Below are 72,089 nucleotides of genomic sequence, written 5' to 3'. Positions count from 1 at the left end.
TTTCCATAAGAACATTCTAAACGGGGTGCTAACAGTAAAAGGCAGCCCGGGTGGCTGACTAGTGGGATAAGGATATCATGCAGAACAAAGTGGGAATTATATCAAAATGTTAGAAGTAGTCACAATTAAGCTACAGTAATCCATTACAAGCAGTACTGTAAGGTGCTTAAAAATGTTATTAGGAAGGCAAAGAGTATGTGGTATGCAAATAGAATAACCAATTCACAGGTTAAAAATAAAACCATATGGTCAGTTGTGAAGGAAGTGTCTGATCAGCAGCACAAGTTCAATGATATAACGTGAGTTTGCAGTAAAAATATTTATGTTACAGATAAATCAGATATATGTACAGTAATTAACAATCATTTTCTGAGCATTGCTGGTGAATTAAATAAAAATTTAGTTTCTACAGGGAGTCATATAACTCTCTTGGCAAATGCTTTTCTGAGATTGATGCCTGAAATACCCCTCTGTGATACTGGCAAGGGGGAGATTGAGTCAATAATTAAATCACTGAAGACTAAGGACTCTCATGGATATGATGGAGTGCCTAGGAGAATATTGAAGTACTGTATTATGCCCTGTATTTAGCCGTGATTGTAATTTTTCCTTTAGGAATGGTCAGTTTCCTGAAAGATTAAAGTAACCAGTAGTAAAGCCACTTTATAAAAAGGGAGAAAGGGATAATGTAGATAATTTTAGGCCTATTTCTATGCTATCAGTGTTTGCTAAAGTTATTGAAAAGGCTGTGTATTAAGGATATTTGATCATTTTATATCACACAATTTGCTATCAAATGTACTGTTCAGCTTTAGAAGTTGTTTGACAACTCAAAATGCTATATTCTCTTTCCTCTGTGAGGTACTGGATGTGTTAAACAAGAGGTTTCAAATGCTAGGCACATTCGTTTGAATTAAGTAAGGTGTTTGATTTTGTTGATCACGGAATATTGCTACCCAAGTTGGACCATTACAGAATACAGGGAGTAGCTCACAATTTGTTCACCTCTTACTTTAGCAACAGACAGAAAAAGGTCATTATGTACGGTGGTGAGAATGGCTGTGATGTGGGGTCTGAGTGGGGTACGGTTAAGTGGGGGGTGCCCCAGGGATCAGCGTGGGGCCACTCCTGTTCCTTATTTATATAAATAATATACCCTCTAGTATTACAGGTAACTCTAAAATATTTATTTTGCTGATGACACTAGCTTGGTAGTAAAGAATGTTGTGTGCAACATTGGTTTGATATCAAATAGTGGAGCTTATGACATAAGTTCATGGCTTGTAGAAAATAAACTAATGCTAAATCACAGTAAGACTCATTTTTACAGTTTCTAACATGCAGTTCAACAAATCCTGACTTTTAATTTCACAGAATGGGCTTATGATTAGTGAAACTGACAGTTCAAATTTCTAGGTGTTCAGATAGATAGTAAACTGTCATTGAAAGCCCATGTTCATGATCTTGTTCAAAGACTTAATGCTGCCATTTTTACTCCCCGAATGGTATCTGAAGTAAGTGATCGTTTAACATGAAAAGTAGTCTACTTTGCTTATTTTCATTTGCTTATGTCATATGGTATTATATTTTGGGGTACGTCTTCCCATTCTAAAAGGATATTTTTGGCTCAGAAACTGACAGTTCGGGCAATAGGTGGTGTAAGTTCACGAACCTCTTGTCAACCCCTGTTCATGAGTCTGGATATTTTGACATCAACCTCTGAATATATATATTCCTTACTGTCATTTCTTGTTAACAGTGTTAGCTTATTCTCAAGAATATGCAGGTTTCACTCAGTTAATACTCAGCAGAAATCAAGCATGCATTTGGATCGCACTTCCTTAACTGTTGTGCAGATAGATGTGCAGTATACTGCTGCATCCATTTTCAGTAAGCTACCACTAGAATTAAAAAATCTTAGCAGTAATCCATGTGCAAGCAAATTGAAACTGAAGAGTTTCCTCATTGGTCACTCCTTCTATTCTGTTGAGGAGTTCCTTGAAAATTAAGATGATTTTTGTTGTATTGTTGATTGTGTTTACTTGAATTTATTGCTTGACTTTTTTCAGGTTTATGAACATTTTATTTTTATCTGTTATTACTTTTATGTTGTAATTTCATGTATTGACACGTTCCATGACCTTGGAAAATTTCTGCTCAATTTGATCCTATGTAACTCTATGTATATTTAAAAAATAAATAAATAAATAAATAAAAATTGCTCTACTCAGACAACATGACAGAGGTCAATCTTTATTGATTATTGATTTATTGGTCCATTTCATTTACAGCTGCACAATGTTCAAGAGATATTTGGATTTTTATGTTAATATTAACGATTTTATATATAATTATACCTTTTTAGGTAAAACAGCACACATTAATACATCAATTAATACTTGAATAAATGTTGTTACACTATACAGGGTGTTACAAAAAGGTATGGCCAAACTTTCAGGAAACATTCCTCACACACAAATAAAGAAAAGATGTTATGTGGACATGTGTCCAGAAATGCTTAATTTCCATGTTACAGCTCATTTTAGTTTCATCAGTATGTACTGTACTTCCTCGATTCACCACCAGTTGGCCCAATTGAAGAAAGGTAATGTTGACTTCGGTGATTGTGTTGACATGCGACTAATTGCTCTATAGTACTAGCATCAAGCACATCAGTATGTAACATCAACAGGTTAGTGTTCATCACGAACGTGGTTTTGCAGTCAGTGCAATGTTTACAAATGCGGAGTTGACAGATGTCCATTTGATGTATGGATTAGCATGGGGCAATAGCCGTGGCGTGGTACGTTTGTATTGAGACAGATTTCCAGAACGAAAGTGTCCCGACAGGAAGACGTTTGAAGCAATTGATCGGCGTCTTAGGGAGCACGGAACATTCCAGCCTATGACTTGCGACTGGGGAAGACCTAGAACGACGAGGACACCTGCAATGGATGAGGCAATTCTTCGTGCAGTTGATGATAACCGTAATTTTGGTGTCAGAGAAATTGCTGCTGTACAAGGTAATGTTGACCACGTCACTGTATGGAGAGTACTACAGGAGAACCGGTTGTTTCCGTACCATGTACAGCATGTGCAGGCACTATCAGCAGCTGATTGGCCTCCACAGGTATACTTCTGCGAATGGTTCATCCAACAATGTGTCAATCCTCATTTCAGTGCAAATGTTCTCTTTACCGATGAGGCTTCATTGCAACGTGGTCAAATTGTAAATTTTCACAATCAACATGTGTGGGCTGATGAGAATTCGCACTGAATTGTGCAATCACGTCATCAACACAGATTTTCTGTGTACGTTTGGGCAAGCATTGTTGGTGATGTCTTGATTGGGCCCCATGTTATTCCACCTATGCTCAATGGAGCATGTTATCATGATTTCATACAGGATACTCTACCTGTGCTGCTACAACATGTGCCTTTACAAGTACGGCACAACATGTGGTTCATGCATGATGGAGCTCCTGCACATTTCAGTCGAAGTGTTCGTACGCTTCTCAACAACAGATTCGGTGACCGATGGATTGGCGGACCAATCCCATGGCCTCCACGCTCTCCTGACCTCAACCCTCTTGACTTTCATTTATGGGGGCATTTGAAAGCTCTTGTCTACGCAATCCCGGTACCAAATGTAGAGACTCTTCGTGCTCATATTGTGGACGGCTGTGATACAATAAGCCATTCTCCAGGGCTGCATCAGCGCATCAGGGATTACATGTGACGGGAGGTGGATGCATATATCCTTGCTAATGGAGGACATTTTGAACATTTCCTGTAACAAAGTGTTTGAAGTCACACTGGTACATTCTGTTGCTGCGTGTTTCCATTCCATGATTAATGTGATTTGAAGAGGAGCAATAAAATGAGCTCTAACATGGAAAGTAAGCATTTCCGGACACATGTCCACATAACATATTTTCTTTCTTTGTGTGTGAGGAATGTTTCCTGAAAGTTTGGCTGTACCTTTTTGTAACACCCTGTATACAGAGAGATAATATACAAATGATCTTCTGTATGAGACTCCATTGGGTTAACATAGAAAAATTTATTTCTGTAGATATTCATTTACTGTGTAAAAGCATTGATCGATGAAGTACAACTTCAATTTAGATTTGAAATGAGCAATGTTCTGTACATGTGTTATTATATATGGTAATGCAGAGTAGAGTTTGATACTAGGATGGATAAGACTGTTTTGAAATAAATTTGTGTTGACACATTCTTATAATTTTTTTTATGGCATCTCCAGAATTTTCCCAGAACATAATCCCATACTGGAGGTGTGATTGTATGACTGCATAATATACACACTGAAGTGCATTGTAGGTGGTACATTTTTTTAATGTCTGCAACACAAAACAAGAAGTGCTTGATTTTTTGTTTGTTTGCTCAATACATGCTTGTTATTACAAGTTGTCTTCTAGATGAAGTCCAAAAAATTTGGTACAGGCTGTTTTGGCAGTTGTCTGTCCATATAGCTCTAAACTGGATGATATCAGATTTTTTGTTTGTGCTGTGTTACCATAGCTACAGTTTTTCCAGTGTTTATTATTAAGTCATTGTTATCAAAGTAACATGTTAGCCTGTTAGTGACTTCTCTTATGTTTTTTACAAGGGTTTTTATGAGTTTCCTGTAATTAATGTGCTTGTATCATCACCAAGTTGGAATATTTTACTGCTGTCATTGCTTATGTTTAGGTCATTTACATATCTACACCAGATCTACATCCATACTCTGCAAGCCACCTGATGGTGTGTGGCGGAGGGTACCTTGAGTACCTCTATCAGTTCTCCCTTCTATTCCAGTCTCCTACTATTGTTTGTGGAAAGAAGGATTGTCGGTATGCCTCTGTGTTGGCTCTAATCTCTCTAATTTTATCCTCATGGTCTCTTCGTGAGATATACATAGGAGGGAGCAATATACTGCTTGACTCCTGGGTGAAGGTATGTTCTCGAAACTTCAACAAAAGCCTGTACCGAGCTACTGAGCGTCTCTCTTGCAGAGTCTTCCACTGGAGTTTATCTATCATCTCCGTAATGCTTTCGTGATTACTAAATGATCCTGTAATAAAGCGCGCTGCTCTCCGTTGGATCTTCTGTATCTCTTCTATCAACCCTATCTGGTACGGATACTGCTGAGCAGTATTCAAGCAGTGGGTGAACAAGCATACTGTATCCTACTTCCTTTGTTTATGGATTGCATTTCCTTAGGATTCTTCCAATGAATCTCAGTCTGTTATCTGCTTTACCGATGATCAACTTCATGTGATCATTCCATTTTAAATCACTCCTAACGTGTACTCCCAGATAATTTATGGAATTAACTGCTTCCAGTAGCTGACCTACTATATTGTAGCTAAATGATAAGGGATCTTTCTTTCTATGTATTTGCAGCACATTACACTTGTCTACATTGAGATTCAATCGCTATTCTCTGCACCATGTGTCAATTCGCTGCAGATCCTCCTGCATTTCAGTACAATTTTCCATTGTTACAATCTCTTGATACACCACAGCATCATCCGCAAAAAGCCTCAGTGAACTTCCAATGTCATCCACTAGGTCATTTATGTATATTGTCCTATGACACTCCCCTTAGGCACACCTGAAATCACTCTTACTTCAGAAGACTTCTCTCCATTGAGAATGACATGCTGCATTCTGTTATGTAGGAACTCTCCAATCCAATCCCACTATTGGTCTGATAGTCCATATGCTCTTACTTTGTTCATTAAACGACTGTGGGGAACTGTATCGAACACCTTGCGGAATTTCAGGAACATGGCATCTACCTGGGAACCCGTGTCTATGGCCCTCTGAGTCTCGTGGACGAATAGCGCAAGGTGGGTTTCACACGATCATCTTTTTCGAAACCCATGCTGATGCCTACAGAGTAGATTTCTAGTCTCCAGAAAAGTCATTATACTCTAACATAATACGTGTTCCAAAATTCTACAACTGATCAATGTTAGAGATATAGGTCTATAGTTCTGCACATCTGTTCGATGTCCCTTCTTGAAAACGGGGATGACCTGTGCCCTTTTCCAATCCTTTGGAACACTACACTCTTCTAGAGACCTACGGTACACCACTGCAAGAAGGGGGGCAAGTTCCTTCGCGTACTCTGTGTAAAATACATAGAGGAAGAACAGAATAGGACCCATTCCTTATCCTTGTGGCACACTATATTTAACAGTCAGTTGCTTGGAATTATATTTCCTATTTACATTATCCCTTTCCTGATCTATTTCCATATATTGTTCCCTGTTCTTAAGATAAGATCTGAGCCAGTTGTTAGCTGTTCCTCTGATGCCAAGATTTTCTAGCAATTTATCATGATTTATGGAATCAAATGCCTTTGACAAACCTAAAAATATGTCCATGGTAAACCTTTTTTTGTCTAATGCTAACAGCACCTCAAATAGAAAGGAGTGAACAGCTGATTTGGTTGAACAGCTTGCTCTAAATCCATGGTGAGATTCTGACAGAAAGACGTCTATTAGTCTCTTATTGAAGAGCCTTTCTAATATTTTTGAGAAAGCAGTTTGTTTCCTGTCTTGCACAATGGCTTTACATTTGCTATTTTCAAACATGAAGGAAAAGTGCCTGTAGCAAAGGATAGGTTACATAGGTAAGTTAAGGGCTCAATAATCAGGTCCCTATATTTCTTTATAAATAAAATCAGGTATATCATCTACTCCTGTGGATTGTTTTGTTTTGAGACTTCTTATTGTAACCTGTACTACTTCTGCATTTGTTGGGTACAGGAACACTGATTTGCTTGAGACTTTTTTTCCTGTTTCTGTATGCTGTTTTCTATTGGAGGTCTGTTGTAGTAGTTTCTCTGTTACATTTATAAAATAGTTATTAAACATATTAGCTACTTCCTCTGGGTTATTAATGTTTTCCAAGCCAGTCTTTAATACCATATTATTAACTCTATTTTTGTCAGTATGGGTTTCGTTCTTTACAACTTGCCAGAATGCTTTGGTTCTGTTTGAATCATTTTCTATGTATTTGTCATTGTCTCATTTCTTTACCTCTTTTATTATTTTATTTAAGATAGATTTATATTTTTTGAAGTAACTATCAAACTCTGAATTTGTGTTGCAACTTTTTGCAGGTGCATTTTCTAGCACAAGATTTCATTATACCACTACCAATCCACTTGTTGCATTTAGCAGTTTGGGTTGTTTTGGCTTTCAGTGGAAAAGCAAGATCAAAATAATATCTAAATATATTCATGGGTGTCCTGAAACTTATCAGAAATATTTTCTGTACTATACACTAACTCCCATGATTCTTGTTGGAGATACTTCTGGAATGTTTGCACTATAGCATTACTGAAAGTTCTGCCCATGTGTGTAGTCTTCCTCATAGACTTATAAGATAAATTAGTGTTTACACAACAGCTTATAGCCTGCACATGACAGTCTGCCAGTCGAGCTTTAATTTCTACTGATTTATATTTTCTTTGGAGCTGATTATTATTTGGTACTATAATGATTCGTTTCACATGTAGGGGAGTGGATTGTAATCTCCAAGTATTTGGCTGTTAATATGTTCATCAACTCAGATTTTGAATTGCTTGGTTCATTAAAGTCTACATTTAGGTCTCCACATATAAGAACTGTTTTGTGGTTTGTCCCTACTTTGTTTAGCAAAGTATCAAGATGAGTGTTGAATTTTTTAAGTGGCTGTCTAAAGGTCTGTATAAACAGATTATAATTAACTTAATGCTGGAATTTCTATGACTGATATTTCAAAATCTTTCTGTGTTTAAGGATTCGGCATTGTCTAAGTTACTGAATTTGATATCTTTCTGTATGTATATGCAATTCCCTCTATGTGTAAACTCATATCTACATGTTTGTGCTGCTAATGCACAATACGTTATTTTCACTGTCTTTAACTCATTTTCTTTCAGTCAGGGTTCAGATAAGCAAAGTATATTAACATATCTGAGTTCACTTGATAGCGAGATTTCCAGCTCTCTTACTTTAATCCTAAGTGACTGTGTAATCTGATGAAGAAGAGTGACCTGGTGAGATTTTAGTTTGTTCCAATTGTACTTTGCTGACAACTTATCTTTATTCCTAAATTTCAATTATGTGGGAAATGTTCCTTCTCATCTGTAAGCGTGAGTTGGTTTTCTGTGTTGGTCATAAGAAAACATCCTGATGGTGAAAAGGGGCAGGATGTGGTTTCTGTTTTTGCTGCAAGGACTGCTACTGGAGATGTTGTTGATAAGTGCACTTTTTATCCTGATTTGGTGTTGAGGCCTTTTGGAAATAAAAAAAATCTTACAGATGACATGGATGCCTCACATTTCTTCTCACTGGAATTACTTAACTTCCTCCTGTTGCTGGGGTGGTTGTAGTTGATGTTGACGTTGTTACTGCTGTTGTAGGTGTGACTTTTACTGTTGTAGATGATGATGATGTGGGGTCCTTGTTGCTGGTAAACTTTCAGCTAGTGGTGAATTTTCAATTGCTACTGCTGTTGGCATTGTGGGTTTTGTTGAGGTTTAATTTGGCACAGAGGTTGGAGTGGAAATTGCTGTGTCTGCAGAGGTGTTTGTTGCTGTCAGTGCTTCAGTGTCTATTTCTTCTTCACGATCTGATGCTGCTATTATTTCAGAAATCTTTTGGGATATAATTCTCTTGTATTTGCCATTCATGTGCTTACCAAGCTTAGTGTAACAGTCTCTCTCTAAATAATCCACGTTTATATAAAACACACCGTATTGTTTACATATTTAAGTGAACAGTTGATTTGCTTTGTGTTTTTCTGTGTTTAAGCATGATGTAGGAATTAAATTATGGCTTTATGGAATTCCTACAACCATAAGATGTTTCTCTCCCCTGAGTTTTAGCAATGATTCTTGACTATGTGTTGTGCTACTCACGTCATTTTTATAGATGTCATTCCCTCCTGGTATGGTTTTCTTCCCATGTGTTTATGTTTTTTGGTATTTCTCACACTGGTGCTCTTGATTTCATGTATCCACAGGCTTCCAGTTCATTTTCGCCATGCCTCGACCATGCTCATCAGAATGAATGAATATTTTATTTTTATCGGTACTTGTAGTCAAGCTTTTACCCTGTAGCATAGCCTTGTAGAATGTATATTGATTTTCACTCACATGTGAACTTGATTTAGTCTGTATCTTGTTGTTTCTCACTGGACTTTGATTGCTATCTCTCTTATTTACAGTTAAGTTGCATGAATACAGCTTTTCAGTGTCTGGTGATGTGTGTGTGTGTGTGTGTGTGTGTGTGTGTGTGTGTGTGTGTGTGTATTTATACTATTTTTCTCTACCTTGTGCTTACAGTCTTCTTTCAACATCATCAGATTCTAAGTTAAAAAGTGATTCATCATGATTCACACAATTTGTATTTTTTGGGGTGATGTAATCATCACTTTGAATTCTTTTTCCACAAAAAATTGTCACTGAGATGTGTCATTTGCAATTCAATGTGCAAATGTGGTTTCTAGTCATTTGAAGCTCTTGATGTAATGCAGCCATGATGTTTTCTTCTGCATATGCACAATTATTTCCTGTAGTAATATCTCATCTGATGCACTGTACAAAGCCACAATGACAACACGGTTTGCTTTGTTAATGCTTGAAAAGTTACAAAACTCATGCTGTAAGAAACACTAGAAAATATGCTATCTACCTACTGGTACCAATACCTTAAAGTTATTTCAGTTAAAAGAGTATTGAAATGTTTACTTCAGTTTAAGCATCAACAAAATATTACATTAAAATTCAATAAAAATTAATTTTTACTGTCACAATAAGACTATTATTAAAAATAAACTCATTGCCTATGCATCCTATTTCTGGCATAGTCCAATATACTGCTGCACTTTCTCCCACTGACTTAAATGCTACTCAATGGAAGAAGCTACTCAGACACTGAACTTATGCATAAATGATGTCAGAATGATCTTTATGCATCTAGCAGCATATTTTGAATAAGCTGAAGGTGACACTGATACCAGCTCCCCTAATGGGTGAGGAATTCAAGTTGTCCTCTCAGGTTCCTGCCTAACCACACCACTGGAAATTGCAAGATATTTTGAAAAAATGGCCAAATATTTTTTATGAGGAAGAATATAAATGTCTTGCTGGTCATTTCACTAACAGAAATTTCATCCTTCATTTTCTGATTAGACAGAATGTGAAAGAAACCCATTCCTAAGAGAGTGCACTCTTATTTGTAAATAATATTGAACATTGCAGAATACACTCATATTACATTCATAAGAAAGTTGCATAGTGTGTTAAAAAGTCCAAGATCAAAAAGAAATATTAACATATAACAGGACACAAACTTCCTTCCTTCATCTTTGCAATCCATGTCCTTAACTACTATGCTATGCCGAAGACACACAACTTTCAACTTCACTGTTGTTTGTCTTAATATCTCCTGAAGGCTTTTACTGTTGGTGCATCATTAACTGACATTTAATTACAAGAAACTGCATCAAAGGTAATGTGCTAGTGATAAATCTTAAATGTATCATTTCCTTGAAACAGGGTACTGCAAATTACAATAAAAAACAGTAAAATATGACAAAATCGATATGGCCTCTATTGCATCGAGTGACATGTCATTTTGATATCACTTTCCAGTAACCCAAGTGTATCACCACCATCTCCTCTACTACCATTTGAGAAAACAATTGTGTTGGCATTGCCTGGTATGTCAGTATTCCTCAAGTCTCTCCTACATGAAAACCACAGGAATGCATTGAAAAATGACAGGCATACTGTGAAGACATATTCTGTCTGAACGGAAATTAGTGAAAGGAACATAGAAGAGGTTTGCAATAACAGCAGTATGTGAGTTAAATTATCACTAACCTTAATTCAAATGAATAGTGGTCTGATACGAACAGCCTATGTCATTTAGTGTGACTATATATCAACAAAGGCTATCTGGCAACATTTATGTGGAAGCTGGTTTGTCATAATGCATGGAATACTATTATGGAATAGAGAATATAAATTAAACTGGTGTATCAGTTTATAACATGCAAAATATAAACTGACAGAAAAGAATCAGAACTCCAAAAAGTAATTAATGTAAAGTACTGAAATTTCATGAAAACCTTTGTCTACGTAACACATTTAAGTGATTAACATTACAAGGCTAATGTTAGCATGAGATAAACCACTGCTAATGTGAAATGCTGGTACATTAATAACCGGCGTAACAGCCAGAATGGTGAATGCAAGTGTTGTACAAGTGCCGGATGTGAGTTTGTGGGATGGAGTTCCTTGCCTGTTGCACTTTGTTGGTCAACACGGGGATGGTTAATGCTGTTAATGGATGACACTGGAGTTGTCATCCGATGACATCTCATATTTGCTTGATTGGAGATGGATCTGGTGATCAAGTAGCCCAAGGCAACATGCCGACACTCTGTAGATTATGATAGGTTATTACAGTGGTATATGGGCAAGTGTTTATCCTGTTGAAAAACATCTCCTGGAATGCTGTTCATGAATGGCAGCACAGCAGGTCAAATCACTGAGCTGACATACAAATTTGCAGTCAGCATGCATGGGATAAATATGACATCACTCCTGCTGTCATACAAAATCATACCCCAAACCATAACTCCAGGTGTAGGTCCAATGTGTCTACCATGCAGACAGGTTGGTTGCAAGCCCTCAGCTGGCCTCCTTGTAACCAGTACATGGCTATTACTGGCACCAAGGCAGAACCAGATTTCATCAGAAAACACAACAGGCCTCCAACCTAACATCCAATGAGCTCTTGCTTGACATAATTGAAGTCGCAAATGATGGTGGTTTGGGGTCAGGGCCTCTGGCTCAGAGCTGTCCTTGAAGTAACTGATTTGTAACAATTCATTGTGTCTATGGTGCCAACTGCTGCTCAAATTGCTATTGCACATGTAGTACAATGCACCAGAACCACACGCTGAACATGACGGTCTTCCCTCTGTGTAGTGCCGTATGGCCATCTGGAGGCCGGTCTTCTCGTGACTGTACATTGTCGTGACCACTGCTGCCTGCAATCGTGTACAGTGATGATGTTCCTGCCAAGTTTTTCTGCAATATTGCAGAAGGAACATCCAGCTTCTCATATCCATATTAGACAACCTCATTCAAACTCAGTGAGATGTTTATAATGGCATATTTGTCGACTTAAAGGCATCCTTGACTAACATCTACTCACCACATCTGGTCTTGAAGATAACTAGTGCTCGTGACCATTATATCATGTATTTAAAGCAAACCTTATTTGCATCCTCATAGTGGCACTACTAGCACCACTATTATGCAGCTGGCACAAAATTTGAAGAGACATCATCTTTCACATGTAGAATCGTGCCTACCAACATCCATTTATGCCGCACAACTCCTTCTTGGTGTTTCAATTCTTTTTCTGTCATTGTAGTTTGGTAAAATATAATTACATTAAATGTGTTCCTAAAAATTCAAAAATACACACAGTTATTTCCAGGTAATCTATTATTTCAGTTCCTTAAATATACTTTATAATTGTGTGCATATAATTATAAACAGTGCTATAATTTTCATTTCAACACAGCAGTTTATTTTCCCGCAGAAGAACAGGTAGTGAGATGTGGAGATCCTGACACTGTGGTACCCATAAAATGTGGAGAAACTGTTGCTGCACTTCAATCAACTGTTTATGGAGAAAAATAACACAAATTACATATGGGTTTACTTATGGTATTACAAATTACAGATCACCTGCTTATGGAGAAAAATAACCCAAATTACATATGGGCTTACTTATTACAAACTACAAATAGTGAAGTTCATGTAATCACTCAATGAATAGAAGCAATGGTACTGTAGAGACTCTCTAATAGATATTTGAAACACATTTATATTTAGTATACATATAAAGTGTTCTGGTAACTCGCCGGACAATTTTATTTCTATTTAGCGTGTAGGCCAATCATTCTGAACCACCTTGTATTAGCTGGGATTACATGCATATTTCCTTTTGCTCTAGTATTGTGATTGTGTAAGTCAGTTTTTTTTCTTTTACTACTATCACTGTCAACCACATTTATTAAAAATATACATTAATGTACATATCCATAATATGCATGCATAATAATCGTAGCACTTTCAGTGTTTTAAACAATGGTTTGATTTGATCTGATTTTTATTTGCTCCCATTTGATTACATTTTGTACAAAGTGTGTACTTGTCATATAGGACAAGTCAACATAAACCTATTTTCTTGCAATATTAACCTATTTATTGCAATTTAATACCTAAAAGTGGCAATACTTATAATAATGATGCACACATTTTTCACCCATTTTTTAGGTCCTGAAAATTATTTACATACTACATCATACTCATATTTACATTTTTCTCTCAGTATTCATTTTCTAAAGTTATTTACATATCATAAGGTGTTCAATTAGTTACAGTACCTCTATAAGAGCAATAGTAGCATTTTTCATTCATTGATACATGTACTCTTTGACACTATAAAATTCTTTTCCCATTAAATAATCCTTTAAAATTTTTTGGAATGTCTTTTTGCTCACATTGTCCTGCAAACTCTTTGGAAGGTACTTTATGAGTCTGACACTCGTGTATCGAGGACCTTTATCAGATACTTTCAGTTGGTGTTGTATACTACTCAACTGTTTGTTTCATATGTATGAGGTTCTGCATTTCTTTCTAGTACTGCATTTCCTTTTATTAATGATATTATTGTTTTGTAAATGTATAGAGATGGAAATGTCAGTATTTTTAGACTATGGAAATCAGTCCTTTTTTTTTTTTTTTTTTTTTTTTCAATGTAAATATTCTTTTTGTATTTTTGCTGCTGGAATTTTCCCAAACAGTAATTCCATATTGCAGGTAGGGCTCAAATAGAGCATGGTACAATGTATGTACAAGCTCCTTTTTGGCATAATGTGCTAGCTGTTCCATAACAAATATTGCAGTGCTTAATTTTACAGCAACGTTATCTATATGTTGACTCCAACGGAGCTTATTGTCAACTGTAATCCCCAAAAATTTAGTAGTGGTAACTTCTTCCAGTCTTGTTTCATCTATGAATATATCTATGTATTTCTTCTTTTCTCTGTTTGTGAACACCATGAACATTGTCTTTTTTAGATTTAAGATTAAGTCATATTTTATAAGCCACTGTACTGTGTTATTTATTGACATAAATGCACTTCTTCAAAGTGTTTCCAATTTTTTTTCTACATCATTAGTGTCATGTCATCTGCCTATAGTATTTTTTTATCTTTCTCACTGACATCAATATTGTTTACAAATAGATTGAACAGAAGTGGGCTAAATACAGATCCTTGAGACATTCCGTATTTAATTTTTATGATTTCAGATCTGCATCCAGTTTCTGTTCTCACATACTGCTATCTGTTTCTGATGTGTGATTTTATCCACTTGGCTACATGTCCATGAATACCATAGCTTTCAAGTTTTTCAATAAGTGTATTTGGGAAACAAAAAACTGATGATGGTCAAAGTAGAGAGCATATAAAATGAAGACTGGCAATGAAAGGTAAAGTGTTTCTAAAGAAGAGAAATTTGTTAACATTGAGTATAGATTTAAGTGTCAGGAAGTCTTTCTTGAAAGTATTTGTATGGAGTGCAGCCATGTACGGAAGTGAAACATGGATGATAAACAGTTTAGACAGGAAGTGAATAGAAGCTTTTGAAATGTGGTGCTGCAGAAGAATACTGGAGATTGGATGGGTAGATCATGTAGCTAATGAGGAGCTACTGAACAGAATTGGGTAGAAGAGAAATTTGTGGCACAATTTGACTAGAAGAAGGGATCAGTTGGTAGGATACATTCTGAGGCATCAAGGGATCACCAATTTAGTATTGGAGGGAAGCATGGAGGGTAAAAATCATTGAAGGGGACCAAGAGCTGAATGCACTAAGTAGATTTGGGAGGATGTAGGTTGCAGTGGTTACTTGGAGATGAAGAGGCTTGCACAGGATATAGGAGCACGGAGAGCTGCATCAAACCAGTCTTCAGACTGAAGATCACTACAGGAAGAACAACAAGAAATGATATTAGCCACGATTGCAGGATCAGCCATTTTATTGCACCCATTTCTTAAGCTAATCATTTCTTTTGCTGCTGAACTATTTCATGACTTATTGTTCACATGTTTACACATGGGTTTCATATTGTTATTAGATTTATCACTTTCCTGTTTTAAATAGGTGCTTTTGGATTTTTGTATCAGATTCCTTAATATCTGAGAGTTCACTTTATATTGCCACTTCATTTCAGAATTGTTAGACAGTCTGGCTCATTGATACAATTCCTTTTTCATTTTACATTAAATTTGTATCCCTGGACTAATCCATCACTTAAATGTAGTGTTACACTGGTTTTCTCTAACTCTTTCCTTAGGAAACATAGCATCAAAAAGACTTGTAAATTAAGATCTGCTATATTCAGTGTGTGATTTGCTGGTTTGGCCCCTCCAGCCAAAACCCCTCCCCTTCTGTATCAAACCATCCCATCGTTTGATTTTAAATTACCTATCCCAACCAGAGATGTTTATTTATTTTATTTTTACTAAATTACCTATCCCAGCCAGAGATGTTTATTTATTTTATTTTTACACATAAAGTATTAGTACACTATTACTATTTTAACATTAACGAATTTGCTCATTCATTTTGAAGAAAACAATTTGTATTCAAACATTCCAAAGTGGATTGTCATTCTCATGCTGTCATTCTTGATTTAATCTAACCTCCAATATCCATTACTTGCAAGCTTGCAAGGCAAGTAGCATTATTAGTTACTTGAGTACCTGTGGATTTTTTGAGAACTTTGGAATTTCAGAATGTCTTTCTTCAAACAAAGCAAAATTTCATCATTGTTTAACAGCAGTGCAATATTTGAGACATGTGGAAAATGTGCAAACATTGACAGTCTGAATACTAACAGTGGTTATAAAACTAAAATTCCATATGGAGAGGTCTCAAAAGACCCTTCGGTACTGTTCGATGGCTGAATCATCCTCAGCTGGTAGGCATCACTGGGTGCAGATATGGAAGCACATGTGGTCAGCACACTTCTCTCCTGGCCGTTGCCAGTTTTTGTGACTGCAGCCACTACTTCCCCATTTCTCCATCAAGTAGCTCCTCAATGCCTCACAAGGGCTGAGTGTATCCTGCTTGCCAACAGTGCTTGGTAGACCTGAACAGTTACCCATCCAAGTGCTAGCAAAGCCTGACAGCGGTTAACTTCAGTGATCTGACGGGAACCAGTGTTACCACTGTGGCAAGGGCATTGGCAAAAGTTAAAATAGATGTTGAGTCTAAAAAATAAAATAGTACTGATGGGGTTAACAAACAGAAATATAGTGAATCCTCAGGGACTGAAAACTGTGAGGAGTCTCAAGGTAGGAATGAGAGTAGCAGTATGCTTGAAATTACTTTATAAAGTTTTCAAAATTGGCAAAAGACCAAGCCATGGCTATCTGACAACAAGAAAAACTTGGTAATATGTAAAGTGTGTTCAAAAGTTCTTGGACTTAAGGTGGAAAGCACGAAACATGTTTATATAGGCAACACATTTTTTCTGGTGTTTTTGCTAATAATGGCAAAAAACAAGGCTATAATTGGGGATCCTGCAAAATTCAAATTACATATGACATGTGTAGGAATCATAGATAGCATAGTATGGAAAAATGCATGACTGAAAATATCAAGTTGTGGAGAAAGCAACATCGAGAAAAAGGAATCACTACAGCTTTGTTGTTCAGATTCACATATATAATAGCTAAACGCAAATTATCATTCAAGTTATATACCACAGTAGTCAACGTAAAACAGATTAATGGTTTATCAGTCAGTAATGTGATTCATTCTGACCATTCATGCCAAGAATATCATTATGTTTGTAGGAGAAGAATCTGGTACAAACTTTAGTGTCATGATGGATAAACTACTTTTAAGAAGGTAATCAAAAATTATATATCAGTAATTAATAGGCATCATAGACAAGAAAAATACACCTCTGGAAAAAAAAGTAGTGCACCTGGAAAGGCAATATCAATTTTGATCCAATGACGGCATATGCAACCTGGAGGGAGTAGATGTACTGATAATGATTTCAGTGTCATGTGCCAACAGACAGCACAGAGACATAGCTACTAGTGTCTGTGTCTACCCTTTAATAGGGAATGCCCATCCACAGCTGGGAGGTTCAGTGTGGTGCAGATGAGTGACATGAGCAGGCAACCGTGCCACAGAGATGCGCTCATGCTTCCTACAGCCAACTGAGCGAGTTCAAAAGGGGTCAAATTGTGGTCTTCTGAGCGATCAGATGGTCCTTTCAGAGAATAGCCACACAAGTTGGATGTGCTGGATCAGTTGTACAATGATGCTAGAATCAGTGTTCACGTGAACACCCTCACACCTGAAGATGAGGTTCTGGATACCCATGTAGCACAGACACCTGCCTGGATCATCATATTGTAAGGGCAGCAGTGGCAGATCATACAGCTACCACAGTACAGATAAGAGGACTTGTGAGTCCAGACATGTCAACACAAACTGTTGCAAACTGGTTATTGGCAGTGGGGCAACAGGTGTGCACACCTGTTGCCCCTCTTCCACTCACACCACAGCACTGACATGCACGGCTCGACTGTTGCCATCAGAGGATCATGTGGAAGATGGAATGGTGTAGCATGGTCTTCATCAGTGAAAGCAAATTTTGCCTGCATGCATGTGATGGTTGTTTGCACGTATGATGTAGGCACAGTGAGTACTGTCTCGTAGAGTGCATTCATCCAACACACACTGGCCTCATTCCATGTCTTTTGGTCTGTGGTGCAATAAGCTGCAACTTTTGTTCATGTTTGGTGTTTCTGGAGGGGATGATAACCAGCACTCAGTATGTGCAGAATGTTGTTAGACCCATTCTTTTTCCATTCTTGCAGCAGGAAGGTGATGTGTTGTTCCAACAGGGTAAGGCTTGCCTACACACTGTCCATGACACACAATGTGTTCTGCAAGATGTGCAGCAACTTTCCTGGCCAGTATGATATCCTGACTTGTCTCCAATCAGGCACATGTGGGATAATATGGGATGAGAAGTTGCTCATGTGACTCATCAACCATCAACCAACAAACTACATGAGTGGTTTGAGCAGGCATGGCATAACATGTCCCAGGAGATTATTTGCCATCTATATGATCAACTGGATGCCAGAGTCAGTGCCTGCATTGCCACCCATGGAGGCTACACCACGTTATAATATGGGAGTTTCAGCATGGGTCAATACCTGATACTTCAGAACCATTTGTGCTATTGAACTGTAACTGTAATCTTTTCATGTACTCCATATGCACTGTTGCAACAATAAATCTTGAGTGAAAAGGGAACCTCTAAAAGAATGTACTAACTTTTTTCCAGCAGTGCATAAAAGTATACTACCCCACTAGCATGCCAGAGGTAAAAGGAAAGATTCACACACTGGCTGCATTATATACTTCAAACCAGTCTACTAACTATAGGTTCTACCAGACTGACTCTATTGTTTCTTGATTTATTAATCTCGTGGTTTTCCAGAAAGGTTCAATTTTATCTTAAGACTGAACTGAAACATAGCAGAATTACAGCATCATGATCTAACAGCTAAAGACTTGACTGACTGTCAAGCTACCTTGCCTAGACTTATCAACAAAAACATACAGTAAAGTTGCTGCCTTTACAGGTAATACTTTCTCAGTTTTTTTCATCACAGATGGATAATTATACAGTTTACATAAGTATGTAATAATCAACATAGCTTCTGCAATCATCAGTTGTGCTTTGTTTGTTCATGCGATCCATTTGGCAGTTGATAATGGAGCTCAGGCTGCTACAGAAAGCTTTTGATACAGTTTTGTAACATTGCCTAGTGACTAAAATACACCTTCAACACAGTTCTGTTCCATTACCTAACAAGTAAAATACATGTATATGGAATATCTGAACACATACATGTTTGAAACACTCCGTGGGATTAAAGATATTGAAGATATTCTGGCAAACAGTACTCAGTATTAAGTTATTCTCAGTGGGGAAGGGTCCCCCCCACAGACACACACACACAAAGAAGCAGCATATGGTTTGCATGTATTTTTATCAGTCCTTTTAAATCATATTTGGACAGCATGTACATTGTGAAATTGGACAGGTCACCTTTTTATATCATAATACACAAATCCTGATCATCCAAAAGAAATCATATGTATTTAAACATTATGATTATTGTCAAAAACTTCTAATCACTTTTATATGTATAGATATATTGTATTCATCATAGCAGACAATGGTAGTCACAGGTGTTCAGTTAGCTCTATTTCTACAGCATACAACACATTCAACCATTTCACATTTAACAAAATCTATACAAAGTTTCTGCATCATTGTATTATTACAATAATAATGTACACATTTAGGTCTTTAGCCTATTAGAGCCCTGTTCCTGTGAGTCCGTTTCCTTCATCCCTCTCCCTTCCCCTTCAACCCTTCTGCCAGAAAAAGGAGCCACTGGCTCCGAAAACTTGCAGATTTAAATACTAGTGATCTACAGGGTTATTACAAATGATTGAAGCGATTTCACAGCTCTACAATAACTTTATTATTTGAGATATTTTCACAATGCTTTGCACACACATACAAAAACTCAGAAAGTTTTTTTAGGCATTCACAAATGTTCGATATGTACCCCTTTAGTGATTTGGCAGACATCAAGCCGATAATCAAGTTCCTCCCACACTCGGCGCAGCATGTCCCCATCAATGAGTTCAAAAGCATCGTTGATACGAGCTCGCAGTTCTGGCACGTTTCTTGGTAGAGGAGGTTTAAACACTGAATCTTTCACATAACCCCACAGAAATAAATTGCATGGGGTTAAGTCGGGAGAGCGTGGAGGCCATGACATGAATTGCTGATCATGATGTCCACCACGACCGATCCATCAGTTTTCCAATCTCCTGTTTAAGAAATGCCGAACATCATGATGGAAGTGCGGTGGAGCATCATCCTGTTGAAAGCTGAAGTCGGCGCTGTCGGTCTCCAGTTGTGGCATGAGCCAATTTTCTGTGGGCTACGCGTGAAAGTTGCGTTCAACCGTTTCTTCGCTCACTGCAGGCCGACCCATCGATTTCCCCTTACAGAGGCATCCAGAAGCTTCAAACTGTGCATACCATCGCCAAATGGAGTTAGCAGTTGGTGGATCTTTGTTGAACTTCGTCCTGAAGTGTCGTTGCACTGTTATGACTGACTGATGTGAGTGCATTTCAAGCACGACATACGCTATCTCGGCTCCTGTTGCCATTTTGTCTCACTGCACTCTCGAACGCTCTGACGGCAGAAACCTGAAGTGCGGCTTCAGCCGAACAAAACTTTATGAGTTTTTCTACGTATCTGTAGTGTGTTGTGACCATATGTCAATGAATGGAGCTACAGTGAATTTATGAAATCGCTTCAATCATTTGTAATAGCCCTGTATATATGGTCTCCTTCATAGATGAACAACACTTTCATAAAATTTTCCCAATACACCGAAGTCAATCATTTGCCTTCCCTACTCCCAATCTTAGATGCTCATTCCTTTTCACATCACTTTGCAACATTACATCTTGATATTTAATCAATGCGGCTGCACCAAGCAGTACGCTACTAATGCTGTATTTTAACTTTAGGGGATTGTTTTTCCTGTTCATTTACACTAACTTACAGTATTCTAAATTAGAGCAAGCTGTCATTCATAACACTAAATAGAATTTTTTTCTAATTGCCTTGTATCCTCCTACAGTCACTCAACAATGACACCATCCCGTACATCTCAGCAAAGAGCCACAGGCTACTGCACACCTTGCCAGTCAGGTGGACAACACTCTGAGTTCCATTACTTAAGAAGTCGTCAAGCCACTCCCCTACATGGAAATCTATTCCATACGCAATACCTTCATTAACAGCCTGCAATGACGCTCCGTGTTAAATGCTTTCTGAAAATCTAGGAATGTGGAACCTGCTTGCTGACATTCATCCATAGTCCACAGGATATCATGTGAGAAAAGGGCAAGCTGAGTTTCCCATAAACTGTGCTTTCTAAATCTGGGCTGGTTTGTGGACAGAAGCTCCTCCATCTCAAGGAAATGTAATATATTTGAACTGTTTATATGTTGAAGAATTCTGTCAGATATTAGTCTTTAATTTTGTGGATCCATTCTTTTAGCTATCTTAAATGCAAAAGGCACCCGTCCTTTCTCCAGTCACTAGGGATTTTGTGCTGGGTGAGAGATTCATGATAAATGGAAGCTAAGTAAGAGGCCAATGCCATAGAGTACTCATTTTAAAAGTTCTAATCAGATTTACATGTGTAGATATATAATCTTCATCATAGTGGACAGCTTGTTTCATGCTTGGAGTAGTTCGTTTTGATTTAGTATTGTATTTGGATGTTTGTCATATGTATTCTGGTTTCTTCTTGTCTTGTGTGTGTGAATATCCTGGTTTTTAACTACAAGCTGGTTAAATCATCTTATATTTACCTAATGAAGAGTTGTTGTTGTCCTGGTCTTGAGTCCCAAGACTGATTTGATGCAGCTCTTCATGCTACTCTATCCTGTGCAAGCTTCTTCATCTCCCAGTACCTACTGCAACCTACATCCTTCTGAATCTGCTTCGTGTATTCATCTCTTGGTCTCCCTATACGATTTTTACCCTCCACGCTGCCCTCCAATACTAAATTGGTGATCCCTTGATGCCTCAGAACTTGTCCTACTAACTGATCCCTTCTTCTAGTCAAGTTGTGCCACAAACTCCTCTTCTCTCCAATCCTGTTCAATACCTCCTCATTAGTAATGTGATTTACCCATCTAATCTTCAGCATTCTTCTGTAGCACCACATTTCGAAAGCTTCTATTCTCTTCTTGTCCAAACTATTTATCGTCCACGTTTCACTTCCATACATGGCTACACTCCATACAAATACATTCAGAAACGACTTCCTGACACTTCAATCTATACTTGATGTTAACAAATTTCTCTTCTTCAGAAACGCTTTCCTTGCCATTGCCAGTCTACATTTGATATCCTCTCTACTTCGACCATCATCAGTTATTTTGCTCCCCAAATAGCAAAACTCCATTACTACAGGGCTATTACAAATGATTGAAGTGATTTCATAAATTCACTGTTGCTCCATTCATTGACATATGGTCATGACACACTACAGATACATAGAAAAACTCATAAAGTTTTGTTTGGCTGAAGTCGCACTTCAGGTTTCTGCCGTCAGAGCGCTCGAGAGCGCAGTAAGACAAAATGGCGACAGGAGCCGAGAAAGCGTATGTCGTGCTTGAAATGCACTCACATCAGTCAGTCATAACAGTGCAACGACACTTCAGGACGAAGTTCAACAAAGGTCCACCAACTGCTAACTCCATTCGGCAATGGTATGCGCAGATTAAAGCTTCTGGATGCCTCTGTAAGGGGAAATCAACGGGTCGGCCTGCAGTGAGCGAAGAAATGGTTGAACGCGTGCGGGCAAGTTTCATGCGTAGCCCGCGGAAAATTGGCTCATGCCACAACTGGAGACTGACAGCGCCGACTTCATCTTTCAACAGGATGGTGCTCCACCGCACTTCCATCATGATGTTCGGCATTTCTTAAACAGGAGATTGAAAAACTGATGGATCAGTCGTGGTGGACATCATGATCAGCAATTCATGTCATGGCCTCTACGCTCTCCCAACTTAACTCCATGCGATTTCTTTCTGTGGGATTATGTGAAAGATTCAGTGTTTAAACCTCCTCTACCAAGAAACGTGCCAGAACTGCGAGCTTGCATCAACGATGCTTTCGAACTCATTGATGGGGACATGCTGCGCCGAATGTGGGAGGAACTTGATTATCGGCTTGATGTCTGCCGAATCACTAAAGGGGCACATATCGAACATTTGTGAATGCCTAAAAAAACTTTCTGAGTTTTTGTATGTGTGTGCAAAGCATTGTGAAAATATCTCAAATAATAAAGTTATTGTGGAGCTGTGAAATCGCTTCAATCATTTGTAATAACCCTGTACTTTAAGTGTCTCATTTCCTAATCTAATTCCCTCAGCATCACCAGACTTAATTCGACTACATTCCATTATCCTCGTTTTGCTTTTGTTGTGGTCCATCTTATACTCTCCTTTCAAGACACTATCCATTCCGTTCAACTGCTCTTTCAAGTTCTTTGCTGTTTCTGACAGAATTACAATATCATCAGTGAACCTCAAAGTTTTTATTTCTTCTCCATGGATTTTAACACCTACTCCGAATTTTTCTTTTGTTTCCTTTACTGCTTGCTCAATATACAGAATGAATAACATTGGGGAGAGGCTACAACCCTGTCTCACTCACTTCCCAACCACTGCTATCTTTTCATGCTCCTCGACTCTTATAACTGCCATCTGGTTTCTGTACAAATTGTAAATAGCCTTTCGCTCCCTGTATTTTATCCCTGCCACCTAGAATTTGAAAGAGTATTCCAGTCAACATTGTCAAAAGCTTTCTCTAAGTCTACAAATGCTAGGAATGTAGGTTTGCCTTTCCTTAATCTTTCTTCTACGGTGAGTCGTAAGGTCAGTATTGCCTCACGTGTTCCAATATTTCTACGGAATCCAAACTGATCTTCCCCGAGGTCCACTTCTACCAGTTTTTCCATTTGTCTGTAAAGAATTCACGTTAGTATTTTGTAGCTGTGACTTACTAAACTGATAGTTCGGTAATTTTCGCATCTGTCAACACCTGCTTTCTTTGGGATTGGAATTATTATATTCTTCTTGAAGCCTGAGGGTATTTTGCTGGTCTCATACATCTTGCTCACCAGATGGTAGAGTTTTGTCAGGAATGGCCCCTCAAGGCGGTCAGTAGTTCTAATGGAATGTTGTTTACTCCAGGGGCCTTGTTTTGACTCAGGTCTTTCAGTGCTCTGTCAAACTCTTCACACAGTATCATATTTCCGATTTCATCTTCATCTACATCCTCTTCCATTTCCATAATACTGTCCTCAAGTACATCACTCTTGTATAGACCCTCTATATACTCCTTCCACCTTTCTGCTTTCCCTTCTTTGCTTAGAACTGGGTTTCCATCTGAGCTCTCGATATTCATACAAGTGGTTCTCTTTTCTCCAAAGGTCTCTTTAATTTTCCTGTAGGCAGTATCTATCTTACCCCTAGTGAGATAAGGCTCTACATCCTTAAATTTGTCCTCTAGCCATCCCTGCTTAGCCATTTTGCACTTCCTGTCGATCTCATTTTTGAGACGTTTGTATTCCTTTCTGCCTGCTTCATTTATTGCATTTTTATATTTTCTCCTTTCATCAATTAAATTAAATATTTCTTCTGTTACCCAAGGATTTCTACTAGCCCTCATCTTTTTACCTACTTGATCCTCTGCTGCCTTCACTACTTCCTCCCTCAAAGCTAACCATTCTTCTTCTACTGTATTTCTTTCCCCCATTCCTGTCAATTGCTCCCTTACGCTCTCCGTGAAACTCTGTACAACCTCTGGTTCTTTCAGTTTATCCAGGTCCCATCTCCTTAAATTCCCACCTTTTTGCAGTTTCTTCTGTTTTCATCTACAGTTCATAACCAATAGATTGTGATCAGAGTCCACATCTGCCCCTGGAAATGTCTTACAATTTAAAACCTGTTTTGTAAATCTCTGTCTTACCATTATATAGTCTATCTGAAACCTGTCAGTATCTCCAGGCTTCTTCCATGTATACAACCGTCTTTTGTGATTCTTGAACCAGGTGTTAGCTATGATTAAGCTATGCTCTGTGCAAAATTCTACCAGACGGCTTCCTCTTTCATTTCTTCCCCCCCCAATCCATAATCACCTACTATGTTTCCTTCTCTTCCTTTTCCTACTACCAAATTCCAGTCACCTATGACTATTAAATTTTCGTCTCCCTTCACTATTTGAATAATTTCTTTTATCTACTCATACATTTCTTCAATTTCTTCATCATCTGCAGAGCTAGTTGGCATATAAACTTGTACTACTGTAGTAGGAGTGGGCTTTGTGTCTATCTTGGCCACAATAATGCATTCACTATGCAGTTTGTAGTAGCTTACCCGCACACCTATTTTTTTATTCATTATTACACCTACTCCTGCATTACCCCTATTTGTTTTATATTTATGACCCTGTATTCACCTGACCAAAAGTCTTGTTCCTCCTGCCACCGAACTTCACTAATTCCTAGTATATCTAACTTTAACCTATCCATTTCCCTTTTTAAATTTTCTAACCTACCTGCCCGATTAAGGGATCTGACATTCCACGCTCCGATCCATAGAATGCCAGTTTTCTTTCTCCTGATAACGACGTCCTCTTGAGTAGTCCGAATGGGGAACTATTTTACCTCTGGAATATTTTACCCAAGAGGACACCATTATCATTTAATCATACAGTAAAGCTGCATGCCCTCGGGAAAAATTATGGCTATAGTTTCCCCTTACTTTCAGCCGTTTGCAGTACCAGCACAGCAAGGCCGTTTTGGTTAGTGTTACAAGGCCAGATCAATCAATCATCCAGACTGTTGCCCCTGCAACTACTGAAAAGGCTGCTGCCCCTCTTCAGGAACCACACTTTTGTCTGGTCTCTCAACAGATACCCCTCTGTTGTGGTTGCACCTATGGTACAACCATCTGTATCGCTGAGGCATGCAAGCCTCCCCACCAATGGCAAGGTCCATGGTTCATGGGGGGAGGTAATGAAGAGTATTACTTGCAAAATATATAAATAGGCTTGCATGAGCTCCTTGGAGCTGCACCTTCCATGGCTCATACAATTCTGTTTCAGTCTCTGAAATGAGTGTTGTAGCACTCGAGTCACTCCAGATGACTGTGTCATATCACTGTACATTCTGCTTTGGCAAAGTACATATTTTATTCTTTCCTTTGACGTGCAGTGTGAAATAATTTTTATGCAGTAAAAGATGGTGTTTAGTTTATTGGTTATGTATTTTGTATGTTGGATCCATCTTGATCGTCCTGGCCCCATCCTCCAAAAAACTTTATAGCCTTACATTTTCCAGGGTTCTGGTTTATAACTTTATGAGTACCATTAATTGATGTTTATTCTGCATTGTGTGAAGATTCATAGTAATTGTTTTTTGGACTTTTGTTCCTATATAGTTTGAGAGAAACCAATTTGCAATGTCTGAGTTGCATATTTTGATTTCATTTTTGTATGGCATAGCCGCTGCTGTTCACGATATATACCATCCATCCACAAAGTTCAGAGACAAATTTTATACAGTAGTTTTGGTGCAGAGGCAATTTCATTGCAGTAACTGTGTTTGCAACTTGACTAACAAGTGTAAACAACAGATGTGATTTGAGCAGTCAGTTGTTAGCAGGCAGTGTTAAGTGGTGGACATGTGGCTGTCATTTGTCAATGTTTTTGTGGTACAAGTTGTAATGGAGCAACATCTCTTTATCAAGTGCTCAAGATATTCTGCAGAATGTTTTGAAGAATATAAAAGTGTGTGCAAAGTTTGTTTCACATACCTTGACTGCTGAACAAAATGTGTATGTCTGCCATGACTTGATTGAAACACAAGCTGTGGACAGTTCTTTTTTATCAGTACAGACTTACCACAGATCGATAATGTGGAGAAAGTCACATGGAGGCTTAATGTTTTTATGAGTGTGAGTTGAACAGTTTTCCAGAGAATAATTTTTCTGATAGTTTCATATGGTTGTTTGAACATTCTGTGCATTGTACTCAAGATGTACTATGTAGAACATCTGAAATATTAAAACCAACATCTTAACTTTTTTTTTATTAATCCAGTCTCAAATCGTTTTGGACTGAAGGGGTATAGTACTTACCATTAAAATTACAAGACAATGAAGAAGGCATCCAGAACACGTCAAGTTGGCATGAAATGTGCTACACACTTAGATATGCAAATGATTAGCATTTCAGTGCAACCACACAAAGTAGGTTTGAGGAATGCTGCCACATTCTGAATATAAGGAAATATTATGCAGCATGTTTCACATTGAGAAAGTACATTCAAATGTTGATTGTTTGTGAGAAGTTTGTGTTATGTCTCCTTTAAGTAGAAGACATGTCTACTAGCATGCGTTGGAATTCAACAGTGGCAAGATTTTGGGCTATCGAGACTGCAGTTTAGTGCTGCTCACTGCTCATGTTTGTCAGGATCCTGAGACTGCCATGCAAATATGGAATCAATGGATTCAAGAGGGCCATGCTCAGTTCCGTGCAGTATCTTTATGGCCAACACTGGACACAGAAATGGCACCAAGTTGCCATTTCAGTCCTGTGTACAGCATTACAATGGAAGTATTTGTATGTGTTGTGACTAATCTTGATACAGGGGTGTTCACAGTTGCACTAGCCGACATATTCTCCAGATATCTCACAGATGGAAAACATCTGTTCATGGGTTGCCACCACTTCCCAACCACTATGATTGATGAACTCAGGCATAAAGCTGAAGCAGCACAAAATGATGTACTCACATCATCCAAGCTCAGTTTGAGACTTGATAGCCAGCTGGGTTAGAGCCATTGTTGCTGCCATAGGTGGCAACTCTGTGTACTAAATTTCACGACCTGCATACCCCAAATCACTGACAAATGTAATAACTCTTGGTGTTGCAGTTTTAATGCTCAGTAGTGTTTCAGTATATAAATGAGCTGGTGGAAAATGTCCATCACTCTACATGGCCGTTTGCAGATGACAGAGTTGTGAACATGGAGATTTATTACATGATTGGTTATCAGTCATAGTGTTCATGTATCTTGGAACTTTTGTCGACAGGGACTGAAGTTGGAACAATAACACAAACATAGTTCTGGTGAAGGAAAATACCAGATTTAGTTTTATTGTAAGAATCCTAGGGAGGCATGTGCCTAATTCTCACATGAAAGAGGTTGCACACAAAACCCACATCCGACCAGTTCTTGAGTATCGTTCATCAGTCTGGGGTCCTTACCAAATTGGTTGACAGAGAAGGTAGAATATACCCTTCTCATTTGCTTCACATGATCAGGCACAGTGGACTGCATACAGCTACAAGGCTCCTCTTCCACTGGCTTTTATTTCCTACTTTCTGTTATCAGTTATCCTTCATTCTTTCTACCTATCTGCAGCAAATCCTAACAAATTCCATCTCTCCACCTTTTCTCTGGTATGCCTAGTGGTCTTCTCCCATGGGGGGTAAAATCTATGTATTCAAAGACCAACAGTGTTTATCCACCCGTGTGATGTGCCCTGTCCATACAAGCCACTTGGTTCTTATCTGACCTATAATATTTGGCCTGTCGTAGATATTATCGAGCTCACAATAGTGTCGGATCCTCCACTCCCTAGTTACCGGTACCTCAAGCAGACCATGCATCTCCCTTAAGACTTTCCGCTCGGAAACGAGAAGGTTATTTACGTCTTTTTCCAGACACTCCATGTTTTGCATCAATATAGCCCACGGCTGGATCATTGTGTTTTATAGCTCGAGTTCGAAATTCCATGAGAGACCGCGTGCATTAAAAATCTGACTCAGACTGAAGTATGATCGATTTGCAGTTGGGATCCTCACTTCGATTTCTGCCTCACATGATGCGTCCTCTGTAAAGATTATCCCCAGATCTACATGGGTTTCTGTAGTCGGTGTAAGAGTATCGCAGAAATGCTCGACAAATTTCGGTGGGAGACGTTACAAGAAAGATTTTGTGCATCATGGAAGGTCTTATCTAGAACATTCCGAGAGCCCACGTTTCAAAATGTGTCAAGAAAAATACTCCGCTAAAATTAGAGATTTTAGGTTCATACAGAAGGGTGCCTATAATCTTTCCTCCCACATATGGAATAAGAAGAAGGAAAACGGTACTGGTACACTATGCATCATCCGCTACACGCCCTGAGACGTACAGATGTAGATGTAAATGTAAATAATCCATTGACAGAACAGCCAGCTTGTTATAAGACTTCATTTCTGGGCATTGATAAATAATGTAAATACTGAATTAATGTGGGCTTAATGGTTTAGTAGCAAATTGGGAACCTGGAGACTGTAAAGGTCCCGGGATCGAAACCTGGCCAGGCACTGGAGTTTCTCACTCTGCATTTATTCTAGTCTTCGCCTCTAAACGACGTGAAGATGTGCCAACAACGACACGTGGTTTGGATTCGGCGTTAAACCGTAGGTCTGATTTCCCCTGTGGGATTATTGGGGTAGGTTCAGGGAGTGCAAATCGCCGAAGTGGCGTCCAATTGAACGGTCTTTCAAACTGGCGGCTGTATATCCCTCTTGAGGGAGTCCTCGCCAATCTTGTTATACGAGTTTATTATTTGTTACTGTAATACAGAACTCTTCCATAGTTCCCATACGTTATACTGTTTGCTACGTTTCAATACTTGGTTAGCACACATTGGCTTAAAGTTCAAAGCGCAAACAGTAAACGCGAGAAAAGAATTCAAAGATAGCTGCAGTTGTTTACATGATAGGCCAGACTTTCATACATAATGCGTTATTTCTTATCTGCAACAGAGATTCGATCTGCGTCTTTATCATTGTGTTTTGTATCGAAAGACAGATCGAGAAAACCATTAGCTGAGGCCGAGTAGGGGCCACTTTGGTTACCACACTGGATTCATGTTCAGTTCAAATTCTAATCCCGTTACAGAGAATAAGGGGGCGCGCCCGAACCAATTGTCCATTTAGACCTTGCTATCCTCCTCTATCATCTCATCGTTGATGGGACACTGAATCCTCCATATGGTACAATGTAGTTTGAAATTGCTGCATTTGTTTTCAGCTAGGACTTGCCAATATTTCACGCAAGAAAATTCCGTACCGTATCTTATGATCAGTTACAGAAAGTGGGAACTACATGTTTTCTGTTGATATAATTTTCGCCACAGACGCATTTTTATTCATATCGCCAAAAGTGTCTTCACATCATGAGTTACCAGTCTCTTCATCACGTTATTGCTTTCATTTAGCTCGTGTTACAACTTCCTGTTAAAACACTAACAACTGACGCTGGTAAATGTGGCGCTGTTAGCAGTGTGAGCCGTACCAAAATGAAAAATGCATTCAGTTTTTTGTAAACAGAGCTTTTTTATTTTATTAGTTTAAATGGCATAACCAAATAGAAAATTAAGAGTGCTTCATACAAGATTAAAATGAAATTACCAAGGCGTGCTGAAAAGTAATTCCTCCGACTTTTTTTTTTCTTACTACTCGAATACAGCAATCGCAAGTTCGCCCGGTATTCATACCACAGTCTTACGTTAGGCTGTGGTTGTGATTGCTAGTGAGGAATAATAAATATTTTGTTACATGTACACTGGTGGGAACTGTATGATAACACCGTATAATACCATGGTTTGAAAATGGACGTAATGGTCCCAAACTAGTCACTACAAAGAAATGACTACAGTCACGGATATTGGAAGAAAATAATAACTTAATATCCAAGTTGCTGGTCCTATCCTCCATCAGTATGTTGGAATTTCATTAATTTTCATAATGTTCTAATCGATTAGAATCAGACATGTTATCAACTGGCCTAGAGGCCCTGATAATTGTAGACTTGACACTAATGTCTTTTCGATACACACAAGCTCTTTCCTAATGCCCTCCCCCCTCCCCCACCCAAATAAGTGTTCTAGGATAATCGTATTCCATAGTACTTTTTCCAGATAGTGAGTAGTCTGGTTAATATTGATAAAAGCCTTCCAGAAATACAGGAAAATATGTATCCACACATACATTTGAATTTGGTCAACGTTGCGAGAATATGCATAGCATTTTATGGGTTATTTCCATTAGAACTAGTCAACATCCATATCCATGCAAGAATCGAACCCACGACCCCACTCACCTTGAGAGACAAGATAGGCCCTGCTCTTTTTCACTTGGCGACTGGGCAGATAAACCAGTCGATGTGACGTTTCCTGGCGGCTTTTACCCGTATTTGCGGAGCGTCAACCGAGATTGTTGCCACTATTACAACATTTATTGACTCATCCTATAAATCTTTCCAGATTGTGGGACACACACACATTATATATATATATATATATATATATATATATATATATATATATATATATATATATATATATATATATATATATATATATATACTCCTGGAAATGGAAAAAAGAACACATTGACACCGGTGTGTCAGACCCACCATACTTGCTCCGGACACTGCGAGAGGGCTGTACAAGCAATGATCACACGCACGGCACAGCGGACACACCAGGAACCGCGGTGTTGGCCGTCGAATGGCGCTAGCTGCGCAGCATTTGTGCACCGCCGCCGTCAGTGTCAGCCAGTTTGCCGTGGCATACGGAGCTCCATCGCAGTCTTTAACACTGGTAGCATGCCGCGACAGCGTGGACGTGAACCGTATGTGCAGTTGACGGACTTTGAGCGAGGGCGTATAGTGGGCATGCGGGAGGCCGGGTGGACGTACCGCCGAATTGCTCAACACGTGGGGCGTGAGGTCTCCACAGTACATCGATGTTGTCGCCAGTGGTCGGCGGAAGGTGCACGTGCCCGTCGACCTGGGACCGGACCGCAGCGACGCACGGATGCACGCCAAGACCGTAGGATCCTACGCAATGCCGTAGGGGACCGCACCGCCACTTCCCAGCAAATTAGGGACACTGTTGCTCCTGGGGTATCGGCGAGGACCATTCGCAACCGTCTCCATGAAGCTGGGCTACGGTCCCGCACACCGTTAGGCCGTCTTCCGCTCACGCCCCAACATCGTGCAGCCCGCCTCCAGTGGTGTCGCGACAGGCGTGAATGGAGGGACGAATGGAGACGTGTCGTCTTCAGCGATGAGAGTCGCTTCTGCCTTGGTGCCAATGATGGTCGTATGCGTGTTTGGCGCCGTGCAGGTGAGCGCCACAATCAGGACTGCATACGACCGAGGCACACAGGGCCAACACCCGGCATCATGGTGTGGGGAGCGATTTCCTACACTGGCCGTACACCACTGGTGATCGTCGAGGGGACACTGAATAGTGCACGGTACATCCAAACCGTCATCGAACCCATCGTTCTACCATTCCTAGACCGGCAAGGGAACTTGCTGTTCCAACAGGACAATGCACGTCCGCATGTATCCCGTGCCACCCAACGTGCTCTAGAAGGTGAAAGTCAACTACCCTGGCCAGCAAGATCTCCGGATCTGTCCCCCATTGAGCATGTTTGGGACTGGATGAAGCGTCGTCTCACGCGGTCTGCACGTCCAGCACGAACGCTGGTCCAACTGAGGCGCCAGGTGGAAATGGCATGGCAAGCCGTTCCACAGGACTACATCCAGCATCTCTACGATCGTCTCCATGGGAGAATAGCAGCCTGCATTGCTGCGAAAGGTGGATATACACTGTACTAGTGCCGACATTGTGCATGCTCTGTTGCCTGTGTCTATGTGCCTGTGGTTCTGTCAGTGTGATCATGTGATGTATCTGACCCCAGGAATGTGTCAATAAAGTTTCCCCTTCCTGGGACAATGAATTCACGGTGTTCTTATTTCAATTTCCAGGAGTGTATATATATATCAGCAGATACATGTATTTTAGCTTTATCCACAAAGGTTCTTGTAGTAGCTGAACTGTCTTGTTTCAAATCTTTTGTATCTTAAATGATCTAGAAATTCTGCTACTGAATAGAAGCAATGATCCAATAAGAATGCCCTTACGGTTTTACAAAAGAGTAAGAATGATGATATGTCTTTTAGTTTACACGAAAGACTACTGTAAATTTGAATAGCGCTTTTTACTGTGGAGGTTTTATAGGATGATGTCCTTATTGACTGGACATGAAACTTTTCTTTTGTCTTGTATCGTGTTCATGGATATTAAAATTTTCATTTACATCTTTTAAATTCTTTCTAATGTATTTACAGATTTCTAGTACATCCATGCAGGGAAGAGGGAGAATTGATGACTTTTGAAAGAGGGGTTTGCAAGAATCTGTTTGTCGAGCATGTTGCATTGCTCTTACGGTTCTTTTTTGAGTTAAGTAGATGACTGAACTAGGTGGTGTATTACCCCAGAAAATAGTTCCGTACAGTAGGATGCTTTGGAATTGGGGAAAGTAGACAGTTCGGACAGTGCTGTAACTTGCTTTGACAGAGAGTAAATGCAGACTGTAACATATTTTCTTAAGTGTTTCATTAATTTTGTTTGTATGTGTGTGCCATTTGAAGTTGAGCAGATGAAATGTTGTTGGAGTTTATTGTCACACTGGTGCAGCATGCATCACCTTTTAAACAGAAATCATCAGTCCTTAAGCAACTTAATACTTTTCATCTCAACATATTTGCAAAATATTTTACCCACTTGCATTTTCACAATAATTTTTGAATGTTGTGGAACATTTCATTTCTTAATTATATGTATTTGCTATTGCAAATCTATCGTATGTTGTAACACATAATTCAGTTCAACATTCTAATTTGTTTAATAAATACTAATCTGAGAACCGCGAACTTTGATCTCGTTTAGGTCAACAGTAACGAATACACAGCCTAGAACTGAAAAGCGAGAACTAAGAACCGAGAACCGAGAAAAGAGAACTAGGAAACGAGAGCTAAGAAACGAGAAATGAAGAGCAACAACCGAAAACCGAGAACTTCACGGTGAGAACTGAAAACGGAGGACCGAGGTCGGTTTCCCAGAACAGCAAGAACTCGTTAGAATCGAGGATTTCACAGTTTTCGTTTATAGGATTGCCCATCACTGTGCTATATATGTTTAAATCATAGCTGCTTCCAGTATTTGCAGCTATGGTGTTGGTAAGTGGTATTACAATATTGCCAGTGTTTATTGTGGGGGAAATTTGTGTATGAAGTAAACAGTAAACTATTGCAAAACTTTTCGTTCGTGAATGACTGAGTAAGAATGTTAACTGTCCAACGAATATTGTGAAATTTAGCATTGGGCACAGAGGAAGCACCGACATAACTCACGTGAAGTGGCTGTTTCTAAATAAATATTGGATAATTAAGACTGGGCATGTCAAAAGAACTTGTTACGCAAATAGTTACATTTGAATATAACACGAAGATGTTGAAAAATTATTTTATGTTAATGGGTATCACTATCGGTACAATAAAAATGTCATTCAGGTGTTTTCCTGATCTCAAATTTAAACTAGTGTAATTTTGTGATTTGTTATGGAACAATTAATAATGTTAAAAAGTACAATTTACTTAAGTAAGCATAACTCTTCCAACCATGCGGATTTCAAGCTGGTTTCTTTTCGTGTTTTTTGTCCAGATAAAAGTATTGCGGTTCTTGTCACGAGACTGCTTCACTTCAGAACTTTAAATGTTTAATGTATTTGTAGATATCCAAGTAGGATGCACAATGATATTATAATCAACTATTTTGTTCAAATATATTAGTGGTATTGCTGTGTGACTGAAAACTCAGTTGTATCCTATACTTATTCACGTGTCCTGTACCTTTAGTGCAGTAATCTGCAAATGTCTTGACCATTATTTTTTTTAAGTATAAAATAATTTGAAACGTTATTGTCGACACGAAGATGGAGTATTATCCACGATTGATGATCTAACACAGATATGAACGCAAGACAAGTTACACAAAGGGAAACTTAATCTGTACTATCGTTAATCATCTCCATTTCACAACCATTTTCCATTTTAGCTTTGTTAGTAACGAAACAGTTCATGGCTCGTAATTGGGACGAAATCGAACGACATTCTCTAAATGTCGCGTTCTTTGGTACTATCTGCTACATTAAGTGTTATTATTGTATCGTTCGAGAAGCTATGGGCTGTATAAACAAAGTTATATCACTCAAAATTTGCCTTGAACAAAGTTCAGGTAGACGCACAAGATTAGATAGGCTTCGCTTTTCTTGCAATTCATGGTATTTGCTTTAACGATAACCGCACGCACGCTGTACTGCAGGATAAGTGCTGAGCCACAGCAGAACTCCGTACTCTGGCAAACGACTTTACCTCCTACCACAAAATAACTCGCTGAGTGCTGAAATGGTAGATGTTTCAGGATTGTGTATGTTACACATTGTGCTACTTATGGACTCCTTGTACGAAGCACTTGTACAGGATAATAGCTCTAATGGTTACACTCCCTCCAACTTTGAAGCTGTAGCTTAAATCACGCGTAATGTAAGTAAAAGGCTTCCTACAAACACTACAACACAACATTTACTTTACAGCAAAAAAAAAAGGTTCTAATATTAAGTAAATGGAGATGTAATCTCCATTTTCTCAGAATCTGTCCCTAAAGTAAACGTAAAAATTAACGTGAAGATTTGATGGATGCTCAGACATTTACTTCGTTTTGTCCTGTCTGAGTTCTTACTCCGTCTTTATTTGATCTTCCTATCTCTAACTTGCGTTATTTTTTTTAACTTTTGCACTCAAAGACTGAAGTAATGTTTGTAAACACCAGACAAAACATATAACAACGAACTTGAATTACAGTGTAAATTTCACGCTGGAAAGCTTAGTTGTGCAACTGAGACTAAATTCTAATGCTTTTAAATTTTAATTTTTTTCTCAGTCACCGCGGCGCCATATGAGCGATAGATATAAGGTCGTTGAAAGGATGACTATATTTTGTTCACTGATTACAGAGCCATGACTAATAAGAGATTCGTTCTGGAGGACTGCAAAGAAATATAGTAATGTTTGGAGCAAATGGAGAGCGCTGCGAGGAATCCCTTCATTCCATAAACCTGAAGTTTATCCCTCACACCATTCATTTTTATTCGAACCTCATCGACATTCAGGATGAGGTATTAGCTACAAGTATGGAAACGAAGCTACTAATAAACTGGCTAGTTTGAAATGATTTGTGGTAGTATACACAGGACATTAGATGACAAGACAGTATTGATACTAAGCAAAGATTGTATAAAATAATGACTGCTCCTGTAGTAACATACGGAAGTGAATCCTATAAATTCATTAAGAATGAAGAACAAAAAATACAGCCAACCTAAAATGAAATTTTTAGGTAAAGTAGATACATGTATGTTCAGAGATAACACACACAACAATTTTATATGATTAGTTTGAAATAAATTCGCTGAGTGCTAATATCTTGTCATTGGCTGTATTAGGTATAGAAGTACTACCTTTTAGTGACATAACGAAAATTTGTGCCAGACTGGGGCTCGAACCAGGATTTCCCGCTTACAGCGAATCCGTGTACGGCTCCTGGACTGATCCAAATTTCCACATGTAACATTGTCTACATCCTTGTACCATAATGCCTTACACTTATGACTTGATGCTCGCAGCATTACTCTGGATTCCCATACCAATGAGAACGAGACTATGAGGAATCGTGACCAATGATGTTATCATCTTTTTCCCTCCTTGGTAAGTAATACTTACTTGCATGTCTGAAAAAACAGACATTACAGCCGATCGACAGCTGTACACGATTAGCTCGAAATAAACTCAGTGCGAATACCTTAGCATCCGCTGGATGTGCCGCCTGTTAGTGACATATGAAAATAAGTAATGGAACAGGACTCGAACACAGATTTCCAGCTTACAGCAAGTGGTCGCCTTAACAACTTCGACTATCCGTGCGCGTCTCCTTGCTCATGAATGTAGGGGCCTATGGTACAAGGATGTAGACAATGTGACATGGAAATCTGGATCGGTCCTGGAGGTTTGCTTGGGTAGCTGGAGACAATAATTGGCAAGTCTGGGTTCAGTTCCCGGCCTGGCACAAATTAACAGTTAGCATATCTATACCTCATAACCAATGCCAAGATATTCACATCCGGCGAATTTATTTCGAACTAACCTGCTGGCCATTAAAATTGCTACACCAAGAAGAAATGCAGATGACAAACGAGTATTCATTGGACAAATATATTATACTAGAACTGACATGTGATTACATTTTCACGCAATTTGGGTGCATAGATCCTGAGAAATCAGTACCCAGAACAACCACCTCTGGCCTTAATAACGGCCTTGATACGCCTGGGCATTGAGTCAAACAGAGCTTGGATGGCGTGTACAGGTACAGCTGCCCATGCAGCTTCAACACGATACCACAGTTATCAAGAGTAGTGACTGGCGTATTGTGACGAGCCAGTTGCTCGGCCACCATTGACCAGACGTTTTCAGTTGCTGAAGGATCTGGAGAATGTGCTGGCCATGGCAGCAGTCGAACATTTTCTGTATCCAGAAAGGCCTGTACAGGACCTGCAACATGCGGTCGTGCATTATCCTGCTGAAATGTAGGGTTTCGCACGGATCGAATGAGGGGTAGAGCCACGGGTCGTAACACATCTAAAATGTAACGTCCCCTGTTCGAAGTGCCGTCAATGCGAACAAGAGGTGACCGAGACGTGTAACCAATGGCACCCCATACCATCACGCCGGGTGATACGCCAGTATGACGATGACGAATACATGCTTCCAATGTGCGTTCACCGCGATGTCGCCAAACACGGATGCGGCCATCATGATGCTGTAAACAGAACTTGGATTCATCCGAAAAAATGACGTTTTGCCGTTCGTGCACCGAGATTCGTCGTTGAGTACACCATCGCAGGCGCTCCGGTCTGTGATGCAGCGTCAAGGGTAACCGCAGCCATGGTCTCCGAGCTGATAGTCCATGCTGCTGCAAACGTCGTCGAACTGTTCGTGCAGATGGTTGTTGTCTTGCAAACGTCCCCATCTGTTGACTCAGGGATCGAGACGTGGCTGCACGATCCGTTACAGCCATGCGGATAAGATGCCTGTCATCTCGACTGCTAGTGATACGAGGCCGTTGGGATCCAGCACGGCGTTCCATGTTACCCTCCTGAACCCACCGATTCCATATTCTGCTAACAGTCATTGGATCTCGACCAACGCGTGCAGCAATGTCGCGATACGATAAACCGCAATCGCGATAGGCTACAATCCGACCTTTATCAAAGTCGGAAGCGTGATGGTACTCATTTCTCCTCTTTACACGAGACATCACAACGTTTCACCTGGCAACGCCGGTCAATTGCTGTTTGTATATGAGAAATCGGTTGGAAACTTTCGACATGTCAGCACGTTGTATGTGTCGCCACCGGCGCCAACCTTGTGTGAATGTCTGTAGCAGGCCATCTTCGTGGTGTAGCAATGTTAATGGCCAGTAGTGTACAATGGACTCGCTTTCGAGAGCACGTCGATTCAAATCCGTGTCCTGCCATCCAGATTTAGGGTTTTCCGTGATTTCCCTAAATAGCTTCAGGCAAATGCTGCGATGGTTCCTTTGAAGTGGCATGGGCGATTTCCTCCCCCATCCGAGCTTGTGCTCCGCCTCTAACGACCTCGATGTCGAGGAGACGTTAAGCCCTAATCTTCCTTCTTTAAAATATAAATTCTGTTGTAGTTCATTACGAACTTCCTCATGTGAGTATTGTCCAGAAACATTTTTTGTGCCTTAAAAAAATTCGGTTACAATAAAGACGCAGCAAAATGTTTCCAGCCCAATATTAGGGTAATAAATATGCTTCAAATGACGTTAAGTCACAGCTGTTAAATAACTCACGTGTAAAGACTTTTATTTTGATTGAAAAATGGTGTATCCTGGTTTGTTAAAGATAAACGGCAGGTTCAGAGGAGTTGACTTGGAACGTAGACCTGGTTACATTATCTTTCTTTAAATGCAAAAATTTGCGAATATTGCGTATTGTCCAAATAAACTCTAAAACGAGGTGTTTTTGGTGCCTTTGGGTTTAGCACACGCAAGGACTTTAAACATTTACATGAAGATGCAAAGGCAAATTGCAGATCGCAGTGTCCCAAGAAAAATTGACTGGTAAGAAGGAAGGAAGAAAGTGGTTTAAAGCAACGTTGACGACGAGATAACTAGGGAAGGAGCACAAAATCGCGTTGGGGAGGAAAGGGAAACAACCATCCCGGAATTTGGGGAGACGACGGAAAAATTAAGTCTGCATTGTCACACGGGGATTGTAATCGCCCTTCTCCATTGTAGCACGTCACCACCTCGCTCTGTTCTCAAAATCTTACGTCATTCTGTCAGGATGGAAAGAGAAAATCTGAGCATTTGAATTTAACAACTGAAGTAACAAGTCCACAGAACCAAATTTCAGACTATTTTGAAAACAGTAATATTTTGTGATATTCATAAAATCTGATCGGTATTTGCGACTGTATAATTTAGAAAAACGATCACAAACCAGGGCAATGAAACTGAAACATTTTCTCTTTCGGGTGATGGGACTGCTGACATTAGCCGTAAGCAGCGACTTTTGGAATAAGATGTGTATAAGACATGTTGATGTTGGCACTATAGTAAAAGAAGAATTCATAAATTTCCTTCAGTTTGATTAATTTTATGCAGATAGTATTACAGACGTTATTCTGACTAAGCTTATTGTCTTAGGGTTTGACGGATGCACCACAATGACAAGTAAAGATAATGATGCTCAGCAAAAGATTAGAAATGAATTTCCAAGAGCTGTGAATTTTCATTGTTCAAGCCATCGCTTGAACCTAGTTTTCAGTGACCTTAATAATGTGCCAGAATATAGAAACATTGTTGTAACAATAAAGTAAGTCATCTCTTTTGGTAACAGATTCGGCTTGTTGGTAGAATACTACGAAAATGCAATCAGTCTACAAAAGAGATTGCTTACAAATCACTAGTGCTATCCAGCCTAGATAATTTCTCTAGTGTGTGGGATCCATACCAAATAAGCCTAGGAGGGGGTCTTGAACGTTTACGGAAAAGGGCAGCACGAATGGTCATAAGTATGTTTGACCTGCGGGAGAGCGTCACAGGTGTTGAAAGAACTGAACTGGCAGACTCTTGAAGACAGATGTAAACTATCCCAAGAAAGTCTACTGACAAAGTTTCAAAAACTGGCTTTAAATGAAGACTCTAGGAATATACTACAATCCCCCAAATATCAATCCCATAGGGATCGTGACGGTAAGATTAGATTAACTACAGCACGCACACAAGCATTTAAACTATCATTTTCCAGCGCCCCATTCGTGAATAGAACTGGGAAAAGCCCTGATAACTCGTACAATGGGACGTATCCTCTGCCACGCACTTCACAGTGGTTCGCAGAGTATAGATGTAGATATAGATGTAGAAAATAAAAAATTCCAAGCGTTTCGGTTTTGTGTGAAACAAGATAATCAGAAAAAATACACATCCAAATGACTTTTTTTTCTAAATACTTTATGGCCATCAACGAAGCTGTATGAAGTTTCTTAATTGACTAGGAGGAGAATCCAGAAACACGTTCACAAGCCTTTCAGTTAAACGCTACATTCTCCGTGACGTTCATCCTGTGCTAAAATCATATCTTGAGCAGTTAGTCGTGAATAAATAAGAATATGTGGATTTATACTTGTATTTGCACCCACAATCACAAATGGAATTCCTTGATATTGTGAGCAATAGTAACTCGAATTTCCTGAAACTTTCTTGAAACGTAAACACACGTGTGGTTTTATGGAAACTGATATTCATACATGTAGTACAGTGATAGTCAACCTGGTCCCTTCCGTCCACTACTGGACGTTACAGCAGTGATTTTTCATAATATTTTGACAAAGTATTTGGTAAGTAATTATTATGATATAGTTTAATTTGCTGCAGCTCTGCTTTAAAAATTTTGTAACGTTAAGTTACTTCCCTGCTTCATAAATCGGCGTCACTGTGGAACTGGTGGGCGGTTAGAAAATTTTACTACTAACAGAGGTACAAAAATGCGTGGCAGGTGAAAAAGGTTGACTACCCTGATCTAAAACTACAGAAAAAAATCCTCATCATTGGATCATTCCAGTGGCAGTTCAACTTACTTGTTACATAGCAGCTCTTTTTATTCCTTGCTTCGACTCTCTGATTGCGTCACTTGAGTGTAGGTTTACTGATAACGTGACGCCATTCAAAGCAATTTTCATTCATCCCAAAGGTATGAAAAGTACAGATACAGTGTTGTGTTACTGAAAACTTTGAAGCGGAAAGCAGCAGCTGACATATTTTATGGAAAAAACGGGACGGTGACAAAAAAGTTGAGTTACGTGATCTATTTTCAGAAATCAACAGCAGGACGCTTAACTGTAATCTTCCTTTTTTTCGGAAACAACACGTTTTGCTTCTGTTAATACGACTTAAGTAAAACACGTCACAGTTCTATTGGCAACGTGCATCACCCTCATGCAAGTGAGTGAGTGGCTTAGGGATAAAATTAGTTAACAGCGTCATTCAAGTTTGTGGTTACTAAGCGCTCGCACAGAGAGAATAAAGAAAAGAATTTGGAACAGTAACCCATAGATGAGATTCCTACAAACAAGTGAAATCCCCAGTTCCCTTCTTTAGACATGTTGTGACTCTTCAGGCTTTCACTTTGCCGGCCGATATGTTCAATACTGATCTTGACTAGACATCTTATTGAAAACATCGGTTTCCATCACAATGTTCCCCAGAATTAAATTAATACTTTTAATTATAGATCCTTAGGATGTTCAAGATCGAGAAACGCATGGCGAAAATATTACAGGAAACTGTTGATAAAAACTAAGAGGCTTTTCTAGGTAATTAGCAACCAAATGCAACAGGCCAAGGGGCAAGTTAATGATGGATGAGTACCAGAGGCGAACCGAGGATTAAGAATATGAAGAATAACAAAGCATCTGACCCTGGAGGAATACCGATAGAGATAGTGAAGAGTTCCCCTTAGGTGGTATTAGAATTTCTTGTAGACGTCTTTGACAGCTAAGTGAATGGAGAGGAAATCGCTGAGCGATGAATTTTAGCTTATGTAAGTTCAGTTAATAAAAAAGGCGGTATAACAGATTGCAATAACTATACCGTAATAAGTGTATACCGTAGTATAAGTAGTATATCGTAATACGTAACAATCATCTGTTAGTAGACTCTATGGTCGAATGATATAAATAATAACAGAACAACAGGTGTACTGGGTGGCCAGAAGCATTCTGAAAAGCTTCTAACAGTGTTTCAGTGTAGGTTGTGCTGAAAAATAATTGTTACGAAAAAAAGTCGATGCTTTGCGCCGTTTCGGAGTTGATTAGCATTGAAGTTAGCCAATCAGGCCACTGTAGGATCAAATTCAAGTAGCCCGCCAGATACAATTAGTGTCAGTTGTTCTCATAGCGTAGATTGCAGTGCACGAGACTACTCAGCCTTTGGCTCAAGTCCGATCCTTACTACTGCCCGATGGCTAATTTTTCAACTGATCTCTTGTTCGGTTTTAAAAACCAAACGGAGGACGCGTTTCCCGACCCCGTCTATGGAGGACCACTTGAATTTGAGTGCGAAACGGCTTGATTCGCTAACTTAAACCCTAATGAACTTGGAAACGTCGCAACCTGTCGAATTTATTTACTTTTTTATTTTTTTAACAATCATTTCTCAGCACACCATAACCTGCAACACTCTTACAAGCCTTTCAGACTGTTTCTGAGCATCCTGTATACAGGGTGAGTCACCTAACGTTACCGCTGGATGTATTTCGTAAACCACATCAAATACTGACGAATCGATTCCACAGACCGAAAGTGAAGAGAGGGGCTAGTGTAACTGGTTAATACAAACAATAAAAAAATGCACGGAAGTATGTTTTTTAACACAAACATACGTTTTTTTAAATGGAACCCCGTTAGTTTTGTTAGCACATCTGAACATATAAACAAATACGTAATCAGTGCCGTTTGTTGAATTGTAAAATGTTAATTACATCCGGAGATATTGTAACCTAAAGTTGATGCTTGAGTACCACTCCTCAGCTGTTCGATCGTGTGTATCGGAGAGCGCCGAATTACGTAGGGATCCAAAGGGAACGGTGATGGACCTTAGGTACAGAAGAGACTGGAACAGCACATTACGTCCACATGCTAACACCTTTTTATTGGTCTTTTTCACTGACGCACATGTACATTACCATGAGGGGTGAAGTACACGTACACACGTGGTTTCCGTTTTCAATTGCTGTGTGGAATAGAGTGTGTCCCGACATGTCAGGCCAATAGATGTTCAATGTGGTGGCCATCATTTGCTGCACACAATTGCAATCTCTGGCGTAATGAATGTCGTACACGCCGCAGTACATCTGGTGTAATGTCGCCTCGGGCTGCCACAATATGTTGTTTCATATCCTCTGGGGTTGTAGGCACATCACGGTACACATTCTCCTTTAACGTACCCCACAGAAAGAAGTCCAGAGGTGTAAGATCAGAAGAACGGGCTGGCCAATTTATGCGTCCTCCACGTCCTATGAAACGCCCGCCGAACATCCTGTCAAGGGTCAGCCTAGTGTTAATTGCGGAATGTGCAGGTGCACCATCATGCTGATACCACATACGTCGACGCGTTTCCAGTGGGACATTTTCGAGCAACGTTGGCAGATCATTCTGTAGAAACGCAATGTGTGTTGCAGCTGTTTGGGCCCCTGCAATGAAGTGAGGACCAATGAGGTGGTCGCCAATGATTCCGCACCATACATTTACAGTCCACGGTCGCTGTCGCTCTACCTGTGTGAGCAAGCGAGGATTGTCCACGGACCAGTAATGCATGTTCCATAGATTCACTGCCCCGTGGTTTGTGAAACCCGCTTCATCGGTAAACAGGTAGAACTGCAACGCATTCTCTGTTAATGCCCATTGACAGAATTGTACTCGATGATTAAAGTCATCACCATGTAATTGCTGATGTAACGACACATGAAACGGGTGAAAGCGCTGACGATGCAGTACGCGCATGACACTACTTTGACTCAGTCCACCGGCTCTCGCAATGTCCCGTGTCTCATATGTGGGTTCATGGCAACAGCAGCTAACACACCAACTGCACCCGCTTCTCCTTTGACGGGCCTGTTACGGACCCGTTTGCGTGCTACGACCATACCTGTTGCATACAGTTGGCGGTAGATGTTTTGCAATGTGCGGCACGTTGGATGCTCTCTGTCCGGGTACCGTTCTGCATACACCCTGCAGGCTTCAGCTGCATTTCGTCGACACTCGCCATAGATGAGTATCATCTCCGCCTTTTCAGAGTTCGAATACACCATGGTCACAGTTCCTACAACACTACACTATCACAGACGTGTGGTAACACTGTGTACTACAGTTGGTCTGCGTGCGGAGACGAATGCAGAATAACAATAGCAGCAAGCGCTACAAATTGGCTCTGAGCACTATGGGACTCAACTGCTGAGGTCATTAGTCCCCTAGAACTTAGAACTAGTTAAACCTAACTAACCTAAGGACATCACAAACATCCATGCTCGAAGCAGGATTCGAACCTGCGACCGTAGCGGTCTTGCGTTTCCAGACTGCAGCGCCTTTAACCGCACGGCCACTTCGGCCGGCAGCAAGCGCTACATGCGGACACTGCGACAGCTAGACCAAACCACAACAGTGCACTACAGCCACACTCCTAAACACGGTCGTCATCGTAAACATGTCCCTGCAGATGCTGCTCGCCGACCGTGGCCAGTGTTTGTTACAACACGCAACTGAACGTCGGAGGTTTCAAGCGTCAACTTTAGGTTACAATATCTCCGGAGGTAATTAACATTTTACAATGCAACAAACGGCACTGATTACGTATTTGTTTATATGTTCAGATGTGCTAACAAAACTAACGTGGTTCCATTTAAAAAAACGTAGGTTTGTGTTAAAAAACATACTTCCGCGCATTTTTGTATGGTTTGTATTAAACAATTACACTAGCCCCTCTCCTCACGTTCGGTCTGTGGAATCGATTCGTCAGTATTTGATGTGGTTTACGAAATATATCCAGCGGTAACGTTAGGTGACTCACCCTGTATATGGAGCAGTGAAGTGGATTTAGGGCTGTTACATCATGCATAGGCAATACATTCTGCATCAGACTGCATATAGAATGGAAATGTTTATAATATTTATTGTTTTCAGGAAGTCTTATGTATCAATTAAAAGTTTATGGGAGCCAATGGAAGACAGAAAACCCATTAATAAGGTTCAAAAATGGTTCAAATGGCTCTGAGCACTATGGGACTCAACTGCTGTGGTCATAAGTCCCCTAGAACTTAGAACTACTTGAACCTAACTAACCTAAGGACAGCACACAACACCCAGCCATCACGAGGCAGAGAAAATCCCTGACCCCGCCGAGAATCGAACCCGGGAACCCGGGCGTGGGAAGCGAGAACGCTACCGCACGACCACGAGATGCGGGCCATTAATAAGGGACTGAGACTATGTTTCATCTTTCCTTCTGTTGTTATTCTCATTCCAAAGAATAGTTTGCTGCAACTCCCCATTCTAGTCTACCCTGTGTGTCTACATAACTGCGTAGAAACGGCATCATACATCCATCTGAACTTGATTTTCTTGGTCCTATTATACAGTGTCTACCCATTTTACTACTCCTTTTTAGTACCTTCCTTACCAAATTCAGAATTTCTTGATGCCTTATGATGTGGCCTGTCAACAAATAGTAACAAAGCTTTCTTCTCCCCAACTCTTCATTAATTTCTCGATCTAGCTATTTAATTTTCAGCGTCGTCGTGCAGCAGCCCAAGCCCATATCAACAGCCTCTATCCTCTTCTAGTCTGTACCGATCATCGCATACATATAAAGCTACACTCCAATTAAAAGTTTTCAGAAAAGACTGATACACGTAACTTCTCGCTCTCTAATTCTCTTTTTAGTAACAACGTACGGTAAGTCCTGGTTGAGAATTACGAATTATTTACGGATAAAGGAGACGACCCACCGAAAGGCAGAAGCGCAGCATCGTCGATAGGCACACAAACAAAAGGCACAGACCTTTGCTAACTTTCGAAATTCACTTCCTTTTTCAAGCTTATATAGAAAACACACACACACACACACACACACACACACACACATACACACACACTCACATGCACACTCCTGTCTCCATACATTGTGCTCATCAACTAGCTTGACAAAGGAAGTGCATTCCGAATGATAGCTCTGTACCTTTTTTTTGTGTAGCAATTGATGACGCAGCGCTTTTACCTTTTGGTAAGTCGTCTCCTTTATTCCTATATAATTCGTAATTCTCTTTTCAGTAAGCTTTTACTGTTATCGCCTGTCTATATTTTATATCATTTTTACGTTTCTCGTCGTCAGATAGTTTGCTGAGCAAATAGCAAAACTCGTCTACTACATTCAGCGTCTCACTTCTTAATTTAATGCTGTCAGCATTATCTGACTTAATTGCTCACTATCAATTCTCAACTGATCTACGCCCTACACTGTTCCTAACATAATTACAATGTCACTGAAAAGTCTTAAAATTTTCATTTTCTCTGCCTGAACTTTTACTTCCTTCCCCAGCTTCTCCTTAGTTTACTACTTGCTCAGTCAACAAACTGAAGAACATCTGCAAACCTGTTTCATGCCCATCTGAATTACTGCCGCTCTTTTATGTCCTTCGACTCTTATAACTGCTGTCTGGTGTTTGTACAAATTGTAGCGTACCTTTCACTGTCTGTATTTTTTCCCTGATGATTTCACGATTCTGTACTGCAGTCAAAATTGTCAAAGGCTTTCTCAAAATCAACAAATGATACAAATCCAGGTTTTCCCTTATTAAAAACTATCATCTCAAATAAGGCGTAGGAAGAATAATTCCTTAGCGTGTCCCTACATTTCTAAGGAACCCAGACTGATCATCTTCGAGATTGGCTTCTACCATTTTCTCCATTCTTCTGTAAATAATTCGTGTTAGTATTTTACAATCATGAGTATGAGCTGTGACACTAGATGGTTCGGTGATGTTTACATCTATCAGCACCTTTCTTTTTGGAACTGAGATTATTAAGTTATTCTTGATATCTGTTGGCATTTCGCCTGTTTTATGTCTCTTGAATACTAGGTGGAACAGTTTTCTCATGGCTGGTCCTCCCAAGAGTTTTTCAGTATTTTACAAAATTCTTCTAGCGTTATCGCATCACCCAACTCATCTTCATCCACTTTCTCTTCTATTTTCTATAATATTGTCATCAAGTTCTTTTCTCTTCCAATCTGTACATCCCTTTCACACACGCTTTCCACTTTTCAGCTTTCTCTTCATTGCTTAGTAGTGGATTGTTACTCTAGCTCTTGATGCTCATATCGCTGCCACTCTTAGCTTTTGATTCTATATGTTGTGACTTGGCAAGACAGCCAAGTCACTATGCGAGGATGCCGAAAGGCACGCGTTAAGCTCACACAGACTGGCGTGAGGTCTGGAACAGTTAAGGGAATTTATAGTAGCAAATAAAGTACGTAGTTGAAGTAATACTTAACTTTAATCCATAATTGGTGAACATCGGTCTGACGGTACAGGCATCACAATATAAATAACAAATGTGAATGGCGCCTTGCTAGGTCGTAGCAAATGACGTAGCTGAAGGCTATGCTAACTATCGTCTCGGCAAATGAGAGCGTAATTTGTCAGTGAACCATTGCTCGCTAAGTCGGCTGTACAACTGGGGCGAGTGCTAGGAAGTGTCTCTAGACCTGCCGTGTGGCGGCGCTCGGTCTGCAATCACTGACAGTGGCGACACGCGGGTCCGTCGTATACTAGCGGACCGCGGCCGATTTAAAGGCTACCACCTAGCAAGTGTGGTGTCTGGCGGTGACACCACACTATATATTACATTTCTGCATTACCTCTGTTTGATTTTGAGCTGAAAATCCTGCACTTATCTGGTCATATATCCTGTTATTTCTTCCACTGTACTTAACTAGCTCTCTAACCTATTATGAGATTATAAGATCTAACATTCAACGATCCAAGCCATAGAACGCTAGAGTTGATCGTCTGTTTGGAGATCCGAATGAGGTACAATTTTACCCAAAAGGATGCCATTATCATTAAGCTGTACTGTACAGCTGCGTATCGTAGGCAAATATGACTGTAGTTTCCTCTTGCTTTCACCCGTTCGCAGTGTCAATACGCGTACATCAAGGCCATGTTGGCTAATGTTACAAGGCCACATCAGTCAACCGTCCAGACTGCTGCTATTCCAACTCCTGCTGTCCCTCTTCAGGAATTACGTCTGGCCGCTCCACACAACCCTTCCCATGCATATGCATCTACGGTACTCTATCGTTGACGCACACAAGCCACTCCACAGCACCAAGGTCCATGTTTCGCGGAAAGTGGGGTGGGGAGGGGGTATCTCTAATACACTGTTAAAAACATAATGTATATTGATAAGGCCCATAAAAACTGGAAGAGGAAATGACAAAGTATGCATCTGTGAGTAGGAAATGGGAGTATATACAGTCTGCTGTTAGCATACGACTAAGTTACTGCAGACGAGGATGAGAAAGACACAAGTTACATGTTCAGAAGATTAGTTGAGGGATACGATGTTATAAATGTTGGAAACACGCGGTATATGGTCATAGGAGGGGACTTATTAAAAATATAAGCTCCTGTAGCTACTTGAACGTCACATTGACAGGGAATGGAGGAGAAGATCAGAACAAAATAAGGAGAGAAAAAGTTATAACTAATCAGCTGTATAGCTATTATGGAAATGCAGTATCTCCAGAGATCCACAGCAGTGACTGTGTAAGAGTTTTGTGGAAAAGACTGTGTTATATGGGGTGAAAGTGGGGGCACTGACAAAGTAAATGAAAGAAAGAATCCACGCATAGGAAATGATGTACTGGAGAAAGTGTTGCAAAATAGCAATACTGGACAGGGTAAAGAATGAAGACATCAAGCTAATGATGGAGATAGATACATTGGTACTCTGTTCAGAAAGGAAACTAGAATACTTTAATCATATGAGGCGTGTGGATGGTAACAGAAGACTTCAGAAATATGGGCATTGAGGACTTCTGGAAGAAAGATCTAGGAAGGACTGAAATACAGGAACTGCCGTGGAAAGACCGCTGTCGGAAAATTAAAGAGGCATGCAGAGTAGGTTGGGGCAGAGGTGAATTTGAGTTTCTTATCTACTGGGACAAGTACACCACCTCTATTTTCAATTTATCAATCCTGTCGATATAAACTTCAGTTTTTGCTACAAATCTCACTGCTCCCAATTTTGTGTTTTAAGCAGATTTCTGTAACCATTACTATAAGAAATTTGCTGCTTTTGTAGAAGTGCTTCAAACTCTGTCACTTTGTTGCGAGTGCTTCGGCAATTTACCACTAGGATTTTAATACTGTAGCCGGTGGGGGCATTTCTTTGGATCTTACACTGATACTTACGGGCCATCTACAGCTATCGTTATCTGGGCCAGTTGGAAAGTCGGCTTCTCTAAAAAACAGTCATCTGCCTGGATAGCAGCCTCTGGTTTGTGGTGCACACCTAACCTGTTTAGGTGTACACTACAGTCCTCAGCCCTATGTCGCAAGTCTAAGAAGTCGCAGCTTAACTTGTCACAGAAACTTTGCAGTCACTGGTTCAAGCCATCCACTCGACGCAGACTCAGGGGCTACGATAAGTTCTGGGGACAACGTTGCAGATTGTGAGCTAATTCAAACTCCGTGAGCAAAGCCGGTTCTTTCAACCACCTCCACCATCGCTGGAATGATCCAAGTATGGCGTCAGAGACTAGATAACAGGCATAATTTGTCCCAACATGCACCACAATCTACAGCCTGTTGCACCCTGTTCCCTCAATAGCTGCCGGAATAGCCTCTTCGAGATGTTGGCGGAGGCCCCCAGACACACTGAGTGCACATGGCGTTCCTTCCCATTCCTTTGCCGCCATTTCTCTTATGGCACCATACTTCGCTGTACATTTGAGCTGCCGACGAGAGAGAACGAACCTGAAGGAAGTAAATAAGATTTAATGGGCCCTGAGAGTAGTAGAGACAAGAACGAGGGCGTGGATGCATGTGTGCTTAACTTGCCATGGGAGCATTAGCATTCTGTTGATAGGCTTGTTTCAGTGACCGCGGAAACAGCGTGCCTCTTCTCGAGATACGAGCAGATGTCCATCGTCAGCTTCCATGACACTTATGACTCCAAGGTAATGATGCTCAGCACAAGTTGCAACTAAGATGACAGCAGACTTGCGCGCCAGTCTTCATGACGAATCATAATCAAATGATTGCGACTACATACTGCTTCAGAGTGTGCTGGAGAGCGTGCTTCAGTCGGTTTTCTTTCCTCATTCGGTGTGCTACTCTTGCAAAACGTAGTCTGCACCACCAGTTTTACGGGGGAAATTGTGCTGGCCTCTTGTGCTGTTTTATTGCTGAACAACAATGGAATTTTAGTTTCTTATTTTGAGTAGGCCAGTGTAACGGCAACCCAAAGACACTGAAAAAAGGTGTTCTTTCACGACAGAATGACCAGGAAGTAAGTTTGATGCAACGGCTCCTTTTTTTCCTTTTTAACTAATACATCTTCTGACTATTTTAATAAAGTGATTTCCACTACTCTCAAAATTATTCGGACCTTTTCATCCTGCGGTCCTTTTCTTTGGCATCACCTTCGTTAGTTCAGAACTGTTGGGAAAATTACTTTTGTGGAGGAAATTTTCCTATCAACTTCATTATCTCATTGATTATAAAGGTAGCCGATCTGTGATTAAGTTGATCATAATCTCTTCTAGGGATCGAATCTGTGATTGGATTTCCATTTGTCTGCAAGTGTGTGTGTGTGTGTATGAGAGAGAGAGAGAGAGAGAGAGAGAGAGACAGACAGAGAGAGAGAGGCGTGACGCAGTACAAGTATTAGACAACGATTCGAAAGGAAACATAACGAAACATCCATTTACCACTTAAAAACATGTGTTTGTATTAACACTTAAACGTTAGGTGTTTACATTATTCCAACACAAAAAAGAAACCAGCACACTGTACGTACAGAACAGTACTGATGCATTACAACAGCGGTTCGATGTGGCGACCATCAGCGTTGTTACAGACGTTGTACCTACGAAGCACGTTCTGGTGCCCACTCTCCATCCCAACTGGTGTCACTTCAGTTTCTAGTGCAGCGGCCAGAACTCGTGCCAGCAGATATTTCTCTGTCTCTACAGGAGTATGATAAATTAAAATTTGTATGAGATCCCACAGTAACTAGTCCATAGGAGTTAAATCCCGCGTTAGCGGCGGCCACGTGATTGGGCCACCTCGGCCTATCCATCTTTCACCGTATCGTCTGTTGAGATGTATCCGAGCTGCATGTGAGAATGGAAGTCGTGCATCATTGTGTTGAAACCATATTTCCTGATGAAAATTCACCGGCAGTCAATTACGTTTCGTAGGAAGATCAATTCTGCACGATCAGTTAGCACGAGTGGAAGAAGGTATAACCCAATCACATGACTGTCCAGAATACATGGCCAAAAACCGATGCTGAAAACCTTGAACGTGCGTGGTACAAGAGTTTTCGTCTGCCCAGACATGGCTATTTCGCGAATTCAGAACACAAAAAAATGTCCAAATGTGTGTGAAATCTTATGGGACTTAACTGCTAAGGTGATCAGTCCCTAAGTTTACACACTACTTAACCTAAATTATCCTAAGGACAAACACACACACCCATGCCCGAGGGAGGACTCGAACCTCCGCCGGGACCAGCCACACAGTCCATGACTGCAGCACCCTAGACCGCTCGGTTAATCCCGCGCACTCAGAACACAGTCCCTAGTGAACTTACATTCATCTGTGAACAGAACTCGACGTGGAAACGGGGGTGTGTCGATGCAGTGGTGCAGGAACCAAGTGCAGCAAGCAACGCGTTGTGGAAAATCAGCTGGATTCATAGCGTGTGCCCTTTGTAACTGGTACGGATGTAATTGTTGATCGCGCAGAACGTCCCAGACGATATTGTGACTAACACTCATTGCACGCGCAAGTGTTCTAGTACTCATTAAGGGTTTCTCCTCACCGCGATGCAGTATATCTTTCGGGCGTGCGGCGTTGCCATGGAGCACCCCACAGTCCTGCCTGCGCACGGTGAAGGTACCTGTTCCTCGGAGCCGCTGCGTAACTTGGGCAAAAAGTTTGTGCACTGGCGTGTTACATTGGGGAAAACGTTCGAGATACACCCGACTAGGAGCTCTTCCGCTACCTCGAGCTTCGCCATACACAAGGAGCATGTCTTTGTATTCCGAAAACGTGTGCCGAATCATGTATACTGTTATGGGAGATGAACAGGCGTCGAATAGGTCTCGCAGTAAGGCAGACGTTAAGTGACATCAAGTGACCGTCTGACGAAGTAAACGTCATTCTGTTTACCCTATTGTATACCAGGACAAGCAACTCTGAGACTTTCCTCAGCAGATGTGGATGCGTTACACATCTGAATTAAAACCGTCGTAGTGCGGAAACGGTACCTTTCTGAACATGGGTTCCAATACAAAATACACTGGTGTCCAAAATTAAAGCAACAAACCTCTATTTCCCCGGCATGTGTATAATTCACGATGTAATCATGTGTTTAATTCACGATGTAATCATACAAACTGCCAACAGATATCCTTACGACTGTGTTCTGAACGGAAGATGGTATTCTGGTCAACGGACAACAATGCCAACCTTGGCATCAGGGTACCTCTCAAACAGGGTAGTGTTTGCCGGGTAGTCCCACCTCCACAATACCGTATACACGGCCACAGACGGTACAGTATGGCACAGAGAAGACGCATACCAGATTCTCTGCGGTGGGGCGCCATAGGAAGATTGGAAGCAGGATAGTCGCAAACTGATGTGGTCCAGTGGCTTAGGTGAATCGTTCTGTTCTTTCTCGGACGTGGCGACAATTTATAGAGACCAGGACAGTGCCGACCACGTGTGACATCAGGAAGAGGACCGTTATTTGGGTGTAAGGGCACAACGGTACCGCCTTACTACTTCACAGCAAGTGGTATCTGACCTCGCAGCATCCGCTGGACGTGTTGTATCGAGGAAAATGGTGTACAGAAGGCTTCGGCAGAGTGTTGTTTACTGTCAGAAAAAAAAATGGAAATGAGCATTTGGCGTCATTGGCCTGGAGGCCCCTTGTGGGGCAGGTCCAGCCGCCTTGGTGCAGGTCTTATTACATTCGACGCCACAGTGGGCACCCTGCGCGCCGGATGGGGATGAAATGATGAAGACAACACAACACCCAGTCCCTGAGCGGAGAAAATCTCCGACCTAGCCGGGAATCGAACCCGGGCCCGTAGGACGGCAATCCGTCACGCTGACCACTCAGCTATCGAGACGGACTTTATTGTCACCGACATGCTGTATGTGTACCTCTGACGCGTCTTCACAGAAGAGAACGGCTAGGGCGGAGTCGTCAAGATGCAACCTGGACAGTCGAACAGTGGGCCAATGTTCTTGTCATAGATGAGCTCCGATTTTGTCTGGAAAGTGATTTCCGATGGATTCGCATCTGGCGTGAACGTGGAATACGATTTCGGTACCCAAACATTGTGGAAACTTACCAGTAGCGAGGAGGATCCCTAATGGTGTGGGCAGGGATTATGTTGAGCAATCGAACACCTCTTCATGAAATTGTATGGGTGAATCAGCAAGGTTTAACTGCTGTCAGGTATCGTGACGAGGTCTTGGGACCTCACGTACGGTTGTTGCGAGGACTTCGTACTGATAGACGGTAATGATCGATCTCATAGAGCACAGGTGGTTGATGTCTCCTTGGAAACGAAAGATATTGCACGCACGTCGTAGCCTGCTCGCTTCCCTGATTTGAATACCACAGAGAATGTGTGGGATGCACTAGGGAGACACGTTACATCACTACAGCATCCACCAACCACTCTCCAAGACTTGCGAGCAGCTCTGCAGGAAGAACGGGCGTTATTGCATCAACATGAGACTGATGACATCACTTACAGCATGCCCCGTCGTTGTCAGGCCTGTATTGCTGCCAGAGGAAGTCACACCCAACTTTAACCAGTTGTCAGAATGTGTGTGCAAATCCGAGAAGTTGGAAAAAAACGAAGAACGTGATTGTTAACCTCTATGCATGATGCAGTTGTTTACGTTCTGTATTCTTAACATTGTTACTACTTTACTTTCACCTCTTTGTACTGTTTTGTGGCAAAATAAACGTAACCTTGCAAAAATTTCCGTTTGTTGTTTTAATTTCGAACACCAGTGTATTATGTAATCACTCCACTCTACAAGACCTAGAAGTCTGTAACGGGTATTTCCGAACATCCTGTATACAGGGTGAACGAGAACGCTACCGACAAACTTTCAGGTGTTGTTCAGGGATACCTTGTGGGTATTCTGGCGTGAGAGACCTTTGGTCTCTGTGCGGCTCGTTACAGGGTTATTGTGTGTTTCGTTTGGTTTCTTGTCCCATTTAGCTTTGTATCTGAACTGCACTGAAAATAGTTCACAACAGTGCAAATGTCAATAGTATGCAGTATGTTTCTTGTTCCCATTCGCTCGAGATACCTGCTATTGACAACAGGAGTACCCATTTTGCTCTTTGCCTTCAAACTTGCATTCAGTGCTGTTTGGTTCTGTTTTGGGTTTGTTTTTCTGGCAGTGCTAGCTGTAGATTAACAGTATACACAGTTATATGAATAGTTTTACAGATGAATAGTTGACCGATATGCCCCTCGTGCGTTGGTTCACTGAATGCAGTGGGAGAGCGACACAATGACACTACACTGAGCTCTCTGTACGTCCATCTTTTCAGAGATGTTCGCGGGACTCGGCGTAGTAAATCGCCGAAACTGGTAGCCAAATAAAATAAATTTGGAATTTAGACGGGTGAAAGGTCTTTGATTTGACATTCTATGCTGAGCTGTTCCGCAGTGACGAAGATCAACTCACAGTACAGTGTTTCGTCTGAAGGTTGTTGCATTACTTTGTATTGTGTGGTGTACATTTTTATTGCTTTATTATTCTAGTCTCTGACACAAATGAATTATTTAGACGATGACCGGTTTCAGTCTGTAATCACCATCTTCAGATCTAAAATATATAAATACACTCCTGGAAATGGAAAAAAGAACACATTGACACCGGTGTGTCAGACCCACCATACTTGCTCCGGACACTGCGAGAGGGCTGTACAAGCAATGATCACACGCACGGCACAGCGGACACACCAGGAACCGCGGTGTTGACCGTCGAATGGCGCTAGCTGCGCAGCATTTGTGCACCGCCGCCGTCAGTGTCAGCCAGTTTGCCGTGGCATACGGAGCTCCATCGCAGTCTTTAACACTGGTAGCATGCCGCGACAGCGTGGACGTGAACCGTATGTGCAGTTGACGGACTTTGAGCGAGGGCGTATAGTGGGCATGCGGGAGGCCGGGTGGACGTACCGCCGAATTGCTCAACACGTGGGGCGTGAGGTCTCCACAGTACATCGATGTTGTCGCCAGTGGTCGGCGGAAGGTGCACGTGCCCGTCGACCTGGGACCGGACCGCAGCGACGCACGGATGCACGCCAAGACCGTAGGATCCTACGCAGTGCCGTAGGGGACCGCACCGCCACTTCTCAGCAAATTAGGGACACTGTTGCTCCTGGGGTATCGGCGAGGACCATTCGCAACCGTCTCCATGAAGCTGGGCTACGGTCCCGCACACCGTTAGGCCGTCTTCCGCTCACGCCCCAACATCGTGCAGCCCGCCTCCAGTGGTGTCGCGACAGGCGTGAATGGAGGGACGAATGGAGACGTGTCGTCTTCAGCGATGAGAGTCGCTTCTGCCTTGGTGCCAATGATGGTCGTATGCGTGTTTGGCGCCGTGCAGGTGAGCGCCACAATCAGGACTGCATACGACCGAGGCACACAGGGCCAACACCCGGCATCATGGTGTGGGGAGCGATCTCCTACACTGGCCGTACACCACTGGTGATCGTCGAGGGGACACTGAATAGTGCACGGTACATCCAAACCGTCATCGGACCCATCGTTCTACCATTCCTAGACCGGCAAGCGAACTTGCTGTTCCAACAGGACAATGCACGTCCGCATGTATCCCGTGCCACCCAACGTGCTCTAGAAGGTGTAAGTCAACTACCCTGGCCAGCAAGATCTCCGGATCTGTCCCCCATTGAGCATGTTTGGGACTGGATGAAGCGTCGTCTCACGCGGTCTGCACGTCCAGCACGAACGCTGGTCCAACTGAGGCGCCAGGTGGAAATGGCATGGCAAGCCGTTCCACAGGACTACATCCAGCATCTCTACGATCGTCTCCATGGGAGAATAGCAGCCTGCATTGCTGCGAAAGGTGGATATACACTGTACTAGTGCCGACATTGTGCATGCTCTGTTGCCTGTGTCTATGTGCCTGTGGTTCTGTCAGTGTGGTCATGTGATGTATCTGACCCCAGGAATGTGTCAATAAAGTTTCTCCTTCCTGGGACAATGAATTCACGGTGTTCTTATTTCAATTTCCAGGAGTGTATATACAACTGGTGAGCAGTGTGTTTTTTAACATAAAACATCAATATGTATCACAATATACTGTCATACACTAGGGAAAATTACAGATAAAATATGGTATAACGTACCTTTTTTTACACCATGTCCTAAAGTGATACGGCCATAATGGTATCGTCAAAACATATAAATATAGTCAGCGTAGCATCGTCACATAAATTTAAAATATGGTGTAGAAGAGGCCACATCGTCCACATAGTGATTATTGCCAACTAGCTACTGAGGTACAGTAGCATCTAGAAACCTGTTTGCCTTCACCTTCCCTAGATGTCGCTACTGTGGGCTTGCTTATATGTAGTCATCATTTACGCAAAAACATAATCTGATAAAAGCACATTTGATAAAATGCATGTAGCAGACTTATTAAAATTGATGACTATCATAGAAACCTATTGTGATACATTAAAAGATGAATGCAGTTACCTATTTAACTGTTAGAGGGGGACGAGAATGAGGTTACCGCATTTGCTCAAGCCATAGGCAACATGCACCAAAAAATAGCGTTTACTACAGTAACAGAAGTGCGGGCTCAATTAACTATTTAGACCTTACCATTAAGAAGGTTGCCATTTGCAAGCACATAACAAAACTGTATTAGGAATGCATTTAGCAGAAACCGGCCACACTGTAGACAATATCGAGAGGTGTATACGTATTTTACACAGGGCAGGAAAGGGTCGCGCTCTCGACTTGCTGGAAGAGTTAGAAATTTACAAAGCCACAAGGCATGAGCCCACCAGTGTACGCAACCCCTACTTTGCTTTGTTTGATAACATACTACGACAATCAAATAATGCCTCGTGTATTTATACCTAGCCTTACTTGATGAGTCATGTTGAGAACAGAAGACATTTCCCTTACTTCCGCACAGTAGTCGCTCTAATCTTGTAACTGATTATCTCCTACCTACTCATGGAATGTATAGCCAAACTATATAATTTTATTTATTGAATGCTTATATATTGTTTAAAAGTTTTCTGTGGGAGACATGTCACGATGTATGTAAAGCCCTCTATTGGTTAAGTTCTTACGATCGGTGCGCGCCTACATAAGATCCTAGCGGCCGACCCAACAGAGGGCGCTGTTCATTGATCTGTCTCTTTTTCAGCTGTCATATAGACATTTTATCTTTAATAAGTAATTTATAGGTTGCCACAGGCAATGTATTACGCTATATTAATTGTTGACCGAAAAATCACCATAAAAAAGGATCGGACCTATACTCTTCATAATTCTTTTAATAAATTTACATAGGTAACTGCATTCACCTTTTAATGTATCACAATTGGTTTCTATGATAGTCATCAATTTTAATAAGTCTGCTACATGCATTTTATCAAATGTGCTTTTATCAGATTATGTTTTTGCGTAAATGATGACTACATATAAGCAAGCCCACAGTAGCGACATCTAGGGAAGGTGTAGGCAAACAGGTTTCTAGATGCTACTGTACCTCAGTAGCTAGTTGGCAATAATCACTATGTGGACGATGTGGCCTCTTCTACACCATATTTTAAATTTGTGACGATGCTATGCTGACTATATTTATATGTTTTGACGATACCATTATGGCCGTATCACTTTAGGACATGGTGTAAAAAAAGGTACGTTATACCATATTTTATCTGTAATTTTCCCTAGTGTATTACAGTATATTGTGATACATATTGCTGCTTTATGTTAAAAGACACATCCTCACCCGCCGCATCCACCAGCACCTCCGCCAGCACCGCCTCCTTCCCGTTACCGAGTCTGGCTTTCGGCCGTCCTTCTCTTCCGGCGATCTTCTCCTTCACCTCACTCATCTCCTTTCCGACCAGCTTAATTCCCGTCGCTCCGCAATCTTCCTCTCCCTGGACCTCGAACGAGCTTATGACCGCGTATGGCATTCCGGTCTCCTCTTCAAGCTCCAAACCTTCGCCCTTCCCATTAACTACGTCCGTCTGATCGGCTCCTTTCTCTCCCACCGTGCTTCCTACGTCACCCTCCATAACACAGACTCCTACACCTTTTTCCCCTCCGCCGGTGTGCCCAGAGGCTCCGTCCTCTCCCCCCTTCTGTACCTTTTGTATACGGCGGACATGCCGCCGCCGTCACCCCCCGTCCACCTTCTCCAGTTTGCCAGTGACACCGCCTTCCTTGCCCTTGCCCCCACCCTGCAGCGCTCCCAACACCTTCTCCAATCCCAACTTGACCGGTTCACCGCTTGGTGCAACCAGTGGTTGCTCAAGGTCAATCCCTCCAAAACCCAGGCGATCATTGAAGGCAAAACCACCCCTTCCTTCCGCCTCCTTGATTTATATCTCACCATCTATGGCCGTCCTATCGCCCTCACTCCCACCCTTAAGTACCTTGGCGTCACCCTCGACCGTCGCCTCTCCTGGACTCCCCATCTCCTGACAATCCAAGCAAAGGCACACTCCCGACTCTGTCTCCTCAAGCTCCTTTCTGGCCGTACGTGGGGTCTGGACCCCTGCACTATCCTCCACACCTATAAATTCCTCATCCGCCCTATCCTTTGTTACGCCCATCCGGCCTGGATCTTCACTCCCCCTACCTTTTATAAATCCCTACAAATCCTTGAACGCCATGCTCTCCGCCTCGTCTATCGCATCCGTCTCCCCTCCCCCACGCGGATCCTGTACGATCTAATCCCGTTCCCCCACCTTCTCCTTTTCCTTGAAAGGATACGGATCCTGTACACCTCCAGCAAACTCGATCCTCCTCATCTGCTTGTCTCACCCATCCTCTCCCACCCCCACCTGCTGCCGCGCCTGTATTCCCACATCCCACCCGGTCTCCATCTCTCCACCCTCCTTACCCTCTCCCAAGATGGCTCCCACCAGCTCCCCCTCCCTGATGATGTCCTCCTCCCCTCCATCTACCCCTCCTATCAACTTTGATCCTCCGCTCCCCCACTTCCTGTGTCCTTTCCTTTAGGCACCCTCCCTCCCTACTCTTCCCTTCCCTTCTCTTTCCTTTCCCCCCGTCCCCCTCCCTCCTCCCTTCTTCCCCCGGGCTTCCTCTCCCCTTCCTCCCTCCCCCTATCTCCCTTGCCCATGGCATCTCTGCTCTGCTCTCCCCTCTCCCTCTCCCATTCCCCTTCCTCCTCCTCCTCTCTTGTCAGGTCCCCGGACTCGCATATGCTCAGTGAACATTCGCGCGACGGAGATCATCGCCATCAGTGTCTCGTGTGTGTGCCTTCGTTTGTGTTTAGTGTTTGTTCGCCGTCACGCCACCACCGTTCACGTGTGCCATCGCCATCATCCATGTTATGTGCGCCGTGTCAACTAGTGTTAGTGTTTCTCGTCCAGCGTGAACGGCTCCATGTTTTTTGTTTTTTAGTGTATACATTTTTTGCCCGCCGTTTTGACTGTATTCTCTGTGCCACCTCTATGTACTACTTATTGTCAAACGCAAGGCTGAAGAGCGGCGTACTCTGCTGCTGACAGCCCGCCTTTGTATAAGGTGTTTAAAATCACAATAAAGAAAAAAAATTAAAAGACACACTGCTCACTAGATGTATATATTTATATTTTTTAGATCTGAAGATGCTCATTAAAGACTGAAACCGGTCATAGTCTAAAGAGTTCATTTGTGATCAGAGACTGGAATAATAAAGCATTTTACAGTATTGGATCACTGTTTGTACAGGCCAACCCAGAGGTGAGAATTCTGAGCCCTGTTTTGTTTTTCTTCCCTCATGACACTCGATGCTGTGTTTGGTTGAACAAACACGCACAACAGCATTTGTGAGACCTCCTGTTTATCAGCCAGGTTTTCCACTGTTAACTCTTTGTTTTGTGTTCGATCGGTTACCTTTCCTTGATCCCAAGTAAACAATACCGGTTATTACATACCAACTTTACTTTCTCGTACACGTTTCCAGTTCATAACCTGTTACTGCTCTCAGGGTATTCGGCCAGTATCAGCTGCTTGTTCATCGGGAGGACGTTCAATGTTCCAGAATCGTCCGACTCGATCTGCCACTGAGCGGTACTCAGCGAAAGGGGAGCGGTGTGGAGAGGGGGGCGGGGACTGCCAGTCGAAACCCACAACCCAGGGACAGGTACCTGAAGGGTGCATCTTGGCGCAAGAGAAAAGTACACGCCTGTTTGTAGTTCCTCCTGCAATGGGAACAGCTGCTTCAGCTACTGACACAGGTGTGAATGTAACAGATACATACACCCGCCGACCCACTGTGACATTTCTAATTGCAGCTTTGATTTGTAACTTCTTGCTAAACTCTTCTAATTGTCCCACAATCTTTTCATTTACATTGTTCTTTCATTCCTGAAAATTACCTTCCGTATTCTCAAGTGTAAGGTTCAATTGAATCCAACTGTTCTGAATGTGCTAACGTGACTAGTCTTGCTTCCCTCACCTGGCCAGTTAGCAACTCCAGGGTAGAGCTCTGAGTTTCCACCTTTCCTGCCATAGCAATTACTTGGTGGTTCGCTGAGATGTTAAAAACATTAGTGCTGGATTGGGATTCGAGGGAGATTTCCTCTTTCACGGGATTTAATCATTTCGGGTCGATGAAGTTCCATCATTTCGTTGTTTCCCTAGGATTCCTAGTGAGAAGTCATTTAGTTTACAGATGTGGAAAACGACGTGTAGCTGCAGGGTCCGGATTTTTATGAGTTAAAATACAGCGAAAATTATCACTATAATTACCTGAAAACACCGATAAAATGACGTAAATAGGTGTAAAACAAATGTAAAGCGAGTTATAAAATGACTAGAGTAATGAAAAACTTTGTAGGCGGTTGGAACTGAAATTCGAAAAAAATAATTAATTTAAAATCGCTATGTTTTTCTTTAAGAAATCTCATTCTGTAAGGACAGACGGAGATTATTGTATAACGAACTTACAGCTATTGCAGCTTTTGTATGAAACCCCCAGGTCTCCACGAAAGGTGCATGCATGGGTTCGAATCCTGATTCGCCACTAAAATTTTCATCATGTTATTTCAAGCTCTAGAAAGCGCACACATAATTACTGGTGTATTGTCTCTTCGTGTGCTCTCAACAGTAACGATGGGTGCTTGTTTTGATTCCCAGTAAGACACATAATATCAAGTTTAAACATGCCACTCCTAAGGATTTCGATACTTACCGTGTCTTCGTGTGAAGCTTTCAACAACGATATGAATGGGGTTTGATTCCCAGTGAGCACAGAACTATTCGTCACGTTATTTCTAACATTCGAACATCTAGCTGGTTGTGAAAGAAACAGATATTTGATTTCTGTCTGTGGCTGGAAATGAACGGCGATAGGTGCCAAGTTCGAATACTGGTAAGACAACAGTTTTTCGTTTTGTCATTTCAGGTTCAAACATCTCGCTACTGGTAAAAAATTTCTATCTGAAACATTTAATTTGGCTTAGTTAACAATCCGGTTAGGTACTGTGTTCGAATTCATCCAGAATACAAAAATTTATGACACGTCATTTCAGATTTAAACATGCGATAATTTTGTTGCTTGTGAATGAAACCATATGTCGTGGTTAGTTGACAAGGTTGTTGCAGGATAGGAATTCCGGTGCAGTACAATAATTTTCGTCATATAATTTCAAATTCAGGCTTTGCTAACTAACTAAAAATGAGATATTTCAGGTCTCTTTATGTCTAGTCAGCTTTGACGATTGGTACTGGTTCGAGTCTCGATCAGGCACAAAAACTTTGCTTAGTGGGCATTGGCTACAGGTGCTGGGTTTGAATTAATATACAGAACAAAACTGTTCTTCGTGAAATTTAAAGTTCAAATATGTGCACAGATAGCTGATCAAGAATCCTTAGGTATTTGTTGTCACTTTGTAGTAGATAACATGGGTGATAAGTGACTTTCGGGCTGTAAACAGATCCATATGTCTGCATGAATACGAAGAAATTACTAGTGATACGTCGTTAACGTTGATGTTTCCACAGAGCACTTGGAGCTGTTAATCGCGGTGTTTCTATCTGGTTAGTTCATTAACCAGTTCTTGCAAAACCACTAGCCACATGAACGGCAGTTAATACGTGGTAGGAAAAGCCTTTAGGAGCAAGAATACCTAGAATCAGCACAGAACTTTGGGAGCACAAATATTTTAGAAAAATCTATTATTCACAATAAAATTAGTTTTGACTAATGATTACTGCATGTTTTATGCAATAGAGTTACAGATGTCCGTTGCTTGAGATACTAATGAGAGTTGTAGCGTTTTTGGAATGACACTTGTGATAATAAATTTGAGTTTACAAGCATTAAGAACTGTCTCAGCTCGAAGAACGTGTTTCCTGATATTAGAAATATCATGGTCTTAATTTACATCTGGTGTGATCGCCATACAGGGCAGTGGTCTTCAGTTGTCCCTTATGGTAACCATTTTGTATATTCAAACGATTGTAATGAAAATAGTTTCACTGACCTGCAAGAAAGTAACGTCATACGGGCTGCATGCAAATTAGGTAGAATGCAACTGAGGTCATTTGGATGTTTTTTGGCACGGCAGTATAGTGTTATTCACGAGTACCTCCAGGGTTTCTGAAGACCACTGCATGAAAACTACAAGAAATAGACATATCTCAGTAGATTTGAGCATCTCTCCGAATTTTTAACGCACATTGCAGATGCTCAGTATGGGCACATTTTTGACGAAGCAGGCCTCAATGCGTGTGTGAAATTCATTAAAGTAGATATCACCGACGCACCGGAAGGCGCGAGAGCAGCCGGCTTAGGAAATGTGTTCATTGGGTTGCCTATCTGCAGGAACGAACTAATTAGAGAACGCAATAAGGAGCGGATGGTTTGTTTACATATTCTGACACGCCTCCCCCCGAGTGCAACTACGTCACGACTCGTATCACGAATCGCAGCTTGGAGAGGTGCGCTGTCCACTGACATGCCTCATTTTTCTATGTCTTGTAGTTTTCGTGCAGTAGTCTCCTGGATCCAATTAGGTGCTTATGAATAACCTTTACATTACTGTCCAGAGCATGGTCAACTAGTTTTTTAAACTTGAGCCACAGTTCTTCTACATGGACCTGTTCAGTGCTAAATGGTTCAGGTGCCCCATTGAGATATGGTACTACAGTGCCCTCATGTAGTTTGCTGAACATACGAGGGCTACTCGGAAAGGAAGATCCGATAGCTCACGAAATGGAAACGACAGCAAAAATTCGATGTAGCTTTGCCCAAAGTGTCGGGCAGTGTCTCTAGTATGCCTGTCCCTATCGCCTCACGTCGCTCTTTTCAGTTCTGCCCTCAGAGAGAGCACGTAAAAATGCCTAGAACTGAAGTTTCTCCCGCCAAGTACGGGTGCCCGCTGCGAAGTTTCACCTGATTTCGTGTAACCACACATAACAGTCTCGTGATGCACTTGCTTCTTCATGACAATTCTCGGTCGCACGCTGCAGTGACAATGAGGAAGGCCCTGGAGCGTTTTCGATTTGAAGTGGTTGATCACTCACCATACAGCCCGGATTTGGCTCCCTATGATGTTCATGAAAGAAGGTTGTATACATGGAAGAATCCTGTAGATACTAGAAGGTATCAGATAGATTATATAATGGTAAGACAGAGATTTAGGAACCAGGTTTTAAATTGTAAGACATTTCCAGGGGCAGATGTGGACTCTGACCACAATCTATTGGTTATGAACGGTAGATTAAAACTGAAGAAACTGCAAAAAGGTGGGAATTTAAGGAGATGGGACCTGGATAAACTGAAAGAACCAGAGGTTGTACAGAGTTTCAGGGAGAGCATAAGGGAACAATTGACAGGAACGGGGGAAAGAAATACAGTAGAAGAAGAATGGGTAGCTCTGAGGGATGAAGTAGTGAAGGCAGCAGAGGATCAAGTAGGTAAAAAGACGAGGGCTAGTAGAACTCCTTGGGTAACAGAAGAAATATTGAACTTGATTGACGAAAGGAGAAAATATAAAAATGCAGTAAATGAAGCAGGCAAAAAGGAATACAGACGTCTCAAAAATGAGATCAACAGGAAGTGCAAAATGGCTAAGCAGGGATGGCTAGAGGACAAATGTAAGGATGTAGAGGCTTATCTCACTAGAGGTAAGATAGATACTGTCTACAGGAAAATTAAAGAGACCTTTGGAGAAAAGAGAACCACTTGTATGAATGTCAAGAGCTCGGATGGAAACCCAGTTCTAAGCAAAGAAGGGAAAGCAGAAAGGAGGAAGGAGTATATAGATGGTCTATACAAGGGCGATGTACTTGAGGACAATATTATGGAAATGGAAGAGGATGTAGATGAAGATGAAATGGGAGATACGATACTGCGTGAAGAGTTTGACGGAGCACTGAAAGACCTAAGTTGAAACAAGGCCCCTGGAGTAGACAACATTCCATTAGAAATACTGACGGCCTTGGGAGAGCCAGTCCTGACAAAACTCTACCATCTGGTGAGCAAGATGTATGAGACAGGCGAAATACCCTCAGACTTAAAGAAGAATATAATAATTCCAATCCCAAAGAAAGCAGGTGTTGACAGATGTGAAAATTACCGAACAATCAGTTTAATAAGTCAAAGCTGCAAAATACTAACGCGAATTCTTTACAAACGACTGGAAAAGCTGGTAGAAGCCGACCTCGGGGAAGATCAGTTTGGATTCCGTAGAAATATTGGAACACGTGAGGCAATACTGACCTTACGACTTACCTTAGACGAAAGATTAAGGAAAGGCAAAACCTACATTCCTAGCATTTGTAGACTTAGAGAAAGCTTTTGACAATGTTGACTGGAATACTCTCTTTCAAATTCTAGGTGGCAGGGGTAAAATACAGGGAGCGAAAGGCTATTTACAATTTGTACACAAACCAGATGGCAGTTATAAGAGTCGAGGGACATGAAAGGGAAGCAGTGGTTGGGAAGGGAGTGAGGCAGGGTTGTAGCCTCTCGCCGATGTTATTCAATCTGTATATTGAGCAAGCAGTAGAGGAGACAAAAGAAAAATTCGGAGTAGGTATTAAAACCCATGGAGAAAAAATAAAAACTTTGAGGTTCGCCGATGACATTGTAATTCTACCAGAGACAGCAAAGGACTTGGAAGAGCAGTTGAACGGAATGGAGAGTGTCTTGAAAGAAGGATATAAGATGAACATCAACAAAAGCAAAACGAGGATAATGGAATGTAGTCGAATTAAGTCGGGTGATGCTGAGGGAATTAGATTAGGAAATGAGGCACTTAAAGTAGTAAAGGAGTTTTGCTATTTGGGGAGCAAAATAACTGATGATGGTCGAAGTAGAGAAGATGTAAAATGTAGACTGGCAATGGCAAGGAAAGCGTTTCTGAAGAAGAGAAATTTGTTAACATCGAGTGTAGATTTAAGTGTCAGGAAGTCGTTTCTGAAAGTATTTGTATGGAGTGTAGCCATGTATGGAAGTGAAACATGGACGATAAATAGTTTGGACAAGAAGAGAATAGAAGCTTTCGAAATGTGGTGCTACAGAAGAATGCTGAAGATTAGATGGGTAGATCACGTAACTAATGATGAAGTATTGAATAGAATTGGGGAGAAGAGGAGTATGTGGCACAACTTGACAAAAAGAAGGGACCGGTTAGTAGGACATGTTCTGAGGCATCAAGGGATCACAAATTTAGCATTGGAGGGCAGCGTGGAGGGTAAAAATCGTATAGGGAGACCAAGAGATGAATACAGTAAGCAGATTCAGAAGGATGTGGGTTGCAGTAAGTACTGGGAGATGAAGAAGCTTGCACAGGATAGGGTTGCATGGAGAGCTGCATCAAACCAGTCTCAGGACTGAAGACCACAACAACAACAATGATGTTCATCTCTGCTCCCACGAACCATGGGCTACGAAGACAGCATTTTGGCACAGACAACGAACTGCACGCGATGGTCTAGCGGTTCTGGCGCTGCAGCCCGGAACCGCGGGGCTGCTACGGTCGCAGGTTCGAATCCTGCCTCGGGCATGGGTGTGTGTGATGTCCTTAGGTTAGTTAGGTTTAAGTAGTTCCAAGTTCTAGGGGACTTATGACCTAAGATGTTGAGTCCCATAGTGCTCAGAGCCATTTGAACCATTTGAACGAACTGCAGACCAGTGTAGAGAAGTGGCGGAAAGCACAGGCGGCTGCCTTCTATGACGAGAGTATTCAAAAGTTGGTACATATGACTAAGTCGGAGAGGCGACTAAGTAGACAAGTAGCTGGAAGCCGTAGCAAACTGTTGCCTAGCTTTGAGTTTCGCTGTGGTTTCCATTTCGCAGCCGATCGTACTTTATTTTCCGAATAGTCCTCGTATAGACCTTTCTACTTTTTTAGTTGTCCTTTTTACTTCACTAATCATTATTGGTACATCTGCCAAGGGTCACTGATATAGGTTTCAATGTTGGTATTCTCAAGGAAATCAGGTCTATTTTTTGCCGTTAGATACCACTTATATGAGACGACGGCGATAAAAAAAATGAGGCTGGGCATCTGTACATCACTATCCGACGACTCCACGAAAGGCATTACTATGTCACATTGTTCATGCAGCTACAGCATGAAAGTGGATCTCTTTGTCGTTGGGACATTAAACTGTGTTGTTAAGTAAAAGAAAGGTAAAGGCCGTAGTATGGCCCCTGTCAGGACTTAGTCGAAAAATGTGGTTGACGGTGAATCAGGTGACCGAGTAGACCACAGACACAGTCTGGAAAATCCACACTGGCTATCCGATGAGAGCGATAACTCCCTAAAGACTTGCTCTTGGACACATTGTCACAAAAGATAGTACGTGTGCACTTTGGGATGTATTCAGCTTATCGCTTTGGGCGCATTAAATTTCGAGTCGCCAGCGATGACGAACAACGATCATAAGTTACGGATTTTGATGCCAGATCGAGGGTCGCTCGATAAATCTGTACAAAGGTTAAGAGACGCCGAACCTAGTAGCCATCGATACTGTTGTTGGCATCTTGAAACTTCTGATTGCTTGCAAACGGATTAGGAGATAAAATTATTATTTTGTCCTATGTTTGGCAGCCATTTAAGCGATCAGCCTGTGCTACTGAGAACATATAAAATCAAGTGAATTTCAAGTGGTTGTTAAACAAGTATTTAAGTACGGATACGTTTATATAGTAATTGTTTCGCTGATCTGAAACTGTTCATAATATGCCGAGACACTTTTCTGAACTCATACCTCCGCAAAATCTTCATAAAATTCCGTGATATGGTAATTTCTAACGGCAAAAAAAGAGCTGTATCAGAATGCTTAGTCACAGATGGTTATAGATAACCGAGTCCGCGAGACATTGAGCGGATATTTACATATGAGGAAATTAACTTCTAACTAGGCACATGGAAGCAAAATTATCGCGCTACAAAGAAGTGAACATTACACAGAATGATGTTTTATAACATCTGGGCTCCTACTGATGGCTGCCAAAATGCAGCGTGCTAAACGGTTGTTAGTACTAAAAATAACTGAAGCAGAAATATATTAAATTTTCTAAATTCAATGGAACTACTTTATTAAATTCTCCAACCTCCTCCATTGTCTCTGAATTTTCTACAGTCGACTCGTTCCATTATTTATCTATTTTTATTTTTTTAAAAATAAAGAAAGTTGTAGTGGCTCTCGGGACAAAGTTGTCATTTGAAATATATGCTGAAAAGATACTTACTAAACACAACTTTACAAATGTGTCACACGCATGGTATTAAAAAAAGATATCGCTAATAAAATATATCTAGGTGTAAGGTGGTTATTTTGGGAAATGACATCAATTTCTTACAGAAAATCACGTTTTTCTGAATTTTCTTAAATGTTACCTTAAGGATTTCATTCCGGCAGCAAAATGATTTGTGTTCGACGTTTGCAGACTCTTCTATATGGAGGTTGTAACATATCACGCTGTATTTACAGCAAAGCAACAAACGTAAGTGAAATATGCACCATATGTACTACCATGCTCAAAAGTAACCGAATGACCTGACTTTTTTCCACCTGATTTGCGTGCGACCCCATAACGTAACTGTCTTGCAGGTCCTCTAATTACTTTTCGGTACAGTCGTTTGACTATACAAAATGATTGCAATACGTGACCACTAGAGTAAAATGCTCTGTATGGCAATAACTCCTGATATAAACAATTACTACGAAACCAAAAGTATCAAGAAACCCCTTATTAGAGCTGAGACGGTCCTTAACGCTTGTAAACTCAAATTTATTGCAACAAGTGACGTTTCTAAAATATTACCACTCCCATTAGTACAGGGTTATTACAAATGATTGAAGCGATTTCACAGCTCTACAATAACTTTATTATTTGAGATATTTTCACAATGCTTTGCACACACATACATAAACTCAAAAAGTTTTTTTAGGCATTCACAAATGTTCGATATGTGCCCCTTTAGTGATTCGGCAGACATCAAGCCGATAATCAAGTTCCTCCCACACTCGCCGCAGCATGTCCCCATCAATGAGTTCGAAAGCATCGTTGATGCGAGCTCGCAGTTCTGGCACGTTTCTTGGTAGAGGAGGTTTAAACACTGAATCTTTCACATAACCCCACAGAAAGAAATCGCATGGAGTTAAGTCTGGAGAGCGTGGAGGCCATGACATGAATTGTTGATCATGATCTCCACCACGACCGATCCATCGGTTTTCCAATCTCCTGTTTAAGAAATGCTTCTGCTTTAGCCTTTTCCGTAAGATTTTCCAAACCGTCAGCTATGGTACGTTTAGCTCCCTGCTTGCTTTATTCGTCGACTTCCGCGGGCTACGCGTGAAACTTGCCCGCACGCGTTCAACCGTTTCTTCGCTCACTGCAGGCCGACCCGTTGATTTCCCCTTACAGAGGCATCCAGAAGCTTTAAACTGCGCATACCATCGCCGAATGGAGTTAGCAGTTGATGGATCTTTGTTGAACTTCGTCCTGAAGTGTCGTTGCACTGTTATGACTGACTGATGTGAGTGCATTTCAAGCACGACATACGCTTTCTCGGCTCCTGTCGCCATTTTGTCTTACTGCGCTCTCGAGCGCTCTGGCGGCAAAAACTTGAAGTGCGGCTTCAGCCGAACAAAACTTTATGAGTTTTTCTATGTATCTGTAGTGTGTCGTGACCATATGTCAATGAATGGAGCTACAGTGAATTTATGAAATCGCTTCAATCATTTGTAATAGCCCTGTATCTGAGAAACGAATGCCCATAACTCTACCACATAAATTATTCTGTAATCCTTACTCAAAAGTAAATTCATTTGTGAATAAGAAAATTTTGAAGAATTTATGAATAAAAATTCTAAGATAATTCTAAATATTCTTGCTCTCTAAAAGGTTTTTCAAACACCCGTTAACCGTCATTCGCTTGGCGAGTGGTTTTGTATAAATTATCTACTGAACTAACCAGCTACAAAAACGGTGATCATCAACGTCAGGCGGTCTATTATCACCGTCAACAACGTATCACCAGTAATTTCACTGTATTAATAATGGAATGTGGATGTATGTGCAGTTCGAAAGTCACCTATCACTCTTGTTATCCAGCTCAAAGTGACATTAAAAATACATGTTATTCATGTTTCTGAACTTTAAATGGTATGAGAAATTGTTTTGTTCCGGATGTGGATTAAAAGCCAGCACCTATAAGCAATGCTAACTAAGCAACCTTTTCTTTCCTGACCGAGGCTCGAACACAGGAGTGATTTTCATTGCCGACTAGGCGTAAAGAGACGTGATACACTTCATTTTTAGCCAATTTGGTAAATATGAACTTGATTCTACGAGACGAAACTTTTTGTACTGGGCCGGCGTTCCTATCCAGCAACTAGTGTCCTTGCTAACAAACCATGAAAGATATTATACACGGTTTGACTCACAAGTAACAAACCTGAAATGACGTGACATAGAGTTGTGCTCACGCTATGCAACTCATTACGTTCTGGTCGATGTCCTGACTTCTCATCCTCCTCCAGTATTATTTGGCTATTCGATAAGCAGCTTTCCTTTGGCCTTTGTGACTTGTTAGTACGTAGTATTGTGCTTCCGTCAACACTCCGTTCTTCAAAGATGGGGGTACCACAATATGTCATCGTATACAACAACACTTGATGTGTCGCGAATAGTGGCTGTGTCCTAAATGACTGGCGGCCCACGTCGGCAGTCTGTGCTTCTTGCCACTCGGCAAGGCTTCTGCAGAGTGCTCATACTACTCCAGTCTTTCTGTTCAAGCCACTGGCATTGTCTTTTTTTTCTGCTGGGTTTAAGAACTGCCTCAAAGTCTAGGTCACTTAACATTAATGGCAAATGGCTTGATCTACTTGAAGGATCTTTCAGTTCTAGTTACCACTTTAACGCTGCATGGTCCGTTATAACTTCGAATTTCCTACCGTACAGCTGACAAAAGAAGAAGTGACGCCATGAATGACACTCAACATTTCTTTCTCTGTAGTTGACTAATGCCACTTGCCTTTATTCAACTGTCTTGATGCGTATGCTCCTGGTTGTTCCTTGCCATCTACATCCTGACAGAGAGTACAACCAATCGCCTGATTGCTTGCATCACAGAAAGGATACATTTCTTCTTGTATTTTGGAAAAACAGTCCAAGGAAAAAAGACGCACGGCGAAGGAATTATGCGAATGCGACGGAAATTGGTAGATGTGACGTAAATGCACAGACGAACAAATGGTTGCAGTTTCAGAAAAAATGGCTGATTTATTCGAGAGAAAGGGCCTCACAAATTGAACAAGACAGTAACGTGTTGGTCCACCTCTGGCCCTTATGCAAGCAGTTATTCAGCTTGGCATTGATTGACAGAGTTTTTGGATGTCCTCCTGTGGATATCGTTCCAAGTTCTGTCCAATAGGCGCGTTAGGTCGTCAAAATTCCGAGTCTGGCTAGAGGACCCTGCCCATAATGCTCCAGTCGTTTTCAATTGGGGAGAGATCCGGAGACCTTGTTGGCCAAGGTAGGGTGTGGCATGCATGATGACAAGCAGTAGAAACTGTCACTGTCTGTGTGCGGGCGTTATCTTGCTGAAATGTAAGCCCAGGATGGCTTGCTGTAAACGGCAAGAAAATGGGCCATAGAATGCCGCCGACGCACCGCTATAAGGGTGCCGTGGATGACAACCAATGAAATGGCACCTCACACCATCACTCCTGATTGTTGGGCCGTATGGCGGACGACAGTCAGTTTAGTATCCCACCTCCGTCTGCGGCGTCTCCAGAAAGGTCTTCGGCCCGAAGTCTCATTGACTGGACTAGAATTGCCTTCAGTGACCACCGAAGAAGTGTCCGGAGACGCCCCGGACAGCGATGGGATACCAACCTGACTGTCTGCCATCATACTGTCTGACAACCAGGAGTGATGGTCTGGGATGCCATTTCATTTCATAGCAGGACCCACTTGATTGGCATTCACCCAATATGTTCTTGTCACAGCATCAAAATTTGGTACACTATCGTTTGACCTTATCAAAAGATATCTGATAGAAGTTTTCTTTCCTAGTATGGGAAAAATTACAAATATGGCTAAAAGCGGGGCTAACATGTGCAGCAAAGTACTTTAATATTCTGCTAGGCACCCCATCATATTCAAGAGAGTCCTTAATCTTCAGTGATTTA

This window comes from Schistocerca cancellata, chromosome 4, assembly GCF_023864275.1.
Source record: "Schistocerca cancellata isolate TAMUIC-IGC-003103 chromosome 4, iqSchCanc2.1, whole genome shotgun sequence".
Lineage (NCBI taxonomy): Eukaryota > Metazoa > Arthropoda > Insecta > Orthoptera > Acrididae > Schistocerca > Schistocerca cancellata.
The sequence above is the reverse complement of the archived record's forward strand: the minus strand, read 5'-3'. Positions refer to the sequence as shown.